Source organism: Puntigrus tetrazona, unplaced genomic scaffold (assembly GCF_018831695.1).
Source record: "Puntigrus tetrazona isolate hp1 unplaced genomic scaffold, ASM1883169v1 S000000692, whole genome shotgun sequence".
NCBI lineage: Eukaryota > Metazoa > Chordata > Actinopteri > Cypriniformes > Cyprinidae > Puntigrus > Puntigrus tetrazona.
The window spans coordinates 158414-227405 of NW_025048306.1; the positions used below are offsets into that span (position 1 = coordinate 158414).

The 68992-nt window shown below is 43.2% G+C and overlaps 9 non-coding genes and 3 pseudogenes across 9 annotated transcripts; all 12 read left to right on the top strand.

Annotated features, from left to right (window-relative positions):
• The first annotated feature begins 29418 nt into the window (after positions 1-29418).
• On the top strand, positions 29419-29537 carry LOC122334991. The gene has a single exon (XR_006248876.1). It is a non-coding gene; the product is annotated as a 5S ribosomal RNA (ribosomal RNA).
• Positions 29538-30937: 1400 nt separating this feature from the next.
• Positions 30938-31056, top strand: LOC122334996. The gene has a single exon (XR_006248881.1). It is a non-coding gene; the product is annotated as a 5S ribosomal RNA (ribosomal RNA).
• Positions 31057-32451: 1395 nt separating this feature from the next.
• On the top strand, positions 32452-32569 carry LOC122335024 (annotated as a pseudogene).
• A 1402-nt stretch (positions 32570-33971) lies between these two features.
• On the top strand, positions 33972-34090 carry LOC122335004. The gene has a single exon (XR_006248888.1). It is a non-coding gene; the product is annotated as a 5S ribosomal RNA (ribosomal RNA).
• A 1402-nt stretch (positions 34091-35492) lies between these two features.
• On the top strand, positions 35493-35611 carry LOC122334997. The gene has a single exon (XR_006248882.1). It is a non-coding gene; the product is annotated as a 5S ribosomal RNA (ribosomal RNA).
• Positions 35612-37011: 1400 nt separating this feature from the next.
• On the top strand, positions 37012-37129 carry LOC122335001. The gene has a single exon (XR_006248885.1). It is a non-coding gene; the product is annotated as a 5S ribosomal RNA (ribosomal RNA).
• A 1397-nt stretch (positions 37130-38526) lies between these two features.
• On the top strand, positions 38527-38645 carry LOC122334992. Its single transcript, XR_006248877.1, has one exon. It is a non-coding gene; the product is annotated as a 5S ribosomal RNA (ribosomal RNA).
• A 1402-nt stretch (positions 38646-40047) lies between these two features.
• On the top strand, positions 40048-40165 carry LOC122335025 (annotated as a pseudogene).
• A 1390-nt stretch (positions 40166-41555) lies between these two features.
• LOC122335003 lies at positions 41556-41675 on the top strand. Its single transcript, XR_006248887.1, has one exon. It is a non-coding gene; the product is annotated as a 5S ribosomal RNA (ribosomal RNA).
• A 1390-nt stretch (positions 41676-43065) lies between these two features.
• LOC122335019 lies at positions 43066-43173 on the top strand (annotated as a pseudogene).
• A 1406-nt stretch (positions 43174-44579) lies between these two features.
• On the top strand, positions 44580-44698 carry LOC122334993. Its single transcript, XR_006248878.1, has one exon. It is a non-coding gene; the product is annotated as a 5S ribosomal RNA (ribosomal RNA).
• Positions 44699-46086: 1388 nt separating this feature from the next.
• On the top strand, positions 46087-46206 carry LOC122335007. The gene has a single exon (XR_006248891.1). It is a non-coding gene; the product is annotated as a 5S ribosomal RNA (ribosomal RNA).
• Positions 46207-68992: the final 22786 nt, after the last annotated feature.

The window sequence follows — 68992 nt, forward strand, 5'->3', positions numbered from 1 at the left end:
TGGGCCAATTCTCTCTACTACCGTGTGGGGCCCTTGCCAGGTGGCCAGGAACTTGCATGCTGCTGTGGGAACGCTTGTCACCGGGTTGGAATTCCCGTGGTTGGGCTGCCCTGTTGTAGTGTCGCTGTTGTGCTTGTTGGGCTTTGCATAGGTGGTCCCGGACTAACGGCATGACGCGGTCTATCCTCTCCCTCATTTCTTTTACGTGCTGCTCCCAGGCCTCCTTGGCGACATCCAAGAGGCCCCGTGGCTGCCGTCCAGAGAGGAGCTCAAAGGGAGTGAACCCGGTTGAGGCTTGGGGGACTTTCCGGATGCCAAAAAGTATGTATGGCAACATTAGGTCCCAGTCCCACCGGTCTTCCGCCACCACGCGCCGAAGCATTTGTTTGAGGGTCTGTTTGAACCGTTCGACCAAGCCATCCGTCTGGGGGTGATAGACGGTAGTCTTGAGTTGTTTCACTCGCAGCAGCCTGTGTTATGGAAAGTTATTGTTGATTTGGAGCCGAATTCACTTCTCGAGCAAAGAGACACGTACAGCAGGATTTTAGGTGTCAGGAAAAAACTTTATTCAAGTCTGAGATAGCAGCAGTCCGCCTCTCCCCTCTTGGTCTCTGTCTCCTCTTTTTAAACCCCTGCTAGCGTCCCACCCCACATACCATCAGTTTTAGGTAAGGACATCTGTATACAATCTTAGGGTTTTCGTTTTAGTCCCTTGTCAATTCTATAGGGTCTGTGTGCGTGTGTTTGACATGAGGCCCCCTTATTTATGCTGTGTTTGACATGAGGCCCCCTTACTTATGGGTTCTTTCTATGGGAACCTGGTGGCTTATAACCTTATTGCATTTACCAGTTGATGTATGTTTTGCAGACCCCACTACCGTCGCACGCAACCTAGCCCCCACTGCCTTCACATGCAATCTTCCAACAGCAGACACCATTATGTTTAAGAAGGGCACAAAAGTAACATGTAGTTAACTCATAAATGTATAGAAATTATAAAAGAACACTAAAGGAAAACTCCACAAAATCCTCTCTCTGAGACTTTATTAAGTCTCATGCCTTACTTGCTCAAGAGTATTATCACATAAAAGAGTCATCATATGGGCTAGTGCCTAAATAGGCAGAAGTTTTATAAAGGACCACCTTATGAAAGAATACTCTTGTAGAGAGTGCAGCCAAAAAACTCCCTCTTTTTTCTTTGAGTAGAGTCAAAAAAGACTACACCTCTATTCTTCTTTTCTCGTTGGGGACTGTACACATTCAATTATATATAAACATGCATATATATTCCTTCAAAGGATATTCAAGCATTAACACACAGGTTACATATTCAATAAGTCATTCAACAGTCAGCTTAATGTGGCAATACTGAGTGGAAGAAAAGGTGTTATATTTAAAGGAACCGACTACGCCACCCCGTAAAAGAAACCGGGAAATAAAAATTAGGAAGCACAGATTCAGAGGCCAGAATAACTCTAAGAGAGACGTGGGAACAATGTACAAAACTTTATTTTAGATATCCACAATAAATAGTTAAAAGCCTTAAGATCAATCAGTATCAATTCAAGGTCACATGGTCACAAAAAGGGAGCTCTGTTTCCTACAAATAAAGACATTTAGAACACTCAAAGAAACAAAAAGAAAAAAAAAAAGATACAGCACAGGCTTTCCAACGGCAAGGGCAGGCTAGGTGAAGTGAGGATCCTAATGGCGCACTCGTGCATCCCACACACACGCAGACACACACACTCTGTGAAAGGTGAATCCAAGCAGCACTGCACTCCACGCGATTATACCACCACCAATACTCAGAGCTAACTAGCCTCCCAGCCTCAGGGACCGACAGTGCCTAGAGCAAGCCAAAACAAGAGAAAAAGTAATATTACATTCGGTAATACAGTAAAGACATTTCCATCAAATTAAACCTACAAAAATATTCAAAGCAAAGAAAAAGGACCCAAATACTGGATGGAACAGTTCAAATGCTCACTGGAGCGATAGGGTCAGCAGTTGCAAAGTCAAAGTTGCATCAGGACACTTTTCACAGCACCGGTAAAAGTCACCGGTGCAACCAACCCCGTCTTGATCAGTTTTTAAATGATGACGATAAACAGATGCAAACAAAATTAATAACAACAGTGGGCATACCACAAAAAGGAAAATAAAAAGAAAACGAAAAGAAAGTCCCAAAGAAAAAGGAGAAAAACAGGAGAAAAACACAGGAGAAAAACAGCAGCGCCGTCCTTTTAAACGCCGTGTAAACACTTCCGCATTCTCGTAACTAGACGCGCGGCATCGGAAAGACGTCAACGCACTGAAAATAAAGAAAGTGATATTTAAAATATAAATTTCCCATATAAAAGTATGATGGGGCGATTAAATGTGTTTATCTTTGTTGAGACTATCTTTGACTACGCCACTCCAATTTTCTCTGGGTAGGAGATCCCAAGGTCACAAATAAGGGGGTCCCGCACGGCTATCCAATTAAATGAATGTACTCCAGGCCATATTACTATAAAAATCTCAAATCACTTTATTAAATACAATAAATTATTCGCATCTGAGTTTACTCACAAGCTGACAAGCGATGCTCATATGGGCTGGAAATACAAGAGTTTAAAGGGTAACACTTCCAAAACCATACCAAACACTACAATAACAAAGAGAAAACAAACCCAAAAGAAATTACAATTGACTTACACAGCACACTGACTCTTGACACCCCACACTTGTGCATATGGAAGTGAATATAATCTTCTGTAATCACACTGGGCAAGACTATGTCAAGGCTTCACGGAGCGCAACAGATGTATCAAATAAGAATACAAGAAAACATGGGCCACACTCAAAATACAAAAAATAAATGAATGAAGGTGGAGGAACAGTGATCAATTGAGCTGGACTGAGAAACTCTACAAAGAGAAAACAGCATTAACCACCCAGACACAATTCATCACCTTTTCTTAAAACAATTAAACAATAACTTTATTAAAGTCAGTATTAAAATGCTAGCTCTCCTAGCCACACAATAAAAGTTAAAAATAGATACCTTTTCAACGTTTATCTGATTACCCACATAGGCCGTTAAAGGCTAGAAATCACCACATGCTTCCTAAAAGGAAAAGCTTTTAACATTTATATAGAAGGGTTGCAAATTAGTGCGTCCAACGATACTGTTAATTTTACACGATAAAATGACCTACCATAGATAGTCAATCCTCACGTGCAATATACTATGCTGCTCGTTCAGCAATTACCACTTGTCCAGCCTAAAATAACGAACATGAGAAACTTAAGGCATCTCCTATTAATATAAAAACAACATATAAAAAAAATATATATTTCCACGAGAGAAAATATATTACAATTCATCTCACCATAAAATCAATGTTTAACACTCACGTGCACTATGTAGTGGTGTTCATTCAATATCCACCAGTGATTCCGTTTAGAATTACCGATAAAGGAAACGCTCTAAAGCACACATCAGAGATTATTCTTCCAGCGACGAACAACCACCTGCACGCCAAACAATTGAAACGCCGCTCCTCTACTAAACGGAAGTGCGCACTTTAAAGGATCCTACCTATCACCGCCGGTACCACATCGCCTCCTAGTGGCTTGGCTACAAAAGGATAAGAACAAAAATCACACTTACCAAAAAGCGGATTATTATAAGCACAAGTTTTACCGCTGCTCACAACTCACAAAAGATTATGCAGGAAAGAGACACGAAAGGATCCACAACTAAATAAAATAGACACCAGTTAACGTCACCGCTCCATGAACTACGCACAAAAGAACACGCACATACCTGACATATGGTGGACAGCCTGTAACCAGAACAAAGTATCAACCAGCCACTTTGCGCACTAGGGGAAGAAAATATCTACTTTTAATCCTCATACCCACTCCTCCATTAACTGCTACATACCACAGAGACCACGCACCCTCTGCACATGCACACTCCATCAACAACAGTCCCAGCGGTGACGCACACCAGGTGACATGACTCCAGCCTTAAATACTATAAGGGCACAATCTCATTGGCTATTGTGGGTGACAATCACACGCCAATTAACAAAAAAGGTTAGATTGTCACCCACCTTGCCACATTAAGATTTTCCTTTGTGAGGTCGTGAATAGAGTTCAAGTAGCTTGGTCTGTGGTTGCCAATGTTCGTTGATTGTCAGCTTGTCCACCGAGGTCCAACCGTTCCAGGTGTTCAAGGGTACCAGGGGTTTTGGGTTGTATGGAGAAGATGTGTGGTTCTATAGTTACTCTTATACTTGGTTCATAGGTTTTATTGATACAACAATATAGGGTATTTGCCAAATCATAAACATAACAAACAAAACACCCTCTAACTACCTGCCTACACTACCCAATTCCTTGTTAATTCTTTATATACCAGTGTGAATTCTTCTTTCTCAGTTACAATGTATACACTCTCTCCCTCTCTCTCTCAAATGACAAAACATCAAAATAATTCCCAAATCAAAAGGCAACCCCATTTACCATATTCCATCTACTTCTTCTAATTCTACATCAGGTAACGCTGTTTAGTGACATGAGGCTTTGGTGCTGTTTCTCCCACAGTTATGTTGATCATCTGTCTGGCAGCTGCATGCGCAATCATAGACCTGAGAATAGGAAAGACACAGCATAATAATAGAGAGAACCCAACTAGTATAATAGCCGCTATTATTCCCAATTTTGTTATCCAACTTTTCCAGTTATAAAGAAGATTATCAAACCAGTTTCCAAAAGCTAGATCTCTTCCACGCGCTTGCTTTAAGTTCAAGTCTAAGTTCCCTCAGTCTCTCCATTGCCTGGGTGAAGGATCCATTTGGTGCTGTGTTATTAGGAATAAAAGTACATCACTCATCTCCAAACATCACACATACTCCTCCTTTGTTTGCCAATAGCCAATTTAATGCCAATCTATTTTGATAAACCATTTTACTTGTGGGGTCAAGTTGTTCTCCTAGAGCTCTTAGAGCATCATCGTTATGATTGATGAATCGCTGCTGATTATAGTAAACGTAATTAATCCATTCAACATTTGTTTACTGTTATGTGTAAAATCAATGACTCAAATCCAGCTTTTGTTACTTTATATGGTCCTTCTCGTCGTGGTTCGTGCCACCTCCGTCGGAACACTCTGAGGTACACGTGGTCACCTGGTATTCCTGGAAGGGGTGTCTCCTCTTCCAGTCTGGGTACTTTGCTCTGCTCCTGTAAGTAGATGGCTTTATGTATCGCAGTTAATTGTCTCATATATGACCGTAATTCCAATTGCAGCTGTTCTAATGACGGGCCTTCATATGGGCCTCTTAGAAAGGGTACAGGCATTGGTCTGCCAGTCAACATTTCATAAGGAGTCAAATTGGTGATCCTGTTTGTTTGCATTCTATAACTCATTAGTGGCAATGCATCTACCCAATTGAGCTTTGTGTCTGCACATATTTTGTTGACTTTTGCTTTGATGGTTCCATTAACCCTTTCTACCATTCCTTGTGATTGAGGATGATAAACACATCCTAACGTCTGTTTTATTCTAAGTCTTGTAACACCATTTTGACAGTTCGTTGCACAAACGCCGAACCATTGTCTGAACTGATTTGTGACGGAATTCCAAACCTTGGAATCACTTCTCTGGTCAAGAATTTAATCACTGTCTGAGCGCTTTGATCTGGAGATGGCACTGCTTCTACCCAACGGCTAAACCGATCAATTATTACTAACATGTACCTTTTCCCTCTGACTGACTTAATCATGTCCACATAATCCAGTACTAGATGTTTTAATGGACCTTCAGGTGTTGGTATGTAAGACAAAGGTGTTGTAGTTCCTTTTCTTACATTGTTTTGTGCACAGATCTCACATTCAGCTAAGAACTTATCAACCATGGCTTGTAAATACGGCGACCAGTACCCTTGCCTTTTGATTACTCTTATAACTTCTCCTCGTGCACAATGATCAAATCCATGTGCATCAGGAATCATTATAGTAAGTAAAGCAGTTGGAGCAACTATGTACCCCTCATGGGATCTCCAAACTCCATTTGTATCTCTTGTTGCCCCTCTCTGTTGCCATATTGTCTGTTCAGCTTGTGTGGCCTGCTCTTGAATACGAACCAGGTCTGCCAATTGAGGGTCTGGCTGTATTAGTACTGTAGGGGCCATCACTGTAACTTGACAACCTGACGCTTGCTTAGCATACAAGTCAGCTGCATTATTACCTTGTACTACAAAGTCATTGCCTTTTTTGTGTGCTTGACATTTTACAATAGACAGTTTCTTTGGATGCATCATGGCTGAGATTAGTTCAACAATCTGTTCTCCATGCTGACAGATTGCAAACCCTCTTTGCTTCCACACTGCTCCAAATAAATGACATACTCCATGAGCATAAGCCGAATCAGTGAAGATATTGGCCACCTTATTTTTTGCCAATAAACACGCTGCTGTTAGGGCTTTAAGTTCAGCGAGCTGTGCTGAGCATGGTTGGTCACAATGTTGCAGGTCAGTGAGCACAAAATTTTTCCCTTCTCTTCTGACTATGGCATAACCTGCATGATTACCTAGATGGTCCCTGTAACATGATCCATCAACAAAGTAATCCACATCGGCGTTCCAGATAGGATTAGATTCTAAATCTGGTCTCAAGCGTGTGAATGCTATTGATTCAGCTACACATTCATGTGGTTCTCCCTCATCATCTAAGGGAAATCAGCCGGATTGTTTGTCAAGCAGCGCTTAAGAGTTATGTCCGGGTATGTTAGCAATACAGAATACTGCAAGCATCTTGCTTGGGTCAGAACAAATTTTCCTCTTTCCAACAGTTCCACTATTTTATGATGTGTGTAAATAATGATTGGATATCCCATTGTTATTGTTGATGCTTTTTCATACATTGCATATACTGCAGCTTACCCTTGCTGATAGCATGGTGGGTAGCCCTGTGCTACATTGTCTAATTTTGTACTATAATATGCTATTGGTTGTTTTTTCCGACCACTACAGGTGTCTTGCATTAACACTGCTGATGCATATCCATCTTTTCGGTTGGCTACATTAAGATGAAACACATTGTCATAATTAGGATGAGTAAATACTGGTGCTGTTTGTAATTCTCTTTGATGGATTCAAAGGCTATTGATGCATCCGTGTTCCATATCAGATGCTCTCTTAAGTTCTGTTGTCCTATTTCTTTAGTTAATGTTCTTAACGGGGCAGTTTTGATAGCATAATCTTCTATCCATTCTGCACTGAATCCAGTCATTCCTAAAAAGGTCAGCATTTGGCCTACTGTTTGAGGTTTTGGAGCTTTACTTATTCCTTCTAACTGACTTGGCGAGATTGCTTTAGTCCCATATGCAATAATGCGACCCAAGTATTCAACTTGTGATTGACAATATTGCATCTTTTCCTTGGAGGCTTTATGGCCTCCTTTTGCCAAAGTTTTGAGCACCTTAATAGAATCTTGATGACATTGTTCCACACTATTATAACAGATCAACAAGTCATCAACATACTGAATCAATGTACTCTCTAACTGTACGTCTTCTAGATCTCTTCTCAATACTTGATTGAATACATGTGGTGAATGTTTGTACCCTTGTGGTAGTCGAGTGTATGTATATTGTCTCCCTTCATACGTGAAACTAAATAAGTGCTGACTTTCAGGTGCTATTGGGACACTGAAATAAGCAGAACACAAATCAATCACTGTAAAATACTTAGCAGGAGGAACATTTGTCAGCAAGGTGTGTGGATTTGGAACTTCCGCTGGCCAATCCTCAACTACCTCATTTACTGCTCTCAAATCATGTACCAACCTCCACTTGGTTTTATTTGCTTTAGGGATAGGCATAATCGGTGTTTTGCATTAGGTTGATGTCTGAATCAAGACTCCTGCCTTCACTAATCCCTCAATCGTTGGTCTTATTCCATCTACTGCCTCTTTTTTCAAAAGATATTGCATCCACCTGGGCAGTGTGACATTTGGCTTTACTGTTACTTTTATAGGATTTGCTGATTTAACTAACTCTACATCAGTTTCATGTTTAGCCCATAACTCATTTGGCACTTTCTCTTCCATTTCTCTCACTATTTCATTCATCTTGGGAACTATTTCAGTCTATTCTTTTTTTGTCACTACTATCAGCTTGGGAACTGCAGTCAAAGGTATGTCACATATGATTTTTAAGTATGTCTTGTCTGAAGATTCAAAAATGAATGGATTTTCAGTGCTTTTCCATTCACATTTTCAGCTTCTTTCATCATGTTTTCTACATCTTGAGAACACTTTCCCTTACTGTAGTATAGGGCTATGTGAGGTACCTTTTCTGGCATTTGAAACAACTTTCCTATGAACTAATTTTTCTCTACTTTTAGAGCTGCTCCATCTGGTCCTACTACAATGCTTGTTGACTGTAGCGCTACTTTCTTATTTTGTGTTTCTTTTAACCATAGCTCTTCGAAGCTTGCATCCTGAGTGGGATCATAAGCCATTGTACAATGGAATTCGGTGTTTGGATGTCTTGGTTCTTGTAACTGGACTGTTACATATTTTCCCCACTTGTCAGTGACTTTCCTTACTTCCTCTTTTATGTCTCCTAGCCAGTAGACATTTACTTCTTGTCCATGATTGCGTGGAAGTTGTCTCACTGTTAGTTGTTTGGTTCCTTCACTCTCAATGTAGATTCCATCTGGAGAACACCAAATTTTCAAGTTCATTTTACAGATGGCATCGCGTCCAAGAAGATTCACTGGTGTTCTGATATCAGAAGAGGAATTTTGATTTCCTTGTTCTTTACTGTTCTTTACCATACTGTCAATGGTATTAGCTGTGATATTCCCGAAAATCCTACTGTCTTAGCATATTGTCCAGACTTGGGGAGGTGAGCTGCATACTCTGTTCTTAGACAGGAGAAGGCTGCGCCGGTGTCAAGAAGGACAGGAGTGGTCTTTCCTTCAATTTGGACTTGCAGCATTGGTTCTTGATCAGCATCACATGATATTGTTGGAAGCTGATACCTCCCCGTAGGATCCTCTGGGCATCCCTAATATCCTTGTGCAGGGCCTCGCCATGGGTTGACAGGTCCTTGTCCTTAGGCTTTTTGTACTTGTCTTGGAATGGCTGGACATTCTCTTCTCAAATGTCCTGGTTGTCCACACCCCAACACACTCCAGGTGGTCCATTCATACTGCGTTGATTATACACTTGCTGTCCTCTTCCCCTTCCCAAGGATCTTGTCCATCCTCTTTTGTTTTGTTGGTCTGGTTTTAAATATATTACAGTAAGAGCAGCTGCTGTGCTGGGTGTCGTTCCATCATGTCCATTACTTGCTTGTCTTGTTGTTGGTTGCCCTGATGGTGTTATCATAGCTTGTTGAATAGCTGGAGCTGCCACCGTCACCGGTGCCATCGTATTAGCTTGGGTTTGTTCTCTAACAGGAGCTTGAATTTTTTTCTTCTTGCTCGTTAACTCCTCTAGTTGAAGGTGGTTCAGGTTTCTTAGGAGCTCTCGTTCTTGGTTCTTCTGCTTCATTTCATCTTTCCTGTATTGGTCCGTTTCATGTGTCACATAATCACAGAACTCTTTCTGTGGTTTGGAGTTGAGTCCCACTACGTCTTCCAGCTTTTCTTTAACCACTGTAGGCATGTCTTCTACTATGGCATTTCTGAAGAGGTCATCAAGCTTGGATCTCCTTCTGGATTTTTCTCTAGTTCCTCACCTGCTGTCTTTCTTTCCCTGTCACGAACATGTTGGAGTTTCCTCTCGATTCTCTTTCCATTCAGGTTGTTTCCAGTCTTGTGCATGTTTGTCTGTGCTTCCCTCCTTCTCTATCTTGTCGTTGATTTCTATCTTGCCTTTAAACTGGACTTTTCTGAGAGCCATTTGTTTTTGGTTACTCCACAATGGGTCATAAGGTGGAGGGTTTTCTTCATCTCTTTCGTGTTTTTCCTGTCTTTCCTGTTTAATTAACTTTATTCCATAATCTTTGAACAAATTCAAAATTCCCAATTCTCTTTCTGTAACGAACCAGAGGCGGAAGCCGGAGTAGATTCCATATGCGGAGTTTTTAATGGAGACAGCAAACAAATCCAAACGTAATCCAAACTCAGCGTCAGATAATCAGGAAAAGGTTCAAACACAATAATCAGTCCAATTCGAGTCGTCAAGGCAAGGGGTAATCCAAAAAACAATAGTCAAGAAAAACAGGCAATAGGTCAAAACACGATAGAAACAGACAGATAAAGAAATGCTTGGTATGCAGTGATGAGCTGGCAATACTTCGCACCAGGCTGTTGTTTGGGCCTGGTTAAAATGGCCGCCAAAAGGGAAGTGGGCGTGGAGAAAACAGAGGAAGAGCTGACAGTCAGAACTCTGGGGAAGGCTCCCTCTGCTGGTGTGGCGTTACAGCACCCCCTCTAGGAGCACCTCCTGGTGCTCTCGTGTCGTCCCCCGTGGTCGTGGTGCAGGACGGTCAGGTCTGGCTCTATGAAATTCTCTCGATTAAGGAGGGGTCCAGAATGTCCGGAAGCAGGTATCCATGATCTCTCCTCAGGTCCATAGCCCTCCCAGTCCACCAAATATTGGAGCTGACCCCCTCGTCTTCTGGAGTCCAGGAGCACATTGACAATGTACGCCGGTGATCCATCTACATCCAGCGGTGGTGGTGGTTCCTCCGGCTCAGCATTGGGGTCAGCATCCGAGTGGACAGGTTTGAGGAGCGACACGTGAAAGGAAGGAGAGATACGGTAGTTGGCAGGGAGCTCTAACTGGTATGTGACCTCATTGATTTGTCGAATGATTTTGAAAGGACCAACATACCTTGGGCTGAGCTTCCTGCTCGGCAGATGTAACTTGAGGTCCTTCGTGGAGAGCCAGACCCTTTGTCCTGGTAGATAGGGAGGATGTGGGCGACGTCGTCGATTTGCTTGCAACTCTTGAGTGCCAATTGCACGTTGCAGGCGGACATGAGCATTGTCCCACACCCTCTCACTGCGCTGAATCCAGTCATTAATGGCGGGTACAGAAGATGGTTCTCCGGACCACGGGAACAAGGGGGGTTGGTAGCCAAGCACACACTGAAACGGGGTTAGTCCTGTGGATGAGTGAGTCAATAAATTTTGAGCATATTCAGTCCAGGGAAGGAATTCTGTCCAACAGTGTTGCTCTCGACTGCAGTATGTTCTCAGATATCTCCCGATCTCTTGATTTAGTCTCTCCACCTGCCCGTTAGACTGTGGGTGAAAACCAGATGTTAAACTGACATTTATGTCTAGTAATTTACAAAAGGCTCTCCAAACCTGAGACGTGAATTGGGTTCCTCGGTCGGAGACAATGTCCTCGGGTATTCCATAGTTTCTAAACACATGATGAAACATGGCTTGGGCTGTTTCCATGGCTGTGGGTAGACCCTTGAGTGGAACTAGACGGCATGCTTTGGAGAATCGGTCAATAATCACCAGGATAGTGGTGAATCCATCAGATGGTGGGAGGTTGGTAACAAAGTCTACGGACAGGTGAGACCATGGTCTTTGTGGAATGGGGAGAGGTTTCAGTAGGCCAGCTGGAAGGTCTCTGGGGGTCTTGGCTTGAGCACACACTGGACAAGCTTTTACATAATTTGTGATGTCTCGCGTCATAAAGGACCACCAGAATGAGTTCTGTGTTAGCTTGATGGATCGAGATATTCCTGGATGGCCTGAGCTCAAAGATGTGTGAACCCACTGCATCACTCTCCTTCTTAGTGTTTGTGGAACATATTGTTTGTTGGGAGGACAATTAGTCGGTAACGGTTCGTGTTGGGTAGCTTGTTGGATTTCATCCATTATATCCCAGTTGATGGGTGCGATAATTACGGCTGGGTTCAGGATGGGTTCTGAGGTATGTGTCTGATGAGGGGGATCATGTCTCCGTGACAACGCGTCTGCTTTGCTGTTCTTGCTTCCTGGGCGGTAAGTGACAGTGAACTGAAATCTTGAAAAGAAAAGTGACCGGAGGCTTCCGGTGACGTCACCAACCTGATGGCAGCTTGAAAGATCGCTCTCCGACAAAGTGATAGATTATAGCCCCAAAACACGAGATACAAACTGGAATTTTCACTATCGTCAGTATGGAAGGAGGGGCTCAAGTACAAACTAGGCGAAAACCTAAAGGAAAATTAGTAAAAGAAGGAGTACAGGGTGAAAACGTCGAGCCGCCGTCTAACGTCAGCCCGGGTGAGAGTGTAATGGAGCGGGGAGGCGGCGACGAGCACGAGGAGACCGTTAGCCTGGCTATGATTTTCCAAGAGGTGCGCGATTTTAGGAGTGTCAATTCTGATCAGCTAAAAGAAATAAAAGAGGACATTCGAAAAACCAATGTCCGAGTAGAAGAAGCTGAGGAACGAATTGTCAGTTTGGAGGAGAGATCGCAAAACACCGAAAGCGTAATGGCGGAAGTTTTGAAACTACAGACGCAGTTAGAAGAAAGGATAACGGACCAAGAGGGCCGCTCACGAAGGAACAACATCAGGATCTACGGGGTCGCAGAAGGGGCTGAGGCAAACTCGCCAACCATGATCGCGTTTGTGGAGAGTATGCTGAAGGAAAAACTCGATCTACAATCGCCTCAATCCCTTCAGATAGAGAGAGCGCATCGCGCGCTTGTCCCACGGCCGCCGGAAAATGCACCGCCGAGATCAATTGTGGTGAACTTTCTCAGTTATAAGCTGAAGGAAGAAAATTTGAGAACGGCGTGGAGAAAGAAGGGCTTTGTCTGGGAGGAGAGGAGAGTGAACATTGATCACGATTATGCCCCTGACGTTATCAGAAAGCGCAAGGAATACATAGAAGCAAAGAAAATGCTGACCGAGAAGAAGATCAAGTTTCAAACCCCCTACCCTGCCAAACTACGGGTGTTTTTCACAGACGCGACCCGGGTATACAACTCTGCGGAAGAAGCAACGAAGGATCTAGCTGACAGGGGATTCCCATCACGGTCATCCAGCCCCGGGTCACTGATGGAGCGAATTCAACGTCTCACCTGGCGCCACGGCTGGTCAGAGAGCGGAGGAGGCCGCATCAGGGACAAGCAAAGCTACAAAGAAAAGCTTCAGTCTTACAGGCGGTAAACAGAACATTGGCTTTATTTATGTTAAATCTATTATTATTTTCTTTTAAAGGTTGGTCCATTACCTGGTAGGTGACAATTCTTGCTTTTCCCCTCTCCTTTTTGCGGGACCTCATTGCGAAACTAGGATATTGACCAATGTATTTTACTTTTGTGTTGTTTTGAGTTTTCGCCTAGTCCAATGTATTTTTTTTTTTAATGAATGTCGGAGTATAGCTGTCATACTGACACATGAGCGCAAACTGTATTGCCAGTGTGATCAGCATAGGGGGCCCTTCCCTGTTGGATAGTGAAGGTTTTCCCTCTGAGCCATTCTGTTTTGGCTCACTTGAGGTCAGGAGAGAGACCTCTTTTTTGGAAGTCTTTAAAGTTCTTTATTTTTTCATAGTTCAGTGTTCTAATGTTGTTCAGAGAGTTCAGCTGCCATTCTTGGAAACGAGGGGAGAGTCTGCTCAGTCACTGACTTGCAAGAGGGGATGTTGGTTAAGATTTGTGTTAATAGAGAATAATGTTACGTAATATTAAGGTGATATCCTTCAATGTAAACGGGGTACTTAATCCAATTAAAAGAAGTAAAATTTTTTCAAAACTTAAAAAAGATAAAGTTCAGATTGCCTTCTTACAAGAGACACATCTATCACAGGTAGAACATAGTAAACTAAATAGATCAGGCTTCAGTGCTTTTTCATCATCTTATAAATCTGGCCACAGGAGAGGAGTAGCGATATTAATATCAAAGCAAATACATTTTGAACATATATCTACTAATACAGACAAGGAGGGTAGATATATTATCATAACAGGAAAGTTAGAGAGCTCCTTGGTTACCTTTTTAAATGTATATGCTCCTCCAGGAGCGGATTGGTCTTTTTATAAACATATATTTGATTTAATGGCTACACATTCTCAGGGCATTACTATTTGTGGAGGAGACTTTAATGTAAGACTGAATCATAGACTTGATTCCTCTGGAAGTGGTTTAACCCACCCCAAACCTGTAAGTAAGAAAATTAATATGATCATGAAAGAGCTGGGGGTCATAGATGTATGGCGGGATCTTAATCCGTCTATACGTACTTATACCCATTTTTCTTCACCGCATTCGGTTTATTCTAGAATTGATTATTTCTTTATTTTTAGTAAAGACAGAGACAGGGTCAAGTGCTGCGAGATAGGAACAATAGATCTTTCTGATCACAGTCCTGTCTATTTGACTTTCAACTTGAGAAGCAAACCAAAGACTACATTGTGGAGATTAAACTCAAGTATTTTAAATGGGTTTAAAGAACAGTTGAAGACAGAAATTAATATTTACTTGGAAAATAATGATAACGGGGAGGTCTCACCCCCTATGCTCTGGGATGCATGTAAAGCTGTGATGAGGGGAAAGATTATTGCAATTACCTCACTACTCAAAAGATTAGGCAGGAGAGACTTAATACACTGCAGCAATATCTGGAGAAGTTACAAAGACAACACATGAGAAATCTTGATATTAATGTGAAAAAAGAGATTAAAAAGACTCAGGAAGAGATAAATGATTTGTACATGCAAGAAATACAGAAAAAAATGATATTTACCAAGCAGAGATATTATGAAGTGGGGGGAAAATCTATTAAACTCCTGGCCTATAGGTTACGTAAACAGCAGGCTGATAATTCGATCTACAAGATTCGCAATCCAGCTACCAAAAAAATTGAAAATGGCCTGGATAAAATTCTTAAAATTTTTGAGACATTCTACAAAAAATTATACTCCCAAAACCAATTAGATGTAGAATCTCAAGCGACAAGGGTCCTTGACTCTTTGAATTTGCCCCTAGTCTCTTCAGAAGACAATGATAGACTGTTATCAGAAATAACGGTAGAGGAATTAAACAATGCTATTACTAGGTTGAAAGTAAATAAGTCTCCAGGTCCCGATGGTTTTGTCTCTGAATGGTATAAATCTCTTAGAGAATCATTGTCTCCTATGTTACTGACTACCTTCAATTCAATATTAAAGGGTGGGGCGGTCCCTCCCTCTTGGAGGGAAGCAATTATTTCTGTTATACCGAAGGAAGGTAAAGATAAAAGTGAGTGTGGAAACTTTAGACCTATCAGTGTTTTAAATGTTGATTATAAACTATTTACATCCATTTTGGCTAGAAGGTTAGATACAATTATCCCTAAACTTATTGACCCAGACCAGACTGGGTTTGTTAGGCAAAGACAAACCCAAGACAACATTAGACGCTCTTTACATATTATGAACCACATAACTAAGCATAATGTTGAGGCTCTCTTAGTGGGATTGGACGCTGAAAAGGCCTTTGATTCTGTTACGTGGGACTATCTCTTCATGGTCATGAATCGATTTGGGTTCCATAAATCTATTATCAAAGTCATTCAAGCACTATATGATAAACCTGTAGCGAGAATTAAGGTGAATGGTGATCTCTCTAACCAGTTTTCTCTAGAGCGAGGAACACGCCAGGGCTGTCCAATTAGCCCTACTCTATTTGCCCTGTTTATAGAGCCACTAATTCAGTGTATTAGGCAGAACGACAAAATCATAGGCATAGAAACAGGGACAGGAATACAAAAGGTAGCTGCGTTTGCAGATGATATTTTAGTATACCTAAAGCAGCCAACCCAGTCATTTCAAGAACTGATGTCTCTCCTTGGTACATACGGATCCTTCTCGGGTTATAGAGTAAATATACAGAAAACCCAGGTCCTTACCTTTAATTATAAGCCACCCGGCTTCATTATTAAGAATTTTTGTCTAAATTGGGAAGCGGTGTCAATGAAGTATCTAGGAGTACTTTTACCAAAAGATACATCAAAATTATACCAAATTAATTTTGCCCCTCTAATTTTAAAGATTAAAAAAGATATTTCTAGATGGAATATTATTCCCTTTCTAAGCATGAGCTCAAGAATAGAATCAATCAAGATAAACATTCTACCGAGACTACTATATTTATTTCAATCTTTACCAGTGATTATACCATCGCAGCAGTTTCTAGAATGGGATAAATTATTTTCAAGATTTATCTGGAATGGGAAAAAACCAGAACTAGATTTAAAACACTTCAGCTAAGGAAAGAAAAGGGGGAATGGGACTTCCTGTTTGCAAGATTATTATTATGCTGCCCAGATTAGACCTTTAGTGTGTTTATGTAATCCGGCATATCACTCAAGATGGAAAGAAATAGAAGGTGCTATATCCCGAGATGTCCCGGTCCAGGCAGCATTGGGAGATGAGGTACTGATAAATAAATTAATAAGTATAGATAATCCTTGGTTAAATGTGTCCTTGAACATTTGGAAGAAATTAGCGAAAGGTCATTTGAAAGATTCCAGGATATTGTTGCGCTGGTGCGCCTATGATACAGAGTTTGCCCCTAACAAATTAGATATTAGTTTTAAAAGATGGACAACTAAGGGCCTAACTGCCTATTGGACATTTATGAGTAAGGGAAGCTTCAGAGCTTTCAGATACTTAAAGAAAGACATGGACTAGAGAACCAGGACTTTTATAGATATCTCCAACTGCGTCATTATTTAGAATATGCTATAGGAAATGTATCGAAAAAAGAAGACGGGTTATTAAAAGTGTTCTTGTTAGCCTATCAATCTGACGATTGTAAAAAAGTTATTTCAAAGTTGTATAGAGGGCTACAACAAGCCAAATTGATAGATACATTATATTTAAAGGAGAGATGGGAGCAAGAAGGCAACTTCAGCCTTTCAGTAGAGGAGTGGGAAAGTGTATGTGAGTCACAATGGAAAACTACACATTCCTTGTTTTGGAGAGAGTTTGCATGGAAGGGGATGTTAGGTTCTTCTCCACACCTGCTCAGAGTAAGCAACAGATACATAAAACCAAATGTTGGCGACAGTGTGGGGCGATAAGGCTAATCATTTTCACATCTTTTGGAGTTGTCTTTCTATAAATCAGTACTGGCATGAAATACATAAATGTTTAGAGGATATCTTTAACATTCAAATTCCCTTTTGTTTTGAAGTGATGTACCTGGGACTGATTTCTAGCGATTTTCCAAATAAATACCTGTTTAGAATCTTAACAATTGCAAGTAAGAAAGCAATTACAAGACAGTGGCTCCATCCAAGCGTGCCAACTCAGGAAAACTGGGTAGAAATAGTACATGAAATTTTCTCAATGGAGAAGTTAACCTATGCCCTAAGACTTAAGTCTCAGTTATTTGCAGTATTATGGAAAGAGTGGATTACGTATATATCCCCTATACGACCAGATTTTGTTTAAACAAATGAAACATAGACGGTGAGTCTATACCAAGTCTATTCTTTAAAGCAGACACCCCACAAGAATCGGGTCGAAAGTGTTTTGTGGCAGACTTGTTTCCGTGTTGTTTTTGTGTATGTTATTTATTTTTATGTTCTGTATCTTTTCGTACATTACCATCTCTATAAAGGGATTGTACAGTACATTTCTTTGACAAGTGTTTAAAAATGTAGAGTCCTTTTTCTCCCCCTCTTTTATGTTTGTTTATTTGTTTTTATGGGACTCAATATTGCGATATACTTATTGATATTACGCCTTTGATTATGTAAATAAGGAACATTGACAATGTTTGTACTTCCCTGTTGTGAATGGAAATTTCAATAAAAATAAAATATAAAAAAAAAAAAAGAAAATGGGAAAAAAAAAAAAAAAAGAAAAGAAAAGTGACCATCGTGCTTGACGTGGGTTGAGTCTCTTAGCAGCTTTGACATATTCAAGGTTTTTATGGTCAGTGATTACTTGAAATGGATGTAGGGCCCCTTCTAGCCAATGCCTCCACTCTTCAATGGCTGCTTTCATAGAGAGAAGTTCCTTATTGCCGACATCATAGTTTCTTTCTGCTGTGGAAAGCTTTCTGGAAAAGAAAGCACAGGGGTACAATTTTGCAGGTTGACCATGACGCTGTGAGAGCACCGCACCAATGCCACAATCAGAGGCGTCCACTTCCAGGATGAATGGAAGGTCGGGATTTGGATGTCTCAGGATTGGGGCTGTAGTAAAAGTGGTTTTCAGGTTATTGAAGGCGGTGTCTGCTTGTTCGGTCCAATGTAACCTTGAGGGTTTACCTTTGAGTAGTGAGGTCAGAGGGGCGGCTATTAAACTGTAATTTCTGATGAACCGGCGGTAGAAATTAGCAAATCCTAGGAACCGTTGTAGTTCTTTGACTGTGGAGGGCCTGGGCCATTCAGTGACAGCAGTGATTTTAGCATTGTCCATTTCCACGCCGTGATGACTTATATTGTATCCTAGAAAGGATGTCTGGAATACATGAAACTCACATTTCTCTGCCTTGATGTACAAGTTATGTTCTAGAAGACGGAAAGGACAATCCTCACATGATCCACATGTTCATCCTCAGATCTGGAGTAGATCAGAATATCATCAATGTAAGCGATTACAAACTTGTGAAGAATATCCCTGAAGATCTCGTTGATGAAGGACTGAAATACTGCTGGAGCGTTGGCAAGTCCATACGGCATCACCTGGTACTCATAGTGCCCCTGAGTGGTGAGAAATGCAGTTTTCCATTCATCTCCTTCCTTGATTCTGATGAGGTTGTAGGCACTTCTGAGATCGAGTTTGGTGTAAATCTTGGCTTCGCGAAGTTGTTCCAATGCAGCTGGTACCAGTGGTAATGGATAACGGAATTTAACAGTGACATGGTTGAGACCTCGGTAGTCGATACATGGTCGTAATCCTCCATCTTTTTTCTTAACAAAAAAAAACCCAGCTGCAGCGGGAGAAGTGGATGGACGAATAAATCCAGAGTTCAAAGCCTCGTTGATATACTCTTCCATAGCTTGGGACTCCTGACGAGACAGGAATAAATCTTACTTTTGGGTGGCATAGCGTTGGGCAGGAGATCAATGGCACAATCCCAGGGCGATGTGGTGGCAATTGAGTGGCCTTAGTTTTACTAAAAACTTCCCGCAGGTCATTATAGCATTGTGGAATCGTGGGAGTCTGTGAGCTGAGGGGACTTTCCACACTAGTGGCGAGACATGGCAATGATGGGCAGTTGTGCAAACAGTGCTTTCGGCAGAACTGAGACCAGTGTGTGAGTTCCCCATTGAACCAAGAAAACTTGGGTCATGAGTGGAAAGCCATGGGTATCCGAGGATGATTTCATACTTGGGTGAGTCAATTACATACAGTGAAATGAGTTCTTGATGAAACAATCCAGTTTGTAGACGGATGGGCGATGTCTGTCTGGTGATACCCCCTTTTATGGGTTTATTTTCCACAGTGGTGATTCCAATGGCTGGCAAACATGGTATGGTGGAGATATGGTGTTGATGAATGAGATTCTGGTTAATGAGATTAAGTGCAGCTCCAGAGTCAATCAGTGCTGTTAACCGAATAGGACCATCGTCAGTAGTTATCTGGACTGGTACAGTAACAGCCTTGAATATTTGTAAGGAGAAACCATCACAACTCACCCGGGTTGAATCAGCTGCCTTCTTCCGGGCCTTGTGTGGACACTGGTGATTGCGATGGCCTTGTTCTCCACAGTAGAAACAGAGATTCAGTTCTCGGCGCCAATTTTTGTGCTGCTAAGGTGCGAAACTCAATGGCATAGTCTGCTGCTGTGCGACTTCCCTGAGTTAAATGCAGAATCCGTGTTGATACATCCTGGCCCCCTGCAGGATATTCAAACACTTCACGAATTTGGTTCATAAAATATTCAGCAGAAGTACGCAGATTTACGTCTGTTTCCCAAACGGCCGCAGCCCAATCAATTGCCCTGCCGGACAATAGTGACATGATCAGTGAACACTTATCTGCTTCGGAATGATCTGTCATACTTCCCAGGTAGGTGCGAGTTTGGCGAATAAACCCTTTGCATTGCTCAGCAGAACCATCAAATTTTTCTGGCAGTGCCAGTCTTACCGTAGGAGGTTGTGTGGGTGGAAGCGAACGGATATAATGAAGCAGATGATTGTTTGCTGCTTGCACTTGAGCCAGCTGTTCCTGATAATTCTTCATAAGTTCACTCTGGTAAGTGAACGCGGCCTGTAGTTGTGAAACCTCCGCTGGATTCGGTGAAGGCGAAGTATTCTGTAACGAACCAGAGGCGGAAGCCGGAGTAGATTCCATATGCAGAGTTTTTAATGGAGACAGCAAACAAATCCAAACGTAATCCAAACTCAGCGTCAAATAATCAGGAAAAGGTTCAAACACAATAATCAGTCCAATTCGAGTCGTCAAGGCAAGGGGTAATCCAAAAACAATAGTCAAGAAAAACAGGCAATAGGTCAAAACACGATAGAAACAGACAGATAAAGAAACGCTTGGTATGCAGTGATGAGCTGGCAATACTTCGCACCAGGCTGTTGTTTGGGCCTGGTTAAAATGGCCGCCAAAAGGGAAGTGGGCGTGGAGAAAGCAGAGGAAGAGCTGACAGTCAGAACTCTGGGGAAGGCTCCCTCTGCTGGTGTGGCGTTACACTTTCTTTCTTTTCTTCTCTTTTCTTTGATTTGTCATTGGATTTGTGATTTTTAATCAATCCTTCCATCTCCCTACACACCATCACATTAAATGTTCCTTCTGCAGGCCACTTTGTGTTTAGATATTTTTTTTGCTTCTCCCATTTTTTTGATATGCGACGTATTATATCTTTGCATACAGGTTGCTGAAGACCAATCACTTCTACAGGGGTTCCTTTCTCATAGGATGCCATTTTTTTTTAGATGTCAAAACTTCAACCCAGAATTCAAATAAAAATTCAAATAAAAAATAAAGCTTAACAATTAATCACCAATTAAAATCAAGTACTATGTCATATACTTAAATCTCAAATTTGTGATCAACTATCTATTATTATCTATTCAATTCTATTCAATAGATATTATCTATTCTATTATCTATTCTATTCAATTATCAGTTAAATTGGTAACTCTTCAATCACCACTCTATTTCAATACTATTCAAATAATAACTTCTTCACTGTCCTTTTTATTTATCTATTATTCAATTTATTTTACTCCGGCTTTCTAATCTTAATTATTTCCTCAGTCAAAATGAAAAGTCACCACCAAGTAAGTTATAACTCCCCCGTTTCTCTATCTCCCTCCTTCTGCAAACGCTCCGTCACAAGAGCCTGCTCCAATGTCACAGGTCAACCCCCCTTACTTTGCCTAACTTCCTTCTCACTCTCCCCTCCTTTATTCCTTTCCTTTGCTCTTGACTTTCTATACCTTTGCACTCTGCATTTCTTTATCACTCTGCACCTATTATGTTCTTATTTTAAATTAATTTCTTGATTTACTCATATTAAATCTAATTCATTACTATTTCTTCTTAATTTTTTTCCTATAAAATACAATTTTTCCAAAATAACAAGTATCAAATTTTCACTTGCCCCCTTGTGTTCAGCTCTTCAATGGCTTTTGCACCACATAGGAAGTCCTGCCAACAGTTAGATAGTTTTTACTGTATCAGCTCCTCTTATTCGGTGCAGCCACCTGATTTCAAATAAGGAACATACAGAATCAAGCAAAATAATAATACATATTAAACTTCCAGCGTATGTTTCAAATTTCCAATTAATCCAAATACCGTTTGACTCCACACTACTATCTCTCTCTCTCTCTCTCTCTCTCTCTCTATATATATATATATATATATATATATATATATATATATATATATATATATATATATATATATATATATATACACATACATACATACATACATACACATACACACATATATACATATACATATACACATACACACATATATACATATACATATACACATAGGTCAACAATCATTTCATTCCCTCCTCATCCATTACAGCACTCTACTCTTTCCTTCTTTCTCTACCTTCTTTTTCTTTTCTAGTCTCTCTCAACACCCTGTGACACCCTTCACTCTTCTTCTTCTTTTTCCTTCCACACCACACCCTTATATTATAATATTCCCTTTTATTTTATTATTTCTCTGTTTTTTTTTTTTTATTTATCAATTTGCATTTTGTAATTTGCTTGCACCAAGAGCTCTTTTGGTGAAACAAGTACAAAATTTTATTTTATTTCATCACATAATATAAAACTTCACACACACTTTAAATTCATTCACATATTATCCCACAGCACATCATATAACTTCTCTCAAGTGATCCAACCACTCAATTTCCCTTTAATCAAATCTTGTTCTTATTTCTCTTTGTTTTTCTTTTTACTTCTTCTTTATTTCTATTGTTTTATTTTATTATTACTTTATTATTATTTTTCCTTTTTTTTTATGCAATTGGTCTCACTGACAGAAGTTATACCCACTCTCATTTACACACCATCCGCCAGTTCCATAACCAGCTCTCACTCTGCACACACACAACTTCAATCTCTCCCTGACCCTTCCTGGAGAAATTTTTCCACAACACACTTTCAACAGTTCTCACTCAACTTTTAGCAAACGCATAACATACAACATATAAGACAAGGCCAGCCAAAAATAAAGACAGACGCTGCAGGATTTTTACCTATTGTTAATCTTCAGCATCGATATATCCGGCACTAAAACTGCCTTATACACTACTTTTCAAATATTGTCATGGTCACTTTATTATCAGTTTTGTTTTCTTCTTTCGTTACCTTTCTGAGGGTCAGCTATTTCCTGTTATGTTGAATTGCTGCATTTCTACTGTTTTGTGTTTCTCTATCTCTCATTATGAGTTGTAGAATTATCTGACCAACACCTCCCTTTAACATAGGACTTTTTCTGCCCAACAAGAGGACTTTAACCTAATTAGGACCTTTTTCCACACCCCTTTCAGGTCTTGATACCTGCAGGCGCGCAAACTAAAAACAACATAAACACTCCTTACGAGTGACCTGTCAGTTCTGCTCGCTCTTCCACTACCCTCATAGTAAAAAAACAGCACGCTGCAGGCTTTTTAGGGACTTTTCATGATAGCCCTAGAATCCACAGAGCTTCCATCGCCCCTACACACACACACACACACACACACACACACACACACACACACACACACACACACACACACTATTAACTGTAAGTGAACTGCCTTTTTCTCAGCCCTCACTCATCAGCCAATAGTGTCCATTGCAATGCATTCACTCAAAATTAAAATATCTAAACTGAAAATAACTTTAAAACAAACTAAAATAACAAGCTAAACAAAACATAACTAAACCAATAAACAAAACAAAATTACTGCTCCTTTTCCTGACACCTAAAATCCATTTATATATACATTTTTGTGTATTTTGGGTTCCATGCAGGAGAGGTTCTTTATAATTACCATAGGTTGGTTAATCAGCAGACTACACAAAGAGGCATATAAGCAAAAACTGCTTACCTTTTATTTTTCTGGCGCCAGCCGAGTTTGTGTAGTCAGCCTCCTGACCCTCCTTGGCAATCGTCTTTTTGTCTCATCTTCTTCTCAAAACCTCTGTCCTGCCCCACGTTGGGCGCCAAATTATGTTGTGGAAAGTTATTGTTGATTTGGAGCCGAATTCACTTCTTGAGCAAAGAGACTCGTACAGCAGGATTTTAGGTGTCAGGAAAAAACTTTATTCAAGTCTGATGTAAGTAACATGTAGTTAACTCATAAATGTATAGAAATTATAAAAGAACACTGAAGGAAAACTCCGTCACCGGCAGAGGTCAGCCATTAGCCGGGAAATGAAGGGGGTACCCTGGTCGGTCAGGATCTCGGCTGGGAGGCCAACCCAGCTGAAGAACAGAAACAGTTCCTTGGCGATGGTCTTCGCCGTGGCCTTCCGTAGAGGAACGGCTTCAGGGTAGCGGGTGGCATAGTTGACTATGACCAGCACATGTTCATGTCCCCGGGCGGACTTTGGCAGCGGCCCGACAAGGTCCATCCCGATGCGCTCGAAGGGCTTGACAGAACCGCTTGACTTCAGCATCGAGGCCGGGCCAGTGGAAGCGGTCACGGATGCGCTGAGCAGTGTTAGCTGTCCCGAGGTGTCCTGCCATCGGGTGAGAGTGGACCAGTTCCAGGATTGCCTCGGTCTTCGATTTTGGAACTACTAGGAGCATTTTCTCCTCCCCCCTCCGTTGGGCGACACAGTACAACAGGCCCTTTTTGACGATGAAGTGCGGGAGAGGATGGGGCCCAGGTCGCACTTCTCGTCCTTCGATGATTCGCACTTGAGGCCAACAGTGCTTGAGTCGATCATCCTCTTTCTGGGCTTTTGCGAAGGAGCCTCCTCCCGAGACCTGCTAAAAGACATCAAGGATGGGAGGGGGACTCACCATCTCTCCCGCTGTCTGAGGCCAGCAACACGGGATGATCCTGCGTTTTGCGGGCTGGTCTCCGTCGGAGGCGGTTCCCTCTGGGGCTGACAGGCTGGGTGGCGGCTCCAAGCATGCGATCGAACCCTGGCCAGTCCCTTCCTAGCAACACCGGGACCGGGAGATCCACTCCAATTTCCAGGGGCCAGGTACCCACGCCGGCCGAAAGGTTGACCCACCGAGCCGGGACTTGCCGGGTGTCCCCGTGCACGCAGGTGATGGGGATGTAAATCTTTTTTTCTCCCCGCGGGGCCAGGAGGTTCGCTCGCACCAGGGTGACTGTGCTACTGGAGTCTAGGAGGGCTCGGAAGGGCTTGCCGTTCACTTTTACCTAAACCTCGGGGGCTCCTTTGGGTGGTTCGTGGTGAACGATGCAGCCTGCCAGCCAGGCGCGCGGCCGGGCGGACCGGGTCTTCCGTCGGCATTGGCTCATCGCATGCAGAGGAACCGCTGGCCTGCTGACTGGTCGCTCCTGGACCACCCTCCAGGGAAAAGGCACCGGCGTTCGCTCCCCCGGCTCCCGATGTTGGGCTGCGTCCGCCAGCTCCACTGCCTCGACGAGCTCCATGGTCGTTGTGGGGTTCCTCATCTTTACCGCCTGAGCGAGGGAGAGCTCGGAGAAACCGGTCAACGACGACCCGTTCTGTCACCCGACTCGCTGACGGGGTTCCGTCTAAAAGCAAATGTTGCGCGAGGCGCGAGAGCTCCGCGGCTTGTGCTCGTGCTGGGAGACGAGGGTTGTATTCCCAGCTGTGGAATTGTTGCGCGGCTGATATCGGGGAAAGTCCCAGCCGCGCGAGAATCTCTCTTCGCACCTCCGGATAGCTTTCCGCCGCTTCGCCAGAGAGAGAAAAGTAAGCCCGCTGGGCTTCACCGGTTAAAAGGGGGAGCCAGCACTCGTGCCCACTCATCGGGTGCCACCCTTTTGTATTGGTCGTCGTCTCAAACATCTGAAGAAAAGCCTCTGGGTCGTCGTGGGCTGACATTTTGGGTAATAGCTTGGTGGCTTGGGCACGGGGATCCGGCAGCGGTATTTGTTGAGCGGCAGCGGACCGTAAGGCGAGGAGCTCCTGCTCCGCTTTGCTCTATTGGGTCGCCAGGTGCTCCGCTATTTGCTGCTGACGGACGCTGACCTCGGTGAGCCGCTGTAGCAGTTCTTCCATTATGGGGGAGGAGTGCTACACCACGCGGGGAAACTAAATGGGAGACAAAAGAGAGAGAAAAAAAAAGAACGGGGGTGAAGGCGAGTTTACTGGCTGGTGTTTCTTCACACAACTGTCCGCATTCTCCACCAGTGTGACGGGGTGAAGAAACACACGGCAAGAGAGTTCCAAACACAGGCTCCGGAGGGTGGATTTATTGTGCAAATCACGGGTGAAATACAGGTGCAAGTGAGGCTAGCGGGGTGGGTTGGTGCTTTCTTTCGTTTATCCCTCCTGGTGCAGTGGATCCGTGCTGTGCTTGTGCAGGCTGACCGGTCATATGCTGCTCTCTGCGGGGAACAAGAGAAGAGGAGTTAGGCTCAGCATTCATGGAGACAATCTTCCTCCATGTGGCATGTTGCGTGGTCTTCTTATGCTGCGCAGGTAATGAGGAGAAGCTGGGTCCGATCAGCCTGTGACGAGTGTGGCCAGGTGCTCCTCGTTGGTTTCCAGGGCGACGCTGATGGCGGTTCGGGACGCTCGTCACAGCCCCAAACACGTAAGAACTTGCGATCTTTCTTAGGAATGGCTGGATTTTACCATCGCTTTATCCCAAATTTTTCTACTAGAGCTGCTCCTTTAACAGACATGGTAGGGGCACATCATCCGAATCGGCTAAAGTGGACGGAGGAGAGTTTAGAAGCTTTCCGGGATATCCAAACAGCTTTGACAACTGATACTGTTCTTCATAATCCTGACTTTAGTCAACCCTTCATCGTGCAAACTGATGCTTCTGAGAGGGGCATAGGAGCAGTTTTACTGCAGGGACTATCAGAGGGTCGACGTCCAGTAGCTTTTATCAGTCACAACCTGTTCCCAAGAGAAGTTCGTTATTCGATTGTGGAAAAGGAGTGCTTGGCAGTAAAGTGGGCCCTGATTCCCTCAGATATTATCTGCTTGGCCGTGAGTTTATTTTGGAGACCGATCACAAAGCATTGAAGTGGCTAGACAAAATGAAAGATACTAATGGAAGGATCACAAGATGGTACCTGGCCATGAAGCCCTTTCGGTTCAAGATCAAACATGTGCCTGGTAAAGCCAACGTTACAGGGGATGCAGCCCGAGATGTGGCCGCACAAGATCATTAAGGTAGCCAAAGCTCACTCAGTTTCTTTTATACATTTCATATAGATTTAAGGTTATCATTTCCATTCTTTGTTTGGTTTATTTTCTTAATCACGTTTATAGTAACAATACACAACACGCATCTGTTAAACAATTATTACTTTATTTTGGTTTGCATACCTTTTTTCTTCACTTTCATTCACAATCGCGGTTCATTTGGAGTGCACACAGATGGATTGCATTGTATTTTGTTATTAATATTTGTTTTCTATTCTGAGTTTAAGTTACCGCCTGGCTAGCCGCGGACAGGAGAGTTGCGATACTTGGGGAAATTGGAGTTCTGGCGGGAACAAGGGATTTGTTTATTGGTTCCACCTGGATGCACCATTGGCTAAGGTGGAATGGGGGAAACAGAGAATTGAGGATTTTTTTAAATTAATTGTTTGGGGGTTTTGGATTGTAGTTATCTATTTAGTGTTTCTTTTAGTATTAATTTTGAATTGTATTGTTTGATGTTGTCATTTATTTTTGTGTTTAATGTAATTTAACTTTTTGTGTCTCCCTTTTGTGTTGTAATGGGCCCATCTTTTCCTTTTATAAGCTGTGCGTTTTGTTTATTTGGGGAGTTGTAATTGGCCAGCTTACCCCTGTGTGAGTTCTTGTTTGGTTGTTTTCACTTGTTTTGATTGCGACAAGTTTGACTTATTTGATTTGGGTAAATAAAGACCCATTTTTTTGTGTGTAAACCTGGGTGTTCTTTTCTTGACCTCTCGGTCCCTCACAGGTGTTTTATCGCCTTTAGCTGGAAATGGACTGTTTAACGTGGTCGTTGTATATTACTGACACTCTGTGTCAGACCGACAAACCTCTCCATTTACAGGAGAGTGGATGTGGTGGACTTTATTTGATCTTATTCGCTTAGTAGTTCGGAGAACAGGGTATCAGTATTGCACACCGACCACGTTGAACAATCCATTTCAAATAAAGTCGATTAAAAACTCCCGCTTACATGAACAATGAAACACAGTTTGGAGTGATCACGCTTGAGCTGGGAGTAGTTTTTACTATTTAAGAACACGTGTCAAAGATTTTATTTAATTTTGTTCGTGTCAAAGAACTTTTAGAAGTTTTAGTTTGTTTGCCACGTGATCGCGCTCGAACGGCGTTTCTTTGTTCATGTCAATGGGTGTTTTTATCGCCTTTGGCTGGAAATGGAGTGTTCATCGTGGTCGTTTGTACATTACTGACACTCTGTGCTCCGAATTGTATACCGTTGAGTGCTTTGACAGGATATCGTTGAAATGTAAATAAAGGTGCCTGATTAATTTGATATCTTTGAGAAATACACTTCCGTTCACTTGCACTCAGTGTGGCTCGCAGCAACAGCGATGTTTGTCTTCCAACTGAATTAATTTGAGTTGATTTATTAAGGAAGTGTAAGATTTATGTTTTAAAGGATTTATGTTTTACAGGTTTTACTCAATAGAAGCACTGTACCCAGGCCTCATAAAGGCTCTGAGTTTTTCTACTTGATATTATGTGTATGTGCTGTGCAAAATGTCTTATCTACAGAAACAAGATATGGAGACTGCTGAGCCCATCTACTGGTCGAGAAGAAACAACTGCACCTGGTTCTGTGAAGGACACCCTGAGTGGCAGGAAGAGGCAAGCACAAGCATATAACTATTGTGTGAAATGTAGTGTGAGCATACAGGACTGCCCTGCATGCCTTTAATGCTGTTGTTCTATATCCTGAGCTCAGTCTGAATTATTCTGACTTTATTAAACTAATTAAGATTTTTAGGTTTAAAAGTAAGTCTCATCATTGACAGACCTAAACCTGAGAGGGAAACAACGAAGATTTTCCAAACACAAGGAAGGAATTGATGTAGGGACGAAGGCGTGAAAAAGAAGGAGAAATGGACGTGTTGTTTTGGTGTGGTGAGGGACGGCGGAAATGCCGCGCTCCGGCCAAGTTTGCCAGTGGGGCAAACTTTTTTTTTAACTTTTAGTTTGTTTGACACGTGATCACTCCGAACGGTGTTTCTTTATTCATGTCAGTGGGAGTTTTTTATTGATTTATTTAGTTTTTACGATTTCTAAACAGGTGTGAAAGGTTTTATTTAATTTTGTTCGTGTGAAAGAACTTTTAGAAGTTTTAGTTTGTTTGCCAGGTGATCGCTCCAACGCCGTTTCTTTGTTCATGTCGATGGGTGTTTTGATCGCCTTTAGCTGGAAATGGAGTGTTCATCGTGGTGGTTGTACATTACTGACACTCTGTGCTCCGAATTGTATAGCGTTGAGTGCTTTGACAGGATATGGTTGAAATGTAAATAAAGGTGCCTGATTAATTTGATATCGTTGAGAAATAGACTTGCGTTTACTTGCACTCAGTGTGGCTCGCAGCGTCAGCGATGTTTGTCTTCCAACTGAATTAATGTGAGTTGATTTATTAAGGAAGGAAGGAATTGATGTAGGGACGAAGGCGTGAAAAAGAAGGGAAATGGACGTGTTGTTTTGGCGTGGTGAGGACGGCGGAAACGCCGCGCCCGCCAAGTTTGCCGGTGGGCGCGCTTTTTCTCGGGCAGACAATGTCGAAGAGTTGCAGAAGACATGAAAAGAGTGGAGTGGAAAAGCTGGTGTGCGTCTTTGGCCTGCTGCCGGTGCCTTCTTTAAATAGCTCGCGATTCGGGCCGCTTTCGCTTACGGCCATACCACCCTGAGCACGCCCGATCTCGTCCGATCTCGGAAGCTAAGCAGGGGCGGGCCTGGTTAGTACTTGGATGGGAGACCGCCTGGGAATACCAGGTGCTGTAAGCTTTTGCTTTTCCTTCACCAGTCAGCGGCGCTCTTCTCCAGGGCCCGACTGTTCTTGCTCGCTCCTTTACCCTTTTACATTTGCTGCTGCTTTGCTTTGCCCTTCTCTGTGCCGCTTTCTGCTTCGCTGCTGTGACGGAGGACAGCTCAACGTCGTCATTCTTGCTTTCTCCTCCAGGAGCGATAGACAGACCGTCTCTCTCTCTCTCTACAGCGACCTCTTTAGAGCTGCACGTTCCTTTGCAACTCGGGCCCTTCTCTTCGACTTGAGAGGTTGCCAGTCTTGTTTGTCAGTCCAACCGCTTGAATGCAAACTGCACCGGGGAAAAAATAAATAAATAAACAAATGATTTAAGAAATTCAAGAATCAACCGAAGAGCTAATTATTTATTCGTTTAAAGAAATCCTAGGCACGGCCGCTTTAAGTCCTTCGACGTTAGGCCCCCATTTGTTTCCTCTCGGGGTGCCTGACTACAAAATCCGTATTTGCCTTTTCCGGCGTCAGGAATCCTCAAATAAGATCCACCACATCCACTCTCCTGTAAATTTCAGCTCTGACCCTAATCAAACGACCTGAACATGCTGATCCATGTCTTCAGGATCAATGATTCGTTGAACTCAATTGGTCTATGTTTGCATTGTTTAATAATTGATTCCGTTTTTATTTCATTTTACTTGTTGTAGTTTTTAGTTTTTTTTAAAACTTTTAGTTTGTTTGACACGTGATCACTCCGAACGGTGTTTCTTTATTCATGTCAGTGGGAGTTTTTTATTGATTTATTTAGTTTTTACGATTTCTAAACAGGTGTGAAAGGTTTTATTTAATTTTGTTCGTGTGAAAGAACTTTTAGAAGTTTTAGTTTGTTTGCCAGGTGATCGCTCCGAACGCCGCTTTGTTCATGTCGATGGGTGTTTTGATCGCCTTTAGCTGGAAATGGAGTGTTCATCGTGGTGGTTGTACATTACTGACACTCTGTGCTCCGAATTGTATAGCGTTGAGTGCTTTGACAGGATATGGTTGAAATGTAAATAAAGGTGCCTGATTAATTTGATATCGTTGAGAAATAGACTTGCGCGCTTACTTGCACTCAGTGTGGCTCTGCAGCGTCAGCGATGTTTGTCTTCCAACTGAATTAATGTGAGTTGATTTATTAAGGAAGGAAGGAATTGATGTAGGGACGAAGGCGTGAAAAGAAGGGGAAATGGACGTGTTGTTTTGGCGTGGTGAGGGACGGCGGAAACGCCGCGCTCCGGCCAAGTTTGCCGGTGGGGTGGCTTTTTCTCGGGCAGACAATGTCGAAGAGTTGCAGAAGACATGAAAAGAGTGGAGTGGAAAAGCTGGTGTGCGTCTTTGGCCTGCTGCCGTGCCTTCTTTAAATAGCTCGCATTCGGGAACCGCTTTCGCTTACGGCCATACCACCCTGAGCACGCCCGATCTCGTCCGATCTCGGAAGCTAAGCAGGGGCAGGCCTGGTTAGTACTTGGATGGGAGACCGCCTGGGAATACCAGGTGCTGTAAGCTTTGCTTTTCCTTCACCAGTCAGCGAGCGCTCTTCTCAGGGCCCGACTGTTCTTGCTCGCTCCTTTACCCTTTTACATTTGCTGCTGCTTTGCTTTGCCCTTCTCTGTGCCGCCTTTCTGCTTCGCCGCTGTGACGGAGGACAGCTCAACGTCGTCATTCTTGCTTTCTCCTCCAGGGAGCGATAGACAGACCTTCTCTCTCTCTCTCTACAGCGACCTCTTTAGAGCTGCACGTTCCTTTGCAACTCGGGCCCTTCTCTTCGACTTGAGAGGTTGCCAGTCTTGTTTGTCAGTCCAACCGCTTGAATGCAAACTGCACCGGGAAAAAATAAACAAATAAACAAATGATTTAAGAAATTCAAGAATCAACCGAAGAGCTAATTATTTATTCGTTTAAAGAAATCCTAGGCACGGCCGCTTTAAGTCCTTCGACGTTAGGCCCCCATTTGTTTCCTCTCGGGGTGCCTGACTACAAAATCCGTATTTGCCTTTTCGGCGCCAGGAATCCTCAAATAAGATCCACCACATCCACTCTCCTGTAAATTTCAGCTCTGACCCTAATCAAACGACCTGAACATGCTGATCCATGTCTTCAGGATCAATGATTCGTTGAACTCAATTGGTCTATGTTTGCATTGTTTAATAATTGATTCCGTTTTATTTCATTTTACTTGTTGTAGTTTTTAGTTTTTTTTAACTTTTAGTTTGTTTGACACGTGATCACTCCGAACGGTGTTTCTTTATTCATGTCAGTGGGAGTTTTTATTGATTTATTTAGTTTTTACGATTTCTAAACAGGTGTGAAAGGTTTTATTTAATTTTGTTCGTGTGAAAGAACTTTTAGAAGTTTTAGTTTGTTTGCCAGGTGATCGCTCCGAACGCCCGTTTCTTTGTTCATGTCGATGGGTGTTTTGATCGCTTTAGCTGGAAATGGAGTGTTCATCGTGGTGGTTGTACATTACTGACACTCTGTGCTCCGAATTGTATAGCGTTGAGTGCTTTGACAGGATATGGTTGAAATGTAAATAAAGGTGCCTGATTAATTTGATATCGTTGAGAAATAGACTTGCGCTTACTTGCACTCAGTGTGGCTCGCAGCGTCAGCGATGTTTGTCTTCCAACTGAATTAATGTGAGTTGATTTATTAAGGAAGGAAGGAATTGATGTAGGGACGAAGGCGTGAAAAAGAAGGGGAAATGGACGTGTTGTTTTGGCGTGGTGAGGGACGGCGAAACGCCGCGCCCGCCAAGTTTGCCGGTGGGGCGGCTTTTTCTCGGGCAGACAATGTCGAAGAGTTGCAGAAGACATGAAAAGAGTGGAGTGGAAAAGCTGGTGTGCGTCTTTGGCCTGCTGCCGGTGCCTTCTTTAAATAGCTCGCGATTCGGGGACCGCTTTAAACTACGGCCATACCACCCTGAGCACGCCCGATCTCGTCCGATCTCGAAGCTAAGCAGGGGCAGGCCTGGTTAGTACTTGGATGGGACACCGCCTGGGAATACCAGGTGCTGTAAGCTTTGCTTTTCCTTCACCAGTCAGCGAGCGCTCTTCTCCAGGGCCCGACTGTTCTTGCTCGCTCCTTTACCCTTTTACATTTGCTGCTGCTTTGCTTTGCCCTTCTCTGTGCCGCCTTTCTGCTTCTTCCGCTGTGACGGAGGACAGCTCAACGTCGTCATTCTTGCTTTCTCCTCCAGGGAGCGATAGACAGACCTTCTCTCTCTCTCTCTCACAGCGACCTCTTTAGAGCTGCACGTTCCTTTGCAACTCGGGCCCTTCTCTTCGACTTGAGAGGTTGCCAGTCTTGTTTGTCAGTCCAACCGCTTGAATGCAAACTGCACCGGGAAAAAATAAACAAATAAACAAATGATTTAAGAAATTCAAGAATCAACCAAGAGCTAATTATTTATTCGCTTAAAGAAATCTTAGGCACGGCCGCTTTAAGTCCTTCTCGACGTTAGGCCCCCATTTGTTTCCTCTCGGTGCCTGACTACAAAATCCGTATTTGCCTTTTCTCGCGCCAGGAATCCTCAAATAAGATCCACCACATCCACTCTCCTGTAAATTTCAGCTCTGACCCTAATCAAACGACCTGAACATGCTGATCCATGTCTTCAGGATCAATGATTCGTTGAACTCAATTGGTCTATGTTTGCATTGTTTAATAATTGATTCCGCTTTTTATTTAATTTTACTTGTTGTAGTTTTTAGTTTTTTTTAAACTTTTAGTTTGTTTGACACGTGATCACTCCGAACGGTGTTTCTTTATTCATGTCAGTGGGAGTTTTTATTGATTTATTTAGTTTTTACGATTTCTAAACAGGTGTGAAAGGTTTTATTTAATTTTGTTCGTGTGAAAGAACTTTTAGAAGTTTTAGTTTGTTTGCCAGGTGATCGCTCGAACGCCGCTTTCTTTGTTCATGTCGATGGGTGTTTTGATCGCTTTTAGCTGGAAATGGAGTGTTCATCGTGGTGGTTGTACATTACTGACACTCTGTGCTCCGAATTGTATAGCGTTGAGTGCTTTGACAGGATATGGTTGAAATGTAAATAAAGGTGCCTGATTAATTTGATATCGTTGAGAAATAGACTTGCGCTTACTTGCACTCAGTGTGGCTCGCAGCAGCGTCAGCGATGTTTGTCTTCCAACTGAATTAATGTGAGTTGATTTATTAAGGAAGGAAGGAATTGATGTAGGGACGAAGGCGTGAAAAAGAAGGGGAAATGGACGTGTTGTTTTGGCGTGGTGAGGACGGCGGAAACGCCGCGCTCCGCCAAGTTTGCCGGTGGGGCGGCTTTTTCTCGGCAGACAATGTCAAGAGTTGCAGAAGACATGAAAAGAGTGGAGTGGAAAAGCTGGTGTGTGTCTTTGGCCTGCTGCCGGTGCCTTCTTTAAATAGCTCGCGATTCGGGACCGCTTTCGCTTACGGCCATACCACCCTGAGCACGCCCGATCTCGTCCGATCTCGGAAGCTAAGCAGGGGCAGGCCTGGTTAGTACTTGGATGGGACACCGCCTGGGAATACCAGGTGCTGTAAGCTTTTGCTTTTCCTTCACCAGTCAGCGAGCGCTCTTCTCCAGGGCCCGACTGTTCTTGCTCGCTCCTTTACCCTTTTACATTTGCTGCTGCTTTGCTTTGCCCTTCTCTGTGCCGCCTTTCTGCTTCGCCGCTGTGACGGAGGACAGCTCAACGTCGTCATTCTTGCTTTCTCCTCCAGGGAGCGATAGACAGACCTTCTCTCTCTCTCTCTACAGCGACCTCTTTAGAGCTGCACGTTCCTTTGCAACTCGGGCCCTTCTCTTCGACTTGAGAGGTTGCCAGTCTTGTTTGTCAGTCCAACCGCTTGAATGCAAACTGCACCGGGGAAAAAATAAACAAATAAACAAATGATTTAAGAAATTCAAGAATCAACCGAAGAGCTAATTATTTATTCGTTTAAAGAAATCCTAGGCACGGCCGCTTTAAGTCCTTCGACGTTAGGCCCCCATTTGTTTCCTCTCGGGGTGCCTGACTACAAAATCCGTATTTGCCTTTTCCGGCGTCAGGAATCCTCAAATAAGATCCACCACATCCACTCTCCTGTAAATTTCAGCTCTGACCCTAATCAAACGACCTGAACATGCTGATCCATGTCTTCAGGATCAATGATTCGTTGAACTCAATTGGTCTATGTTTGCATTGTTTAATAATTGATTCCGTTTTTATTTCATTTTACTTGTTGTAGTTTTTAGTTTTTTTTTTTTACTTTTAGTTTGTTTGACACGTGATCACCTCCGAACGGTGTTTCTTTATTCATGTCAGTGGGAGTTTTTTATTGATTTATTTAGTTTTTACGATTTCTAAACAGGTGTGAAAGGTTTTATTTAATTTTGTTCGTGTGAAAGAACTTTTAGAAGTTTTAGTTTGTTTGCCAGGTGATCGCCCCGAACGCCGCTTTTTGTTCATGTCGATGGGTGTTTTGATCGCCTTTAGCTGGAAATGGAGTGTTCATCGTGGTGGTTGTACATTACTGACACTCTGTGCTCCGAATTGTATAGCGTTGAGTGCTTTGACAGGATATGGTTGAAATGTAAATAAAGGTGCCTGATTAATTTGATATCGTTGAGAAATAGACTTGCGCTTACTTGCACTCAGTGTGGCTCGCAGCGTCAGCGATGTTTGTCTTCCAACTGAATTAATGTGAGTTGATTTATTAAGGAAGGAAGGAATTGATGTAGGGACGAAGGCGTGAAAAAGAAGGGAAATGGACGTGTTGTTTTGGGCGTGGTGAGGACGGCGGAAACGCCGCTCCCGCCAAGTTTGCCGGTGGGCGGCTTTTTCTCGGGCAGACAATGTCGAAGAGTTGCAGAAGACATGAAAAGAGTGGAGTGGAAAAGCTGGTGTGCGTCTTTGGCCTGCTGCCGGTGCCTTCTTTAAATAGCTCGCATTCGGGGACCGCTTTCGCTTACGGCCATACCACCCTGAGCACGCCCGATCTCGTCCGATCTCGGAAGCTAAGCAGGGGCAGGCCTGGTTAGTACTTGGATGGGAGACCGCCTGGGAATACCAGGTGCTGTAAGCTTTGCTTTTCCTTCACCAGTCAGCGAGCGCTCTTCTCCAGGGCCCGACTGTTCTTGCTCGCTCCTTTACCCTTTTACATTTGCTGCTGCTTTGCTTTGCCCTTCTCTGTGCCGCCTTTCTGCTTCGCCGCTGTGACGGAGGACAGCTCAACGTCGTCATTCTTGCTTTCTCCTCCAGGGAGCGATAGACAGACCTTCTCTCTCTCTCTCTACAGCGACCTCTTTAGAGCTGCACGCCTTTGCAACTCGGGCCCTTCTCTTCGACTTGAGAGGTTGCCAGTCTTGTTTGTCAGTCCAACCGCTTGAATGCAAACTGCACCGGGGAAAAAATAAACAAATAAACAAATGATTTAAGAAATTCAAGAATCAACCGAAGAGCTAATTATTTATTCGTTTAAAGAAATCCTAGGCACGGCCGCTTTAAGTCCTTCGACGTTAGGCCCCCATTTGTTTCCTCTCGGGGTGCCTGACTACAAAATCCGTATTTGCCTTTTTCCTCCGCGTCAGGAATCCTCAAATAAGATCCACCACATCCACTCTCCTGTAAATTTCAGCTCTGACCCTAATCAAACGACCTGAACATGCTGATCCATGTCTTCAGGATCAATGATTCGTTGAACTCAATTGGTCTATGTTTGCATTGTTTAATAATTGATTCCGTTTTTATTTAATTTTACTTGTTGTAGTTTTTAGTTTTTTTTTAAACTTTTAGTTTGTTTGACACGTGATCACTCCGAACGGTGTTTCTTTATTCATGTCAGTGGGAGTTTTTTATTGATTTATTTAGTTTTTACGATTTCTAAACAGGTGTGAAAGGTTTTATTTAATTTTGTTCGTGTGAAAGAACTTTTAGAAGTTTTAGTTTGTTTGCCAGGTGATCGCTCCGAACGCCGTTTCTTTGTTCATGTCGATGGGTGTTTTGATCGCCTTTAGCTGGAAATGGAGTGTTCATCGTGGTGGTTGTACATTACTGACACTCTGTGCTCCGAATTGTATAGCGTTGAGTGCTTTGACAGGATATGGTTGAAATGTAAATAAAGGTGCCTGATTAATTTGATATCGTTGAGAAATAGACTTGCGTTTACTTGCACTCAGTGTGGCTCGCAGCGTCAGCGATGTTTGTCTTCCAACTGAATTAATGTGAGTTGATTTATTAAGGAAGGAAGGAATTGATGTAGGGACGGCGTGAAAAAGAAGGGGAAATGGACGTGTTGTTTTGGCGTGGTGAGGACGGCGGAAACGCGCGCGCTCCGCCAAGTTTGCCGGTGGGGCGCTTTTTCTCGGGCAGACAATGTCGAAGAGTTGCAGAAGACATGAAAAGAGTGGAGTGGAAAAGCTGGTGTGTGTCTTTGGCCTGCTGCCGGTGCCTTCTTTAAATAGCTCGCATTCGGGAACCGCTTTCGCTTACGGCCATACCACCCTGAGCACGCCCGATCTCGTCCGATCTCGGAAGCTAAGCAGGGCGGGCCTGGTTAGTACTTGGATGGGAGACCGCCTGGGAATACCAGGTGCTGTAAGCTTTGCTTTTCCTTCACCAGTCAGCGAGCGCTCTTCTCCAGGGCCCGACTGTTCTTGCTCGCTCCTTTACCCTTTTACATTTGCTGCTGCTTTGCTTTGCCCTTCTCTGTGCCGCCTTTCTGCTTCGCCGCTGTGACGGAGGACAGCTCAACGTCGTCATTCTTGCTTTCTCCTCCAGGGAGCGATAGACAGACCTTTCTCTCTCTCTACAGCGACCTCTTTAGAGCTGCACGTTCCTTTGCAACTCGGGCCCTTCTCTTCGACTTGAGAGGTTGCCAGTCTTGTTTGTCAGTCCAACCGCTTGAATGCAAACTGCACCGGGAAAAAATAAACAAATAAACAAATGATTTAAGAAATTCAAGAATCAACCGAAGAGCTAATTATTTATTCGTTTAAAGAAATCCTAGGCACGGCCGCTTTAAGTCCTTCGACGTTAGGCCCCCATTTGTTTCCTCTCGGGGTGCCTGACTACAAAATCCGTATTTGCCTTTTCCGCGTCAGGAATCCTCAAATAAGATCCACCACATCCACTCTCCTGTAAATTTCAGCTCTGACCCTAATCAAACGACCTGAACATGCTGATCCATGTCTTCAGGATCAATGATTCGTTGAACTCAATTGGTCTATGTTTGCATTGTTTAATAATTGATTCCGTTTTATTTAATTTTACTTGTTGTAGTTTTTAGTTTTTTTAAACTTTTAGTTTGTTTGACACGTGATCACTCTCGAACGGTGTTTCTTTATTCATGTCAGTGGGAGTTTTTATTGATTTATTTAGTTTTTACGATTTCTAAACAGGTGTGAAAGGTTTTATTTAATTTTGTTCGTGTGAAAGAACTTTTTAGAAGTTTTAGTTTGTTTGCCAGGTGATCGCTCCAACGCCGCTTTCTTTGTTCATGTCGATGGGTGTTTTGATCGCCTTTAGCTGGAAATGGAGTGTTCATCGTGGTGGTTGTACATTACTGACACTCTGTGCTCCGAATTGTATAGCGTTGAGTGCTTTGACAGGATATGGTTGAAATGTAAATAAAGGTGCCTGATTAATTTGATATCGTTGAGAAATAGACTTGCGTTTACTTGCACTCAGTGTGGCTCGCAGCGTCAGCGATGTTTGTCTTCCAACTGAATTAATGTGAGTTGATTTATTAAGGAAGGAAGGAATTGATGTAGGGACGAAGGCGTGAAAAAGAAGGGGAAATGGACGTGTTGTTTTGGCGTGGTGAGGGACGGCGGAAACGCCGCGCTCCGGCCAAGTTTGCCGGTGGGGCGGCTTTTTCTCGGGCAGACAATGTCGAAGAGTTGCAGAAGACATGAAAAGAGTGGAGTGGAAAAGCTGGTGTGTGTCTTTGGCCTGCTGCCGGTGCCTTCTTTAAATAGCTCGCATTCGGGAACCGCTTTCGCTTACGGCCATACCACCCTGAGCACGCCCGATCTCGTCCGATCTCGGAAGCTAAGCAGGGGCGGGCCTGGTTAGTACTTGGATGGGAGACCGCCTGGGAATACCAGGTGCTGTAAGCTTTTGCTTTTCCTTCACCAGTCAGCGAGCGCTCTTCTCCAGGGCCCGACTGTTCTTGCTCGCTCCTTTACCCTTTTACATTTGCTGCTGCTTTGCTTTGCCCTTCTCTGTGCCGCCTTTCTGCTTCGCCGCTGTGACGGAGGACAGCTCAACGTCGTCATTCTTGCTTTCTCCTCCAGGGAGCGATAGACAGACCTTCTCTCTCTCTCTCTCTACAGCGACCTCTTTAGAGCTGCACGTTCCTTTGCAACTCGGGCCCTTCTCTTCGACTTGAGAGGTTGCCAGTCTTGTTTGTCAGTCCAACCGCTTGAATGCAAACTGCACCGGGAAAAAATAAACAAATAAACAAATGATTTAAGAAATTCAAGAATCAACCGAAGAGCTAATTATTTATTCGTTTAAAGAAATCCTAGGCACGGCCGCTTTAAGTCCTTCTCGACGTTAGGCCCCCATTTGTTTCCTCTCGGGGTGCCTGACTACAAAATCCGTATTTGCCTTTTCCGGCGTCAGGAATCCTCAAATAAGATCCACCACATCCACTCTCCTGTAAATTTCAGCTCTGACCCTAATCAAACGACCTGAACATGCTGATCCATGTCTTCAGGATCAATGATTCGTTGAACTCAATTGGTCTATGTTTGCATTGTTTAATAATTGATTCCGTTTTTATTTAATTTTACTTGTTGTAGTTTTTAGTTTTTTTTAAACTTTTAGTTTGTTTGACACGTGATCACTCCGAACGGTGTTTCTTTATTCATGTCAGTGGGAGTTTTTTATTGATTTATTTAGTTTTTACGATTTCTAAACAGGTGTGAAAGGTTTTATTTAATTTTGTTCGTGTGAAAGAACTTTTAGAAGTTTTAGTTTGTTTGCCAGGTGATCGCTCCAACGCCGCTTCTTTGTTCATGTCGATGGGTGTTTTGATCGCTTTTAGCTGGAAATGGAGTGTTCATCGTGGTGGTTGTACATTACTGACACTCTGTGCTCCGAATTGTATAGCGTTGAGTGCTTTGACAGGATATGGTTGAAATGTAAATAAAGGTGCCTGATTAATTTGATATCGTTGAGAAATAGACTTGCGCTTACTTGCACTCAGTGTGGCTCGCAGCGTCAGCGTATGTTTGTCTTCCAACTGAATTAATGTGAGTTGATTTATTAAGGAAGGAAGGAATTGATGTAGGGACGAAGGCGTGAAAAAGAAGGGGAAATGGACGTGTTGTTTTGGCGTGGTGAGGGCGGCGGAAACGCCGCTCCGCCAAGTTTGCCGGTGGGCGGCTTTTTCTCGGCAGACAATGTCGAAGAGTTGCAGAAGACATGAAAAGAGTGGAGTGGAAAAGCTGGTGTGCGTCTTTGGCCTGCTGCCGGTGCCTTCTTTAAATAGCTCGCGATTCGGGGACCGCTTTCGCTTCATACCATACCACCTGAGCACGCCCGATCTCGTTTGATCTCGGAAGCTAAGCAGGGGCGGGCCTGGTTAGTACTTGGATGGGAGACCGCCTGGGAATACCAGGTGCGGTAAGCTTTGCTTTTCCTTCACCAGTCAGCGAGCGCTCTTCTCCAGGGGCCCGACTGTTCTTGCTCGCTCCTTTACCCTTTTACATTTGCTGCTGCTTTGCTTTGCCCTTCTCTGTGCCGCCTTTCTGCTTCTGCTGCTGTGACGGAGGACAGCTCAACGTCGTCATTCTTGCTTTCTCCTCCAGGGAGCGAGTAGACAGACCTTCTCTCTCTCTCTACAGCGACCTCTTTAGAGCTGCACGTTCTTTTGCAACTCGGGCCCTTCTTCTTCGACTTGAGAGGTTGCCAGTCTTGCTTGTCAGTCCAACCGCTTGAATGCAAACTGCACCGGGAAAAAATAAATAAATAAACAAATGATTTAAGAAATTCAAGAATCAACCGAAGAGCTAATTATTTATTCGTTTAAAGAAATCTCTAGGCACGGCCGCTTTAAGTCCTTCGACGTTAGGCCCCCATTTGTTTCCTCTCGGGTGCCTGACTACAAAATCCGTATTTGCCTTTTCCGCGCCAGGAATCCTCAAATAAGATCCACCACATCCACTCTCCTGTAAATTTCAGCTCTGACCTAATCAAACGACCTGAACATGCTGATCCATGTCTTCAGGATCAATGATTCGTTGAACTCAATTGGTCTATGTTTGCATTGTTTAATAATTGATTCCGCTTTATTTCATTTTACTTGTTGTAGTTTTTAGTTTTTTTTAACTTTTAGTTTGTTTGACACGTGATCACTCCGAACGGTGTTTCTTTATTCATGTCAGTGGGAGTTTTTATTGATTTATTTAGTTTTTACGATTTCTAAACAGGTGTGAAAGGTTTTATTTAATTTTGTTCGTGTGAAAGAACTTTTAGAAGTTTTAGTTTGTTTGCCAGTTGATCGCCTCGAACGCCGCTTTCTTTGTTCATGTCGATGGGTGTTTTGATCGCTTTAGCTGGAAATGGAGTGTTCATCGTGGTGGTTGTACATTACTGACACTCTGTGCTCCGAATTGTATAGCGCTTGAGTGCTTTGACAGGATATGGTTGAAATGTAAATAAAGGTGCCTGATTAATTTGATATCGTTGAGAAATAGACTTGCGCTTACTTGCACTCAGTGTGGCTCTGTGAGCGCCAGCGATGTTTGTCTTCCAACTGAATTAATGTGAGTTGATTTATTAAGGAAGGAAGGAATTGATGTAGGGACGGCGTGAAAAGAAGGGGAAATGGACGTGTTGTTTTGGCGTGGTGAGGACGGCGGAAACGCCGCGCCCGCCAAGTTTGCCGGGGGGCGCTTTTTCTCGGCAGACAATGTCGAAGAGTTGCAGAAGACATGAAAAGAGTGGAGGGAAAAGCTGGTGTGCGTCTTTGGCCTGCTGCCGGTGCCTTCTTTAAATAGCTCGCATTCGGGGGCGCTTTTGCTTACGGCCATACCACCCCTGAGCACGCCCGATCTCGTCCGATCTCGGAAGCTAAGCAGGGGCGGGCCTGGTTAGTACTTGGATGGGAGACCGCCTGGGAATACCAGGTGCTGTAAGCTTTGCTTTTCCTTCACCAGTCAGCGAGCGCTCTTCTCCAGGGCCCGACTGTTCTTGCTCGCTCCTTTACCCTTTTACATTTGCTGCTGCTTTGCTTTGCCCTTCTCTGTGCCGCCTTTCTGCTTCGTCGCTGTGACGGAGGACAGCTCAACGTCGTCATTCTTGCTTTCTCCTCCAGGGAGCGATAGACAGACCTTTCTCTCTCTCTCTACAGCGACTCTTTAGAGCTGCACGTTCTTTGCAACTCGGGCCCTTCTTTCGACTTGAGAGGTTGCCAGTCTTGCTTGTCAGTCCAACCGCTTGAATGCAAACTGCACCGGGGAAAAAATAAATAAATAAACAAATGATTTAAGAAATTCAAGAATCAACCGAAGAGCTAATTATTTATTCGCTTAAAGAAATCTCAGGCACGGCCGCTTTAAGTCCTTCGACGTTAGGGCCCCCATTTGTTTCCTCTCGGGTGCCTGACTACAAAATCCGATTTGCCTTTTCCCGCGCCAGGAATCCTCAAATAAGATCCACCACATCCACTCTCCTGTAAATTTCAGCTCTGACCCTAATCAAACGACCTGAACATGCTGATCCATGTCTTCAGGATCAATGATTCGTTGAACTCAATTGGTCTATGTTTGCATTGTTTAATAATTGATTCCGTTTTTATTTCATTTTACTTGTTGTAGTTTTTAGTTTTTTTTTTACTTTTAGTTTGTTTGACACGTGATCACTCCGAACGGTGTTTCTTTATTCATGTCAGTGGGAGTTTTTATTGATTTATTTAGTTTTTACGATTTCTAAACAGGTGTGAAAGGTTTTATTTAATTTTGTTCGTGTGAAAGAACTTTTAGAAGTTTTAGTTTGTTTGCCAGGTGATCGCTCCGAACGCCGTTTCTTTGTTCATGTCGATGGGTGTTTTGATCGCCTTTAGCTGGAAATGGAGTGTTCATCGTGGTGGTTGTACATTACTGACACTCTGTGCTCCGAATTGTATAGCGTTGAGTGCTTTGACAGGATATGGTTGAAATGTAAATAAAGGTGCCTGATTAATTTGATATCGTTGAGAAATAGACTTGCGCTTACTTGCACTCAGTGTGGCTCGCAGCGTCAGCGATGTTTGTCTTCCAACTGAATTAATGTGAGTTGATTTATTAAGGAAGGAAGGAATTGATGTAGGGACGAAGGCGTGAAAAGAAGGGGAAATGGACGTGTTGTTTTGGCGTGGTGAGGGACGGCGAAACGCCAGCGCCCGCCAAGTTTGCCGTGGGGCGGCTTTTTCTCGGGCAGACAATGTCAAGAGTTGCAGAAGACATGAAAAGAGGGAGGGAAAAGCTGGTGTGCGTCTTTGGCCTGCTGCCGGTGCCTTCTTTAAATAGCTCGCATTCGGGGACCGCTTTAGCTTACGGCCATACCACCCTGAGCACGCCCGATCTCGGAAGCTAAGCAGGGGCGGGCCTGGTTAGTACTTGGATGGGAGACCGCCTGGGAATACAGGTGCTGTAAGCTTTTGCTTTTCCTTCACCAGTCAGCGAGCGCTCTTCTCCAGGGCCCGACTGTTCTTGCTCGCTCCTTTACCCTTTTACATTTGCTGCTGCTTTGCTTTGCCCTTCTCTGTGCCGCCTTTCTGCTTCGTCGCTGTGACGGAGGACAGCTCAACGTCGTCATTCTTGCTTTCTCCTCCAGGGAGCGATAGACAGACCTTCTCTCTCTCTCTCTACAGCGACCTCTTTAGAGCTGCACGTTCTTTTGCAACTCGGGCCCTTCTCTTCGACTTGAGAGGTTGCCAGTCTTGCTTGTCAGTCCAACCGCTTGAATGCAAACTGCACCGGGGAAAAAATAAATAAATAAACAAATAATTTAAGAAATTCAAGAATCAACCGAAGAGCTAATTATTTATTCGTTTAAAGAAATCCTAGGCACGGCCGCTTTAAGTCCTTCGACGTTAGGCCCCATTTGTTTCCTCTCGGGGTGCCTGACTACAAAATCCGTGATTTGCCTTTTCCCGCGCTGTTAGGAATCCTCAAATAAGATCCACCACATCCACTCTCCTGTAAATTTCAGCTCTGACCCTAATCAAACGACCTGAACATGCTGATCCATGTCTTCAGGATCAATGATTCGTTGAACTCAATTGGTCTATGTTTGCATTGTTTAATAATTGATTCCGTTTTTTTTCTTCATTTTACTTGTTGTAGTTTTTAGTTTTTTTTTACTTTTAGTTTGTTTGATACGTGATCACTCCTAACGGTGTTTCTTTATTCATGTCAGTGGGAGTTTTTATTGATTTATTTAGTTTTTACGATTTCTAAACAGGTGTGAAAGGTTTTATTTAATTTTGTTCGTGTGAAAGAACTTTTTAGAAGTTTTAGTTTGTTTGCCAGTTGATCGCTCCGAACGCCGTTTCTTTGTTCATGTCGATGGGTGTTTTGATCGCCTTTAGCTGGAAATGGAGTGTTCATCGTGGTGGTTGTACATTACTGACACTCTGTGCTCCGAATTGTATAGCGTTGAGTGCTTTGACAGGATATGGTTGAAATGTAAATAAAGGTGCCTGATTAATTTGATATCGTTGAGAAATAGACTTGCGCTTACTTGCACTCAGTGTGGCTCGCAGCGTCCAGCGATGTTTGTCTTCCAACTGAATTAATGTGAGTTGATTTATTAAGGAAGGAAGGAATTGATGTAGGGACGAAGGCGTGAAAAGAAGGGGAAATGGACGTGTTGTTTTGGCGTGGTGAGGGGCGGCGAAAACGCCGCGCCCGCCAAGTTTGCCGGTGGGGCGGCTTTTTCTCGGGCAGACAATGTCGAAGAGTTGCAGAAGACATGAAAAGAGTGGAGTGGAAAAGCTGGTGTGCGTCTTTGGCCTGCTGCCGGTGCCTTCTTTAAATAGCTCGCATTCGGGGGCCACTTTTGCTTACGGCCATACCACCCTGAGCACGCCCGATCTCGTCCGATCTCGGAAGCTAAGCAGGGGCGGGCCTGGTTAGTACTTGGATGGGAGACCGCCTGGGAATACCAGGTGCTGTAAGCTTTTGCTTTTCCTTCACCAGTCAGCGAGCGCTCTTCTCCAGGGCCCGACTGTTCTTGCTCGCTCCTTTACCCTTTTACATTTGCTGCTGCTTTGCTTTGCCCTTCTCTGTGCCGCCTTTCTGCTTCGTCGCTGTGACGGAGGACAGCTCAACGTCGTCATTCTTGCTTTCTCCTCCAGGGAGCGATAGACAGACCTTCTCTCTCTCTCTCTACAGCGACCTCTTTAGAGCTGCACGTTCTTTTGCAACTCGGGCCCTTCTCTTCGACTTGAGAGGTTGCCAGTCTTGCTTGTCAGTCCAACCGCTTGAATGCAAACTGCACCGGGGAAAAAATAAATAAATAAACAAATGATTTAAGAAATTCAAGAATCAACCAAGAGCTAATTATTTATTCGTTTAAAGAAATCCTAGGCACGGCCGCTTTAAGTCCTTCTCGACGTTAGGCCCCCATTTGTTTCTCTCGGTGCCTGACTACAAAATCCGTGATTTGCCTTTTCCCGCGTCAGGAATCCTCAAATAAGATCCACCACATCCACTCTCCTGTAAATTTCAGCTCTGACCCTAATCAAACGACCTGAACATGCTGATCCATGTCTTCAGGATCAATGATTCGCTGAACTCAATTGGTCTATGTTTGCATTGTTTAATAATTGATTCTGTTTTTATTTCATTTTACTTGTTGTAGTTTTTAGTTTTTTTTTTTTACTTTTAGTTTGTTTGACACGTGATCACTCCGAACGGTGTTTCTTTATTCATGTCAGTGGGAGTTTTTTATTGATTTATTTAGATTTCTAAACAGGTGTGAAAGGTTTTATTTAATTTTGTTCGTGTGAAAGAACTTTTTAGAAGTTTTAGTTTGTTTGCCAGGTGATCGCTCCGCTTCGCTTTCTTTGTTCATGTCGATGGGTGTTTTGATCGCTTTTAGCTGGAAATGGAGTGTTCATCGTGGTGGTTGTACATTACTGACACTCTGTGCTCCGAATTGTATAGCGTTGAGTGCTTTGACAGGATATGGTTGAAATGTAAATAAAGGTGCCTGATTAATTTGATATCGTTGAGAAATAGACTTGCGTTTACTTGCACTCAGTGTGGCTCGCAGCGCCAGCGATGTTTGTCTTCCAACTGAATTAATGTGAGTTGATTTATTAAGGAAGGAAGGAATTGATGTAGGGACGAAGGCGTGAAAGAAGGGGAAATGGACGTGTTGTTTTGGCGTGGTGAGGACGGCGGAAACGCCGCGCTCCGCCAAGTTTGCGGTGGGGCGGCTTTTTCTCGGCAGACAATGTCGAAGAGTTGCAGAAGACATGAAAAGAGTGGAGGGAAAAGCTGGTGTGCGTCTTTGGCCTGCTGCCGTGCCTTCTTTAAATAGCTCGCATTGGGGGCTACTTTTGCTTACGGCCATACCACTTCTGAGCACGCCCGATCTCGTCCGATCTCGGAAGCTAAGCAGGGGCGGGCCTGGTTAGTACTTGGATGGGAGACCGCCTGGGAATACCAGGTGCTGTAAGCTTTTGCTTTTCCTTCACCAGTCAGCGAGCGCTCTTCTCCAGGGCCCGACTGTTCTTGCTCGCTCCTTTACCCTTTTACATTTGCTGCTGCTTTGCTTTGCCCTTCTCTGTGCCGCCTTTCTGCTTCGTCGCTGTGACGGAGGACAGCTCAACGTCGTCATTCTTGCTTTCTCCTCCAGGGAGCGATAGACAGACCTTCTCTCTCTCTCTACAGCGACCTCTTTAGAGCTGCACGTTCCTTTGCAACTCGGGCCCTTCTCTTCGACTTGAGAGGTTGCCAGTCTTGTTTGTCAGTCCAACCGCTTGAATGCAAACTGCACCGGGGAAAAAATAAATAAATAAATAAATAAACAAATTCAAGAATCAACCGAAGAGCTAATTATTTATTCGTTTAAAGAAATCCTAGGCACGGCCGCTTTAAGTCCTTCGACATTAGGCCCCATTTGTTTCCTCTCGGGTGCCTGACTACAAAATTCGCATTTGCCTTTTCCTGCGTCAGGAATCCTCAAATAAGATCCACCACATCCACTCTCCTGTAAATTTCAGCTCTGACCCTAATCAAACGACCTGAACATGCTGATCCATGTCTTCAGGATCAATGATTCGTTGAACTCAATTGGTCTATGTTTGCGCTTGTTTAATATTTGATTCCGTTTTTATTTCATTTTACTTGATATAGTTTTTTTTTTTTTTTTAGTTTGTTTGACACGTGATCGCTCTGAACGGCGCTTTCTTTGTTCATGTCATTGGGTGTTTTTATCGCTTTTTAGCCAGAAATGGACTGTTTAACGTGGTCGCGTACATTACTGACACTCTATGTCAGACCGACAAACCTTTTCACTGTCCATTTACAGGAGAGTGGATGTGTGGACCTTATTTGATTTCATTCGCTTAGTAGTTCGGAGAACAGGGTATCAGTATCGCACAGCGACCACGTTGATCACTCCATTTCAGCTAAAGGCGATAAAAACTCCCGTTTAAATAAACAAAGACACAGAAGACCAGTATCAGAAATACACTGATTTTGTAGTGCATTGAAATTAAATGCATTGAGACTTTGCATTGCTTTGAACAATTGGGTTATTCAACATACCTTCTTAATTTAATGTTGTCATCCACATTTACCACGGTAAAGACATAAATGGTGGCATGAGGATGGAGAGATTCAAGCAGAGAAAAAAAAAACAGTATCTTAAATACACATATTTTGTGGTGCATTGAAATTAAATGCATTGAGACTTTGCATTGCATTGAACATTAGGGTTATTCAACATACCTTGTTAATTTAATGTTGTCATCCACTTTTACCACGGTAAAAACTCAAACAGTGGCATGTAGATGAAATGTAGAAAAAAATACAGAAATCTTAGAAATACACAGATTTTATGCTTTTGAATAAAAAAATGTATTTTATTTCGTAATAAACATTTGGGTTACTGAACCTGCCTTGTTAGTTGGATGTTGTTATACAACCCACATTTACCGCGGTAAAGGCTCAAACAGTGGTATGTAGATAAAGTGAACTGAACTGAACATGGTGTATACAAATCAGAAAAAATATTGGTTTATACTATAGTGAATGTTTGGGGTTTTTTTTACTGAAATTACCTAGTTCAGTTAATGTTAGTAACTTACTAACATTTACCACGGTAAAGACATAAACAGAGGCATTTAAATGAAATATAGAAAGAGACACAGAAGGCCAGTATCAGAAATACACAGATTTTGTGGTGCATTGAAATTAAATGCATTGAGATTTTGCATTGCATTGAACAATTGGGTTATTCAAAATACCGTGTTAATTTAATGTTGTCATCCACTTTTACCATGGTAAAAACTCAAACAGTGGCATGTAGATGAAATATATAAAGAGTCACAGAAGACCAGTATGACAAATTCACAGAGTTTGTGGTGCATTGAAATTAAATGCATTGAGACTTTGCATTGCATTGAACAATTGGGTTATTCAACATACCTTCTTAATTTAAGGTTTTCATCCACATTTATCATGGTAAAGACATAAACGGTGGCATGTAGATGGAGAGATTCAAGCAGACAAAAAAAAACAGTATCAGAAATACATTGATTTTGTAGTGCATTGAACAATTGGATTATTCAACATTCCTTGTTAATAACCCTTGACAACATTAAATTAACAAGTGCATTGCATTGAACATTAGGGTTATTCAACATACCTTCTTAATTTAAGGTTGTCATCCACATTTACCATGGTAAAGGCATAAACGGTGGCATGTAGATGGAGAGATTCAAGCAGACAAAAAAAGACCAGTATCAGAAATACATTGATTTTGTAGTGCATTCAAATTAAATGCATTGAGACTTTTGCATTGCATTGAACAATTGGGTTATTCAACGTACCTTCTTAATTTAATGTTGTCATCCACTTTTACCATGGTAAAAACTCAAACACTTTTATGTAGATGAAATATATAAAGAGTCACAGAAGACCAGTATCAGAAATACACAGATTTTGTGGTGCATTGAAATTAAATGCATTGAGACTTTGCATTGCATTTAACATTTGTGTTATTCAACATACCTTGTTAATTTAATGTTGTCATCAACATTTACCACGGTAAAGACATAAACGGTGGCATGTAGATGGAGAGATTCAAGCAGAGAAAAAAAACAGTATCAGAAATACACAGATTTTGTGGTGCATTGAAATTAAATGCATTGCGACTTTGCATTGCATTAAATAATTGGGTTATTCAACATACTGTGACGGGTGAAGAAACACACAGCAAGGAGGGCTCAAGTGAAAATCCCGGAGGGTGGATTTTATTCCAGAAAGCAAAAATGACAAAAGAAGTACGGGTGAAAGTGCCGGTCCGTGGGATACGCGTGTTCGGTGCTCGCTCTCTTTCTTCGTGGTGCAGAGTGAAGTGCGTGCCGTGGGGTGCCGGGCTGACCAGTCTACACGCTGCTTTCTGCGGGGGACAAGAGAAGAGTCGTTAGAGTTAGCGTTAGAGTTCATGGAGGCAAAAGCTCACTGACAGCATGCTGCGTAGCCTTTTATCCTGTCCCGCTGATGAGCGACAGCTGAGACCGGTCAGCCTGTCATGAGTGCATGCACGTGCTCCTCGTTGTTTACCAGGGCGACGCTGATGGCTGCTCGACGCTCACACACTCCCCTAAGTGTCGCCCTGGTCCTGAAAATGAAACGTGCCGTTAGGGAGAAGCCGGGTGGGCGGGGTGACCCTGACAGACCTCCGCGAAAGCTGCCCAGATCCGAGAGGGCTCATCCGCATTGGCGTTACGCCGCTCCAGCTCGGTGACGCACAACAAAGTTGAAGTCCTGGAGCGCTAGGAACCACCAGGTCACCCCTCGCGTTGGTTTCTTGGCCCGGCCATCCATTGCAGTGGGGCGGGTCGGTGAGGAGGGTGAACTTCGGACAAGGAGGTAATACCGCAGCTCCAGGACGCCCACTTGACGGCCAGGGCCTCCTTTTCTACCGCCCGCGTAGTTTCTCTCGGCTGGGGACAGCTTCGACTGATGTATAAGACTGGATGCTCCTCGCCTCCCGGATTTGGGAGAGAACTGCCCCAACCCCGTGACGGAGGCATCCGTCTGTAACAGAAAGGGGCAGCTGAAATCCGCACTCGAAGGACCGGTTCCGATGTTAGCGCCTTCTCGATCTTCCCGAACGCCTCTCGGTCTCGGTGTCCACTTTATCTTCTCCGCTGCCCTTCCTGGTTAGGTCCGTCAGGGAGGCGGCTAAAGAGGAGAAGTTGGGGATAAAACAACGATAGTAGCCCGCCAACCCCAGAAAGGCTCGTACCTGGGTTTTGGTGAGGGGCCTCGGGGCATTCTTGACCGCTTCCACCTTGTCTTCCTGGTGCCGGATAAGGCCCCTCCCGACTTGGTAACCCAGGTACCTTGCTTCAGACAGTGCCAGGTGACATTTCCTGGGGTTGGCTGTGAGCCCAGCCCTCCGGAGTTCAGACAGCACCCTCCGCAAGCGCTCTAGGTGGTCCTCCCAGGTCTCCGAGTGGATGACAACGTCGTCCAGATAGGCCGCGGCGTAGCTCTGATGGGGAGGGAGGACAACGTCCATCATATGCTGGAAGGTTGCGGGGGCCCCGTGAAGTCCGAAGAAAATGCAGTTTTAGGTCTTGAGGACTTAGAGAGGGGTACCTGCCAGTAGCCTTTTGTCAGGTCAAGTGTAGAGATGTACCGGGCCCTTCCCAGTCAGTCCAACAACTCGTCCACACGGGGCATGGGGTACCCGTCAAACTCGGAGACCTCGTTCAACCGGCGGAAATCGTTGCAGAAGCGTCCGAGAACTGACCGACCAGGTGCTGGAGCTCCCCCTTCTGGGCAGCCGAAAGATGGGGGTTGGTGTCAACAACCACGGGACCGGTAGTCGCAAGGCCGGAGACTTGGCCCCTCGTTCCCTCTCCACCTCTTGAGGAGGTTGACGTGGTAGATCTGGTCGGCTCATCGACGGTCGGGCTGGTGTATTCGGTACGTAACGGGGCCGAGTTTTTCCATTACCGTGTAGGGCCCCTGCCACGTCGCCAGGAACTTACAGGCTGCCGTAAGAACGAGGACCAAGACCTTGTCACCAGGCTGGAATTCCCGTGGTTGGGCTGCCCGGTTGTAGTCTCGTTGTTGGGCCTGTTGAGCTTTACACAGGTGGTCCCGGACTAATGGCATGACGCGGTCTATCCGGTCCCTCATCTCCTTGACGTGCTCCACAACGGTACGATGGGCTGCCGGCTGCTGCTCCCAGGCCTCCTTGGCGACGTCCAGGAGGCCCCGAGGCTGTCGGCCAAAGAGGAGTTTGAAGGGGCGTGAACCCCGTTGAGGCTTGGGAACCTCCCGGATGCCGAAGAGTATATACGGCAGCATCAAGTCCCAGTCCCGTCTGTCTTCGGCCACCACATCTCGGAGCATCTGTTTGAGTGTCTGGTTGAACCTCTCAACCAGGCCGTCCGTCTGTGGGTGGTAGACCGTGGTCCTCAACTGTTTTACTTGCAGCAGCCGGCAGAGGTCAGCCATTAGCCGGGACATGAAGGGGGTACCTTGATCGGTCAGGATCTCGGCTGGTATGCCGACCCGGCTGAAGAGGAGGAACAGCTCCTTGGCGATTACCTTCGCAGTGGCCTTCCGGAGGGGTACCGCCTTGGGGAAACGGGTGGCGTAGTCGAAGATAACCAGCACGTGTTCGTGTCCCCGGGCGGACTTCGGCAACGGCCCCACTAGGTCCATCCCGATGCGCTCGAAGGGCACGTCGATGATGGGTAGCGGAATGAGATGACTGGGGGAAGAGTGCGGCGTCGTTGTTAGCTGGCACGTCGGGCAGGCCTGGCAGAACCATTTCACCTCAGCATCGAGACCTGGCCAGTGAAACCAGTCCCGGAATTCTTTGCGCCCGTGTTGGCGGCCCAAGGTGTCCGCCATCGGATGGGAGTGGGCCAGCTCTAATATTGCCTCAGTCTTTGTTTTTGGGACAACCAACAGCAGCTTCTCCTCCCCCCTCCGCTGGGCGACACAGTACAACAGGCCATTTTTCACCACAAAATGTGGGAGAGGATGGGGCCTTGGCTGCACGTCCTGTCCCTCTACAACGCGCACTTGCGGCCAACAGTGTTTAAGGCGGTCGTCTTCCTTTTGGGCCTTGGCGAATGAGCCCCCAGATACCTGTTGGAACACATCAAAAAACAGGTTAGAACTCTGGGAGGGTCTCTCCTTCTCTCCGCTGTCTGAGGCCGCCAGTAATGCCGGGCGTGTCCGTGGCACGCGGGCTGGCCGTGGTTGTTGGCGGTTCCCACTGGGTCGGCAGGCTGAGTGGGGGCGGCGAGCAGGTGATCAAATCCCGGCCAGTCCCTTCCCAACAAGATTGGTACTGGTAGGTCCTTCACCACCCCGACTTGCACTGTCCAGGTCCCTGGCTTGGCCGAGATATCAACGCGTTGAGCCAGAACTTGCAGAGTGTCCCCGTGCACACAGGTGATGGGAAGGAGTTTCTTCTTCTTCTCCTCCGTGCAGGGGGGCCAGGATGTTCGCGCGCACCAGGGTGACTGTGCTGCCCGAGTCCAGCAGAGCCCGGAAGGATTTCCCGTTCACCTGGACCTTGGCCTCCGGAGCCCCCTTGGGCGGCTCGTGGTGCACGATGCAGCCGGCCAGCCATGCAGGTGCAGGGGGTGCCGGATCTTCCGTTGGCATGGGTTCATCACGTGGAGAGGGAACCGCCGGCCTGCTGACTGGTCTCAACCTGCCTCTGGCGCGCACGCTCCTGGACCACCTCCGGGAAAAGGCAGCTCTCCCCCAGGCTCCCGATATTGGGCGCGTCCGCCAGTTCCACTGCCTCGGCGAGCTCGTTGGTTGTGGCTGGGTTCCGCATTTTGACCCCTGTCTGTGAGCGCGGGTAAGGCCTCTCAAAAATCGATCCACTACCACGCGCTCCACCACCTGACCTGTGGTTGGGGACCCGTCTAGAAGCCAGTGTTGGGCGAGGTGCGTGAGCTCGGCTGCTTGCGCACGGGCAGGAAGGCGTGGGTTATACTCCCAGCTGTGAAACTGTTGGGCCGTGGCTACCGGCGAGAGGCCGAGTTGGGAGAGGATTTCTCGGCGCACTTCTTGGTAGCTTTCTGCCGCTTCGCACGCGCGCGAAATAATATGCGCTGCGCCTCGCCCGATTAAGAGGGGCTAGTATCCGCGCCCACTCCTCGGGGTGCCAACCCTCTGCGTTCGCTGTAGTCTCAAACATTTTCAAGTACGCCTCTGGATCATCATCCGCGGACATTTTCGGCAGCAGTTTGGTGGCTTGGGCTCGGGGGTCCGGCAGCGGAATCTGTTGGGCAGCGGCGGATCGTAGGGCGGCGAGCTCCCGCTCCGCTTCGCCCTGTCGAGTAGCCAAGTGCTCCATGATTTGTTGCTGGAGGACGCTAACCTCAGTGAGCCGTTGTATCAGTTCCTCCATGGCGGGGGAGGAGCGCTACACCACGTGGTAAACTAAAAGGGGGGCAGAGAAAAAAAATATATATAAGGAAGCGATTTAGATCACTTGCCGGTGTTTCTTCACACTCTTGCTCGCATTCTCCACCAGTGTGACGGGGTGAAGAAACACACAGCAAGGAGGGCTCAAGTGAAAATCCCGGAGGTGGATTTTATTCAGAAAGCAAAAAAATGACAAAAGAAGTACGGGTGAAAGTGCCGGTCCGTGGGATACGCGTGCTCCGGTGCTCGTTCTCTTTCTTCGTGGTGCAGAGTGAAGTGCGTGCCGTGGGGTGCCGGCTGACCAGTCTACACACTGCTTTCTGCGGGGGACAAGAGTCATGGAGGCAAAGCTCACTGACAGCATGCGCGTAGCCTTTATCCTGGCCCGCTGATGAGCGACAGCTGAGACCGGTCAGCCTGTAATGAGTGCATGCATGTGCTCCTCGTTGTTTACCAGGGCGACGCTGATGGCTGCTCGGGACGTTCGTCACAATACCTTCTTAATTTAATGTTGTCATCTACTTTTACCACTGTAAAAACTCAAACAGTGGCATGTGGATGAAACATACAAAGAGACACAGAAGACCAGTATCAGAAATACACAGATTTTGTGGTGCATTGAAATTAAATGCATTGAGACTTTGCATTGCATTGAACAATTGGGTTATTCAACATACCTTCTTAATTTAATGTTGTCATCCACTTTTACCACGGTAAAAACTCAAACAGTGGCATGTGGATGAAACATACAAAGAGACACAGAAGACGAATATCAGAAATACACAGATTTTGTGGTGCATTGAAATTAAATGCATTGAGACTTTGCATTGCATTGAACATTTGTGTTATTTAACATACCTTCTTAATTTAATGTTGTCATCCACATTTACCACGGTAAAGACATAAATGGTGGCATGTAGATGGAGAGATTCAAGCAGAGAAAAAAAACAGTATCAGAAATACACAGATTTTGTGGTGCATTGAAATTAAATGCATTGAGACTTTGCATTGCATTGAACATTTGTGTTATTCAACATACCTTGTTAATTTAATGTTGTCATCCACTTTTACCACGGTAAAAACTCAAACAGTAGCATGTGGATGGAGAGATTCAAGCAGAGAGAGAAGCGATTTCAGGCTAGAAGAGAAGGACACCAGCGCGTAAGTCTTTTATACCTATTGCTGTGTGTTGTTCAAATTATTTCTCTCTGTTTGGAGAGAATATTTGCGTTTCCCTACTTATTTGTAGTGTGTAGTTTAGTTGTGCTGTACTTTAAATGGTTGTAAATTGTTTGCATCTGAGCTATTAAGAGCACTTAAGTGTGAAGGCGTTAGTTTCGTTTTTCCTGATCGACCTCCTGATTGGCTACTGCCTGGGCAAATTAGAACTAGCTTTCCGCTGTTTCCACTGCATGCACTTTGTATTTATTTGTTGAGTGTGCGCTGGCGCGAAAGCGTCAGCGGAAGCGTCCAGGGCTCGCGTTCAGTCTCCTCTTGTGAAGACTACGAGAGTAAAGACATACGACTTTTCCTGCGCGACTTTAACTGAGCAACGCACTTAAGTACATTTTCCTTCATTCTCTTACACATCTTCACTTCCTCTTTTCTACCTCTATCATGTGTCTCCAACTCATTCCGGTTGTCTCTCGACCTCGCCCTAACAACACACGCAGACGACAATGCACTCCTACTAACCTACGCTCTGTGCCTACATCCTCTACTAAACCCCTATCTTTCTCTGTTGGTCTGTGGAATTGCCAGTCAGCTGTCAACAAAGCTGACTTCATTTCTGCTTTTTCTTTACATTCTTCACTCAACATTCTGGGATTGACGGAGACTTGGATTCGTCCAGAAGACTCAGCAACCCCAGCAGCTCTAGCCTACAATCACTCTTTCTCACACACACCTCGTCAGGTTGGCAGGGGTGGGGGCACTGGTCTGCTCATCCCAAACAATTGGAAATATTCAACCCACTCACTTGTATGTAATTACATCTCTTTTGAATTTCATGCTATCACAGTTACTACTCCGACAAAATTCCACATAGTGGTAATCTCACCGCCCCTGGACATATTCTAGACACCTTCCTAGAGGAGCTGGATGGATTATTGTCATCTTTTACAGAGGCAGAAGCACTCCACTCCTACTCTTCGGGGACTTCAACATTCATTTTGACAAACCTTACGCTACGCACTTCCATTCACTTCTAGCTTCATTTGACCTCAAACGCCTTATCACGACAAGCACCCACAAATCAGGCAACCAGCTTGATTTAATTTACACACGCAGTTGTACTGCAGACACCATTTCAGTACAACCGCTTCACATCTCTGACCATTTCCTTCTTACATTTAAACTGCATTTTCCTATCTCTGTGCAACCAACCCCTATACCGGTTACTTTCCGACGTAACCTTCGTTCCCTTTCTCCCTTCCATCTCTCCTCTGCTGTGTCCTCCTCCCTTCCCTCACCTACCCATTTCTTTTCTTTGGATGTGAATGCAGCTACAGATACCTTGTTCAGTACTCTAACCTCCTGTCTAGATGACATCTGCCCTCTCTCCTCCAGGCCAGCACGGACTGCCTCCTCTAGCCCCTGGTTGTTTGATGTTCTCCGTGAGCATCGGGTCAAACTCAGGGCAGCGGAGAGAAAGTGGCGCAAATCTAAAGATCTGTCAGACCTGAGCAGGTATCAGACTTTGCTTTCTTCCTTCTCTGGCGAAATCCACTTTGCCCAAATCATCATACTTCCAAAACAAGATCAACAACACTTCAGACACACGTAAGCTCTTCCGTCATTTAACTCCCTGCTCTATCCCCTCCACCACCTCCCACCACCTCAATATCACCTGGCGATTTTGCCACATTTTTACAAACAAAACAAAAGCGATCAGTAGCCAGTTCTCAGCCCCCCCAACGCACAACCTTCAACCAACCACATCGACTACCGATTCCTCCACTTTCTCCTTCTGCTCCCTCACTGAGGCAGAAGTATCCAAACTTCTCCTCTCCAGCCATCCAACAACATGTCCGCTAGGACCCCATACCCTCTCATCTTCTGCAAGCAATCTCCCCCACAGTCTTGCTGGCACTCCAAGCACATCATCAACACATCTCTCCTCACAGGCACCTTCCCCCACAGCATTTAAGCAGGCTTGGGTAACCCCACTGCTCAAAAAGCCCACTTTAAACACTTCCCTTACTGATAACTACAGGCCAGTCTCTCTTCTTCCATTCATAGCGAAAACACTTGAAAGAGTGGTTTTCAACCAGGTATCACTGTTTCTTTCTGCAAAACATCAAACTGGACCATAACCAATCAGGTTTCAGGTGCGGCCATTCAACTGAGACTGCGCTGCTCTCAGTCACGGAAGCCCTGCGGACTGCAAGAGCTGAATCCAAATCATCAGTTCTCATTCTGCTGGATCTATCCGCTGCTTTTGACACTGTGAATCATCAGATCCTGCTGTCTACCCTCTCATCACTGGGCATCTCTGGGATCCCACTTTGTTGGTTCGAATCCTATCTCACTGGTAGGTTTTTAGGGTGGCCTGGGAGGAGAAGTATCCACAGCACATCAACTGGTCACTGGGGTTCCTCAGGGATCGGTTCTTGGACCCCTCTCTTCTCCATTTACACTACATCACTGGGCCCCATCATACAGGCTCACGGCTTCTCCTACCACTGCTACGCCCGATGACACACAGCTCTACCTCTCTTTTCATCCAGACGATCCAACGGTAGCTACTCGATCTCGGGTTGCCTGGCGGACATCTCGGCATGGATGCAAGAGTACCACCTACAGCTCAACCTGACAAAGACTGAGCTGCTTGTATTGCCTGCCACTCCAACTACACAGCATGACTTCACCATCCAGCTAGGTTCTTCGTCAATTACCCCATCAACCTCAGTCAGAAATCATGGTGTAATCCTCGATGACCAACTAACCTTCAAAGATCACATTGCAAAGACTGCTCGATCCTGCAGGTTTGCATTACACAACATCAGAAAGATCAGGCCCTTTCTAACAGAGCAAGCTGCACAGCTACTTGTCCAGGCCCTTGTCATTTCTAGACTGGACTACTGCAATGCTCTTCTGGCTGGACTTCCATCAAACACAATAAAACCTCTACAAATGATTCAGAATGCAGCAGCACGGCTGGTATTCAATGAGCCCAAGAGAACCCATGTTACACCTCTCTTTATCTCCTTACATTGGCTACGATTGCAGCTCGCATCAAGTTCAAAACATTGATGCTTGCATAAAGAACAACCACAGACTCGGCACCGGTCTACTTCCACTCACTATTACAAATCTACACGCTGTCTAGAAGTCTGAGATCTCCTAGCAAGCGACGCAGTGGTACCATCTCAAAGAGGCTTGAAATCACTCTCCAGAACTTTCTCGTTCTCTGTTCCTGGCTGGTGGAACGATCTTCCCGCATATCCGGAATGCTGGATCTCTGTCAATCTTTAAGAAACTGCTGAAAACTCACATCTTTCAGCAATACCTGACCTCATCATTAAAAAAAAATATATATATATATATATATATATATATATATATATACTCTCAATGTCTCTGTCTCACTTCTCCTCCCCCTTGTTTATTCCTTCCCTTCTGGCATGTACTAATTTGAACACTCCCTGTGACTGGGTGTTATAAGCACTTACTCTGTCTGTTTGTCTCTCAAAAAATGAATCGCTGTTGTACTCTCAATTGTAAGTCGCTTTGCATAAAAGCGTCTGCAAAATAACTAAATGTAAATGTAAATGTAAAGACATAAATGGTGGCATGTAGATGGAGAGATTCAAGCAGAGAAAAAAAAAACAGTATCAGAAATACACAGATTTTGTGGTGCATTGAAATTAAATGCATTGAGACTTTGCATTGCATTGAACAATTGGGTTATTCAACATACCTTGTTAATTCAACGTTGGCATCCACTTTTACCACGGTAAAAACTCAAACAGTGGCATGAGGATGAAATATATAAAGAGTCACAAAAAGATTTATCAGAAATACATTGATTTTGTAGTGCATCAAAATGAAATGCATTGAGACTTTGCATTGCATTGAACATTAGGGTTATTCAACATACCTTGTTAAATTAATGTTGTCATCCACTTTTACCACGGTAAAAAGTCAAACAGTGGCATGTAGATGAAATAAAAAAGAGACGCATGAAGACCAGTATCAGAAATACACAGATTTTGTGGTGCATTGAAATTAAATGTATTGAGACTTTGCATTGCATTATCATGGTAAAGACATAAACGGTGGCATGTAGATGGAGAGATTCAAGCAGACAAAAAAAAAAAACAGTATCAGAAATACATTGATTTTGTAGTGCATTGAACAATTGGATTATTCAACATTCCTTGTTAATAACCCTTGACAACATTAAATTAACAAGTGCATTGCATTGAACATTAGGGTTATTCAACATGCCTTCTTAATTTAAGGTTGTCATCCACAATTACCACGGTAAAGGCATAAGCGGTGGCATGTAGATGGAGAGATTCAAGCAGACAAAAAAAAGACCAGTATCAGAAATACATTGATTTTGTAGTGCATTGAAATTAAATGCATTGAAATTTTGCATTGCATTGAACAATTGGGTTATTCAACATACCTTGTTAATTTAATGTTGTCATCCACTTTTACCACGGTAAAAACTGAAACAGTGGCATGTAGGTGGAGAGATTGAAGCAGAGAAAAAAAAATCAGTATCAGAAATACACAGATTTTGTGGTGCATTGAAATTAAATGCATTGAGACTTTGCATTGCATTGAACAATTGGGTTATTCAACATACCTTCTTAATTTAATGTTGTCATCTACTTTTACCACGGGAAAAAAAATAAACAGTGGCATGAGGATGTAATATATAAAGAGTCACAGAAGACGAGTATCAGAAATACATTGATTTTGTAGTGCATTGAAATTAAATGCATTGAGACTTTGCATTGCATTGAACAATTGGGTTATTCAACATACCTTGTTAATTCAACGTTGGCATCCACTTTTACCATGGTAAAGACATAAATGGTGGCATGTAGATGGAGAGATTCAAGCAGAGAAAAAAAAACAGTATCAGAAATACACAGATTTTATGGTATATAACAAAAAAATAGCGATTTTATATCGTAATACATTTTTTGTTTACTGCACTTACCTTGTTAATGTTAATGTCCATTACCATGGCAACGTGGCTAAAACAGAGTAAAGATTACAACACAACTGTGTTCCAAAACATGATGTCATAATTACAATAATAGAATGTTCAGGTGCAACTGAACATGGTGTATACAAATTAGAAAAAATATTGGTTTATACTATAGTGAATGTTTGGGTTTTTTTTCTGAAATTACCTTGTTCAGTTAATGTTAGTAACTTACTCACATTTACCACGGTAAAGACATAAACAGATGCATCTAAATGAAATACAAAAGAGACACAGAAGGCCAGTGTCAGAGGTACACTGATTTTGCGGTGCATTGAAATGAAATGCATTGAGATTTTGCATTGCATTGAACAATTGGGTTATTCAACATACCTTGTTAATTTATTGTTGTCATCCACTTTTACCACGGTAAAAAAAGTCAAACAGTGGCATGTAGATGAAATATAGAAAGAGACACAGAAGACCATTATCAGAAATACACAGATGTTGTAGTGCGTTGAAAATTAAATGCATTGAAACTTTGTATTGCATTGAACAATTGGGTTATTCAACATACCTTGTTAATTTAATGTTGTCATCAACATTTACCACGGTAAAGACATAAATGGTGGCATGTAGATGGAGAGATTCAAGCAGACAAAAAAAGATCAGTATCAGAAATACATTGATTTTGTAGTGCATTGAAATTAAATGCATTGAAATTTTGCATTGCATTGAACAATTGGGTTATTCAACATACCTTGTTAATTTAATGTTGTCATCCACTTTCACCACGGTAAAAACTGAAACAGTGGCATGTAGGTGGAGAGATTGAAGCAGAGAAAAAAAGACCAGTATCAGAAATACACAGATTTTGTGGTGCATTGAAATTAAATGCATTGAGACTTTGGATTGCATTGAAAATTTAGACTATTAAACATACCTTGTTAATTTAATGTTGTCATCCACTTTCACCACGGTAAAAACTCAAACAGTGGCATGTGGATGAAACATACAAAGAGACACATAAGACCAGTATCAGAAATACACAGATTTTGTAGTGCATTGAAAATTAATGCATTGAAACTTTGTATTGCAATAAAGAATTGGATTATTCAACATACCTTGTTAATTTAATGTTGTCATCAACGTTTACCACGGTAAAGACAAAAACGGTGGCATGTAGATGGAGAGATTGAAGCAGAGAAAAAGACCAGTATCAGAAATACAATGATTTTGTATTGCATTGAAATTAAATACATTGAGATTTTATATTGCATTGAACAATTGGGTTATTCAACATACCTTGTTCATTTAATGTTGTCATCCACTTTTACCATGGTAAAAACTCGAACAGTGGCATGTAGATGAAATATATAAAGAGACACAGAAGACCAGTATCAGAAATACACTGATTATGTGGTGCATTGAAATTAAATGCACTGAGACTTTGCATTGCATTGAACAATTGGGTTATTCAACATACCTTGTTAATTCAACGTTGGCATCCACTTTTACCACGGTAAAAACTCAAACAGTGGCATGAGGATGAAATGTAGAAAGAGACACAGAAGACCATTATCAGAAATACAGATGTTGTAGTGCGTTGAAATTAAATGCATTGAAACTTTGTATTGCATTGAACAATTGGGTTATTCAACATACCTTGTTAATTTAATGTTGTCATCAACATTTACCACACGTAAAGACATACAGTCTTAGAAATACACAGATTTTATGCTTTTGAATGAAAAAAAATTTATTTTATTTTGTAATAAACATTTGGGTTACTGAACCTGCCTTGTTAGTTGGATGTTGTTATACAACCCACATTTACCGCGGTAAAGTCTCAAACAGTGTATGTAGATAAAGTATAAAGTATAAAAAGAGACACAGAAGACCAGTATCAGAAATGCACTGATTTTATGGTATATAACGAAAAAATAGCGATTTTATATCGTAATACATTTTTTGTTTACTGCACTTACCTTGTTAATGTTAATGTCCATTACCATGGCAACGTGGCTAAAACAGAGTAAAGATTACAACACAACTGTGTTCCAAAACATGATGTCATAGTAACAATAATAGAATGTTCAGATGCAACTGAACATGGTGTATACAAATTAGAAAAATTATTGGTTTATACTATAGTGAATGTTTGTTTTTTTTTGAAATTACCTTGTTCAGTTAATGTTAGTAACTTACTCACATTTACCACGTAAAGACATAAACAGAGCATTTAAATGAAATATAGAAATAGACACAGAAGGCCAACATACCTTGTTAATTTAAGGTTGTCATCCATATTTACCACGGTAAAAACTCAAACAGTGGCATGTAGATGAAATGTAGAAAAATACAGAAGTCTCAGAAATACACAGATTTTATGCTTTTGAATGAACAAATTTGATTTTATTTTGTAATAAACATTTGGGTTACTGAACCTGCCTATTAGTTGGATGTTGTTATACAACCCACATTTACATGATGTAAAGGCTCAAACAGTGGTATGTAGATAAAGTATAAAGTAGAAAAAGAGACATAGAAGACCAACATCAGAAATGCACTGATTTTATTGTGTACAAGGAAAAAAATAGCGATTTTATATCGTAATAAATTTTTGTTTACTGCACTTACCTTGTTAATGTTAATGTCCATTACCATGGCAACATGGCTAAAACAGAGTAAAGATTACAACACAACTGTTTTTCAAAACATGATGTCATAATAATAATAATATAATAATAATAATAATAATAATAACAGAACGTTCAGGTGCAACTGAACATGGCTTGCTGTTCGGTGTGTTCATTTTACATCATAGTATGTTACACACAGTCCGCTGTTAATCTCTACCAAACAGCTTTAAGGTAGTAGGCTTCAAAGCATGTGACTGTAAATGAGTTTGGAAACATGGCAGAGTCAGCATTGATAGTCAGTAAATAATGATATCACGAAATAATCGTGAGAAAACGCGTCGACCCTAAACAAACAGCGACTTCAAATCACAAAAAATAAGCAGATCTTGAAATGTATTATTCAAAAAGATTTAAGTCAACTATAGTTACATAGCGCCACCGTGTCATCGATGAAAACAACTCAGAGTAAACTTACAGAAACCGCCAAATTTCCAAACAGCCTGAATCGAATCTTAGAGCGGAGTGAATGATTCAATGATTCACTCATGTCCATCCGTTCATTCTACCATTTTATTGATCTGTCGTTCTAAGAGATATTAAAGCCTAAATAGCAAATAAATATCATGCCTAAAATATTTTATAGCCTAATGTTTTTAAGCTTTAGTGTCCTTGTAAATGTAAAATAGTTACATATCACATTCCATTGCATTATGAAATAATACATACAGTTTATAATGACATAAGTGTGTCAATGTTCATTTTTGGTGAACGACTATTCATTTAATGGGGTTTCCTGCTTCCGGCTTGCGACTATTCGACGCTCTTGCTTACTGCTCGAGCTTTGCTTCTTTTTATCTACTTTTATCTACTTTTATCTACTTTTTTTTCTGATTTTACTAAGTTTTAACTTCAGCATATAGCACAGTGCTCAAACAACACATATTTGGCAAAAACTTTCGGGATTGCAATAATAGCTACTCTGAAGAACTAGATTATCTGCCTCCCGCTGCTAGCAGCTTACATTCCGGAGGCGGAAAACACAGCTTCCTATCTTCAACAAACAAGAAAGAAAATGCCTCTTCTGGAATCTACTTGCTGCACAAACTGCCACAGACTGCTACAAAGGATTGTGGCTCTTGAAACGAAGTTACTTGCTGGACTCCCAAAACAAGCAGATCACACAGCAGATCATCACGGACCCCCTCAGCCCATAGCCGGTGAGTCCTGTGAATCAAATCAATCTCAACAGTATACAAATGTAGCGAATCAAGCTAAAGCTGATCAACACACAAATCAGTGGCAAAGACAGGAGCGAGACCCAAAGGCACTCGAGACATCAGACTGTCACGAGTATCTCATATTGCCGCTGTGGCATCATCTACCCCAGACATGGCTATGAGAAGGATTGAAAAACTGGTATTTTACCACCCCTGTACAGCTCGAGAACAGATTTGAATCTTTAACGAATTTGGGTGAGGAATCCCGAAAGTGACTGAGCAGGGGAGTCATATCAGCCAGTAGCTAACACCGCTACAAACAGGCGCTCAAAGGTCGAGCAGACAGCGGCGTTCAGATCACAGAGCAGCCGAGCCCAGAACTCTGATAGTCGGAGACTCCATTATCAGAAACGTCAGGAGCAGAACGACAACTACATGCTGCTTTCCTCAAGCGACCGTCTCTGATGTAAACTATGGACTTCAGAACGTTCTAATGAAGCACAAGACTGCAAAACGAGTCATCATCCATGTAGGGAAGAATGACATTCGTAAAGAGCAATCAGAACTCCTGAAGAGGACTTCCAGTGAACTTATCGAAACACTTCAAAGAGTTGAAGTCCAGTCGTTCATCAGTGGACCACTCCCAGCAAGGGGAACAAACATGTTTTCACGGCTGCTTGGACTGAATACTTGGCTACAAAAGAACCTGCAGTCAAAAAGAGTCAACTTCATCGACAACTTCAATCTGTTCTGGGGACACAGACAACTGTTTAAACTGGATGGCCTTCACCCAAACAAACTTGGTGCGTAGAGTGTTAAAGGACAACATCTATTTTCACTCCGTCATCCATCAGCAGAGTCTCTGCCAGTCCACTCAACATGAATGGCACACACACACCTGGACAAAGTATGGATGACGACAGGACTTCATATCAGCCTCAGAGTCATCATCTGGTCGACACATCCCACAAGGACACTGAAAACACCACAGAGCCACAACAAGCACTGTTTGTGGACACTATCACGTTGAGCCCTGCCCGCAGAGCCCATCACAGACACAATGTGACGCACAACAACGGCTCCAGGACTCAGAGCCGAAGGACGACTCTCTGGTAATCAGCCAGGGGAAGCCAGGACAGCATAATTCTGCCACTGAAACACCAATGCTCTGTTTACAGAGACATTATCCCTCTCTCAAGCATCGCCACTTCTCAGCTTCTCACAAAAAATGGAGGAACTGGTGGCTAAAACCAGACTCTCCTCCTTTGCTGGTGAGCCCCCAGTTATCAACTACAAACTGGCGGGCACCACACGCCTCCAAGGCCGCTGGGCCCAGCTCGCCCTCCTCCAGCGAGCTCTTGTTACGCTGCGACAACGCCAGGCCATCCCTCCTCCATCTGCAGCTGGTAAAGCAAAAACAACTGATAACAGCTCTCAGTGATGTGTTTCGGGTCCCCGCAACTACAGCAAAAACTTTCAGGGATGTTTAGAAAACAAGCGGGAACCCAGTGTGTCTCTCACTATCTCCGTCTTATTACAGGATAGAAAGTCTAAGGCCTTTTCAAGGCGTACAGCTGACAAATCTAATTCAAGGCCCATTAGACAACAAACTCAGACTTCTATAGAAACAAAAAGTACTACCATCAAGCTAGCATTATTAAATGTTCGATCACTAAAAAACAAATCATTTGTGATCAATGATTTAATAATTACAAACAATCTGGATTTTATGTTTCTAAATGAAACATGGCTTGAAGAAAGCTGCAGTGCAACAGTGCTCAATGAAACAGCCCCTCCCAACTTCACTTATATGAATGTTTGCAGAGTTGACAAGAGAGGGGTGTTTACTGCTCTCTTTAAAGATGTCTTTCAGTGCAAACAAGTTGTCATTTGGTCAGTACTTGTCATTTTGAATATCTAGGGATTGTGTTGAAAGGTGCTCCACGCATCCTGTTTATCATTATTACAGGCCTCCAAAATATTCTCCAGCCTTTGTTGAAGAGTTCACAGAATTGTTATCAATGATTTGTTCAGAATTTGACTGTTTTGTGATTGCAGGATTTTAATATCCACATAGAAAATGCAGAAATCAAAACTACAAAAGAATTTGTAACCGTTTTAAACACTTTTGAGCTGATTCAGCATGTGCATGGACCTACACATTACCATGGGCACACGCTAGATTTACTCATTAGTAAGGGTTTACAGCTTTCGTCCATTGTTATCAAGGATGTAGCACTGTCTGATCACTTCTGTATTTTCTTTGATATATTGATCTCTGCTACCACTGAATCCAGATCTGTCACTGTCAGAAAGAGATGCATTAATGAGGAACACAAGTGTAAGCTATTTATGAAGGCTGTTTCTTCAATGCCAAGCATTTCTGCCGACTGGCGTTGATCTTCTCCTAGAGTCCTTTGACTCAAAAGTTAAGAATGTCATGGATGACATTGCACCTGTGAAAGTCAGTAAGAAGACTGGCAGACAAAAGTCATGTTGGAGAAAATCAACAGCAGTGCAGATCATGAAAAGGCAATGCAGAAAGGCTGGAGCGGACGTGGCGGAAGACAAAACTTGAAATCCACTATAGCATCTATAAAGACAGCCTGCATGCTTTTAATGTGGAATTAGCTTACAGCACGACAGAAGTTTTTCTCAAACCTTATAAATAGTAACCTGAACAACACCTCGCACTCTTTTTGCTACGGTTGAGAGACTGACAAACCCCCAAGTCAGATTCCCAGTGAAATGCTTTCTGACAGCAAATGCAATGAGTTTGCCTCATTCTTTTCTGAGAAGATCGAAAATATCAGAAAGGCAATTAAAACATCAGATGATGTAGAGATATGTCAGATTCAACCACAATCTCAAAAAGGAGTCACTATGTGTGTTCTTGAAGCAATTGATAGCAAAACTTTGGAGGAAGTAGTACAGCACCTAAAATCCTCAACCTGCTGTCTTGACACACTCCCCACATCCTTTCTTAAAAGCGTGTTTGACTGTTTAAAAGCTGACATCTTAGAAGTGGTGAACACATCCCACTTCTTTCTGGGATTTTTCCAAACGCCTGAAAGCTGCAGTTGTTAAGCCCCTCCTAGAAAAGAGAAATCTTGATAACAGTATATTGAGTAACTATAGACCGATATCAAATCTTCCGGTCATAAAGCAAGATCATTGAAAAGGTAGTTCTGAATCAGCTGAACAGCTACTTGAACTCAAATGGTTATCTGGATCATTTTCAATCTGGTTTCAGACCGCACCACAGCACAGAGACAGCGTTAGTTAAGATAATAAATGATATTACGCCTAAACTCTAGTTCTGGTAAAGTATCAGTGCTGGTACTACTAGATCTTGGTGCTGCGTTTTTCACACTGTCGATCATAACATTCTTCTAGACAGACTGGAAAACTGGGTGAGGCTTTCTGAAATGGCTCTAAAACTGGTTCAGGTCATATTTAGAGGAGGGGTTATTATGTGAGTATAGGAGAGCATAAGTCTAGAGTGGACGTCCATGACATCGGAGTCCCACAAGGCTCAATTCTTGCACACGCTCTTGTTTAGCCTGTATATGCTCCCACTAAGTCAAATAATGAGAAAGAATCAAATTGCCTATCACAGCTATGCTGACGACACTTAGAGAATTTACCTAGCTTTATCACCAAATGACTACAGCCCCATTGACTCACTCTGCCAATGCATTGATGAAATCAACAGTTGGATGTGCCAAAATTTTCTTCCGGTTAAACAAGGAGAAAAGCTGAGAGTCATTGCATTTGGAAATAAAGATGAAGTTTACAAGGTGAATGCATACCTTAACTCAAGGGTCAAAACAACCAAAGGCAAGTCAAGAATCTTGGTGTGATTCTAGGAGCCGACCTTAGTTTCAGCTGTCATGTCAAAGCAGTGACTAAATCAGCGTACTATCACCCCAAAAAATATTGCAAGAATAAGATGCTTTGTACCTCCAGGCAAGACCTGGAGAAACTAGTCCATGCCTTCATCACCAGCAGGGTGGACTATTGTAATGGTCTCCCTCACTGGCCTTCCCAAAAGACCATCCAGACAGCTGCAGCTCATCCAGAACGCTGCTGCCAGGATGCCTGACTGAACCAGAAAAATCAGAGCATATCACACCAGTCCTCAGGTCCTTACACTGGCTTCCAGTGACATTTAAATTGATTTTAAAGCACTTTTACTCATTTATAAATCACTCAATGGACTAGAGACCTAAATACATTACCAGATATGATCACTATTTATACACCTAACAGACCACTCAGATCACTAGGATCAAGTCAGTTAGAAATACCAAAGGTTCACACCAAACAAGGAGAATCTGCTTTTAGTTATTATGCTGCTCGCCTCTGGAACCAGCTTCCTGAAGAGATCAGATGTGCTGAAACATTAGTCACTTTTTAATCCAGACTCAAAACTCATCTGTTTAGTTGTGCATTTACAGAATGGGCACTGTGCTGCGTCGAACTGTGCTACTTTGCTTCTTTTATTTTAAACTGTTTTAAAACAATCTCTTTTTGCTTTAAATTCAATTTATCTTAAATCAGTGTTTTTTTATTTTATTTTAATTTCTTTTATTGTTATTTAAATCTTGTAATTATTTTATTTCCTCTTTTGTAAACACTTTGAATTACCATTGTGTATGAAATGCTATATAAATAAACTTGCCTTGCCATACTAATGTTACTTACTGTGTCCCCAGATTTAAGCTTTAATCAAAGACAGAGAGGAAGGAAAAAGATTTCTAAAGTATTCAAATGAACATGTTTAGACAGAACGATAAAATGTTCACATTTCAATCAGAATAAGCAATGAAACGGAACAAACATTTGGATTTGTGTCTCAATGGAGCATGAAACTCCGTCCAACTTAAAGTTTCTCCCCTGGGCTGAATTACAATTAAAGGAGGAGGTGAGACGGAGGAACGTCAGAAGAATTGTCAAATTGAGTGTGAGAGGCATTTTACATGTCCTTTGTCGTGATTGGTGGAATTATATCAGCATTGTCTCCTCCCAAACTATCTTTGGAACTCAATTGAAGGGTTTTTACAGATACCTCACTTTCTCTCTCGGCTGGCTGTCTCTTACTCCGGAAGGACCAATCAAGGGTGAGAGCAGCTCAACTGAGATCATTACCTTTGGCCCATTAACAGCACACAGCTGAGCGCAGATAAGTCTGGAGCCAGCAGAAGTTGTGAAATGCTGTTCAGATATCACTCACACACACAATACGATCTCGCTTTCTGTCTCAGAGCATTGGAAACAATTCGAGGAAGAAAGTGAAAATTCTGTTCATCATTTATTTGCCTCTGATGTCATTTCACTTTTCTTCTTTGGAACACAAAATTATATTTTGCAGAATGTCCTACATTTTCCAAAAACATTTTAAGACTAAGTAGAAACCATCCATTATGATCAGCTCAGACATTATGATGCTTTGTGGTTTTAATACAATGAAAATGTCAGTTTTACTGACTAGTTCAAGAAGTACAATGATTGTCAAATCAAAATCTATCCCTAATATTTAACAATTATTTACTAATTGAAATCTTTCTGTTAGGCTAGAATCTACTTTTCATAAAAGACTCCTAAAATCACTGCTAAAAGTGAATTTCAGGCATCTATATTATATGAGATTTGCAATATATATATATATATATATATATATATATATATATATATATATATATATGATGTCAAAGGTTATCTAAAAGTAAATGATATATATATATATATGTCCTATGTCCTATGTCCTATGTCCTATAAAAGAAGTTCAAGTAA